Source organism: Henckelia pumila, chromosome 4 (assembly GCF_033568475.1).
Source record: "Henckelia pumila isolate YLH828 chromosome 4, ASM3356847v2, whole genome shotgun sequence".
Classification (NCBI taxonomy): domain Eukaryota; kingdom Viridiplantae; phylum Streptophyta; class Magnoliopsida; order Lamiales; family Gesneriaceae; genus Henckelia; species Henckelia pumila.
The window spans coordinates 222,957,675-223,029,763 of record NC_133123.1 but is presented as its reverse complement, the minus strand read 5'-3'; the positions used below and the strand labels follow the sequence as shown (position 1 = coordinate 223,029,763).

Below are 72,089 nucleotides of genomic sequence, written 5' to 3'. Positions count from 1 at the left end.
TTGGTAGGGAACATGGAGATGTTCGAAGCATGCAAATGGATATTCATTAGGATGAATAGTCGAACTACCCTATCCGGACTTTCCAAGTGGTTATCACTTATCGAGTGGATAAAGTCCGCGGTTTTGGTTGTACACCATTAGTCCTTACGACTTGAAACATCATGGAGACTCTATATGCTAGTACTGTGCTTTGACTCGTTTACCGACTCTGAGGGGGTCATCAGGTGTCGAGATTGGGTACAGTTACGACACATATAGGAGTCAATGCATTGTTGTCAAGGATTCACCACATACTTGCGAGTGTGGATATCCTATGCGATCTGAGGAGATATTAGTGTGACAAATCTCTGGCCAGAGTACTTGATGTGATTTAAGAAATGGTTTCTTAGTAGCACATGCGATGTCACTAATTTGATCTTCAAGATGTATTGCATAGTTATCGAATCTTGAGCGACTCTCGATATACCAATGGTTGTTGATTCGATCGGGATATATGGATGAAGGGACCGTACTGTACGTTAACCAAAATCTACTGGTTCTTGTAGGCACTATCAGTGATACCTAGGGAATCATGGGGCGATGTTGCTAGGCGCTTTACCATGATTCGTTGGGCAAGTCGGAAAGTGTTGTTCCGAGTCACAAGGAGTTGTGAGCCCACGGCTAGCTGTATCCCTGAACCATTGAGGGTCACACAGTGTAATGGAGTTTTAATCCCCGTTGAGATAGTTAAATTTAAAGAGTTAAATTTAATGAACTAAGGAGTTGGACTTCTTAAATAAGAGTAAGGGAGTAGGATTTCCTTAAAATGACATAGGGATGGACATTTTTGGAAACCACTGAATTCGGATTCAGGAAAATTTATTTTGACTTTAAAAACGTGCAGAAATGGTTTCTGTGCACATTGGTGAAATCGTTTCAGCAATCGGAGTCACGATGAATTTTTATATTAATTTCTGAACGAGCGGGCTTTGCTTGTCGGGCCCCAGCTTATGGACTAATGGGCCCTAAGGTGTTAGTGGCCTGCATTATAAATAAGTTATTTCAGTACAGAAATTACACAACAACAGGTCATTATTTTGAGAGCAATTTTCGAAAACCCTACCCTCTCTCTCAAACATATTTCGGCCGCCCCCCCCTTCACTCTGCCCGAGAAATTCCGGTCTGTGATTTTGAATTGCAGTCAGGAATAACGAATCAAATTCGTGTATTCTCTTCGCAGAAAACTTCTGATAGATTTTCTAGTGCAATCTATCAGAGGGATTAAACCTCTGTTCGTGGACCTGATTGAAGGCGTTCATCGGTTCCAGGGAGAGACAACAAGAGCAGAATTGTTCTGTTGGTGTCCATTAATCTCGTTGCGAGATTTGAGGTAAAATTTATTTAATTGTTATTTAAATTTTACACACACGTAATTCAATCGATGTATGGTTGATACCCACACCATGGAAACGTTCCATGAAAAATTTTTAAACTTCCGCTGCACCGGGTATCAATCGTAATTGGTCTGGGAACTCGGCAGTTTTCCAACATGATGGTGACACGATTCAACTGCCTGTAATCAATACACAATCGCATCGATCCATCTTTCTTCTTGACGAACAAAACAGGTGCTCCCCACGGAGAAACACTCGGACGAATATATCCCTTCTCAAGCAAATCCTGTAACTGCTGTTTCAATTCCCTCATCTCTGATGGTGCTAGACGATAAGGCGCTCGGGATATAGGCGTAGTTCCTGGTACTAAATCAATACCAAATTCAACCTCTCGCACCGGAGAAAAACCAGGAATCTCATCAGGGAATACATTAGGAAACTCACTGACTACCGGTAACTGATCAATACCCGTACTACTCATGGACATATCAACTGCATAGATAAGGTAGCCCTCCCCACCTGACTCCAAGACATGACATGCCTTCAGAGCCGAAACAAGTGGCATCGGAGGTCGCACACCCTCACCATAAAAATACCAGATATCACCCTTAGCAGGATGAAACTGTACCAAACGCTGATAACAATCCACAGTAGCGTGATACAAAGTCAGTATATCTATTCCCAAAATACAATCAAAATCTGCCATCGCTAATATCATCAAATTAGCTGACAATACATTACCCTCAAACTCTAGAAGGCAACCCATCACTAGACGCTTAGTTACTATCTCCTGCTCCAGCGGAGTAGATACAACTAAATCCATATCTAATGATACATAAGGTAATCTATGTCTCTTAATAAAGCGACTAGAAATAAAGGAATGCGATGCTCCAGTATCAATTAAAATAAGTGCAGGAATACCACATAACAAAAAGATACCTGCCAACATGCGATCGCTTCCCTCAGTAGCCTGTTCTTGAGACAAAGCAAATACCTGCCCTTGAGTCTGGGGACGGTAACCAAAAGAACTATGTGGTACTGGCTGCTGTCATGGAAAAGTAGAAGCCTGAGATCCAACCTGTGATCCCGATCCACTAGCAGAACTTATTCGCTGAGGACAATCTCTCCGCAGATGTCCCTGCTGACCACAAATATAACAAGCACCAGTAGCTCCCCGACATGAAGCTGCAGGATGCTTCCCTCCACAGTGACTACAAAACTCCTCCTTCTTCTTTTTTTTCCCAAAACGGAACATACCTCGTGAACCACGAGATCCAGATGAAGTAGTAGGAGTAGAAGAAGATGTAGGTCTAGATTGCACAACAGATTGAGCTCTAGGCTCAAATGATCCACTAAGCTGTGCTGGCATCAAAAACTGTGCACGCCTGTTGCTGGTCTCCACAAGATGGCAACGGTTCACCAAAGTCTCATAAGATACTGGGTCATCACAGACAACAACCTGTGAGTAGATATCTTGGTTCAGACCTTGTAGAAAAAGATCATACTTCGATGCATCACTCTCATTAATATGAGGACTGAAAGGTAGCAGATCAAGAAATCGTTGATGATATTGATCAATAGTCATTGATCCTTGCCTCAGAGTAAGCAACTCCATCGATCGTGCTTGGCGAACAGCTGGAGGAAAATATAGTTTCTGGAACTGCTGACAGAAATCTCCCCAAGTCACCTGTCCTCTCTCAGTACGTGCCTGAGCAGCTTTGGCATCCCACCAAAAACGTGCTCGATCCTCTAGAACAAATTCTAGAACTTCCAATTTCTGATCCTCAGTACAATCGAAAGCACAAAAAGTACTCTCGAGTTTAGACATCCAACTTCTTGCTTGTTCAGGATTCTCGCCTCCCACCAAAGGTTTCGGTCCTACTTGCATGAATTTATTGATAGAGTATCGACGTCTATCCTCATGATGACGATGTTGATCATCATGATGGCGGTGATGACGATGATGATGACCACCTCCCTGGCCAACACTACCGTGACTCTCGTCAGCCATATCCTAAAAAGAATTACACATTAAAATCCCAAATGCGCAAGAATTACTCAAGACTAAACTAAATCCCAAGTACTAATCCCAAAATCTAAGCATGCTCTGATACCAAAATGTAGTGACCCTGCATGGAATCACCTACTATCTGGCAACTAATAGCATGCATTAAACTTAATACAGCAAAATAACTTAACAGAGTAAAACGTGCGGAAACCTAACCATAATTTACATATCAGCTTAGTAACATAATCCAGACTTAAATCTGTAGTGATACAACCAAATCGAAGAACTTAAAAGTAAACATTATACAGCTAAAACAAATCCTGCTTTATAAATTCCCCTGAAAAGCTCTGGCTCCCTAGTCCTGCCTCGAACTACCGGCTCCGTCCATCCTGCGACCTGCCCCATGGAATAGGGTGTCCAAGATAACAACTAGGACGTGAGCGCTAACGCCCAGTACATATACATGAGTAAACATATGTATATAATGCATGTAACATGATGACTGGTAAAGGGTCATCTGAAAATTCATGCTCAGTACCGGCGCCACATGAGTGCTGCCACCGCATGGATCAACCTCTGGGTGCAACCACACTCATCTAGTACACCAGAGTAGACAAACATAAATGCCCCCGCCATCGCGGTACTCTCAGTGACAGACTATCGAATATAGAGCTGAGCGGCTCTATAGTCAGGTATAACAAGGTATAGGCTCAACGTGTATATGCACATGAAATATGAATATAGAAAGCGGTAAATCATATATCATGCCATATAATAATGCCAAATAAATGCAACATATAAACATGTATACTCGCTGGCAATCTCAGTCAATGTGTACATACCTCTAGGCTAGTTCAAGTATAGTAGGATCCTAGGTTCCAAGCCTATATTTAAAAGTTCACCGTATCACTACATAAATTCTATAAGCCTTAACTAAGCTAATAAGTACTCCCAAAACTTAAATAGATTCCCGGACCATACCTTCGTCCGTAGATAGTCCTTTGGAGTCGCTAGTCCCGGATGACTATAACCACTCCTTGGTTATTTCAGAACCTCTATTATAACCGATAGGGCCCTCAAGTGTATAACTCACACTATATAACTGAAGAAAGAAACTCGGGAATTCGTAATTCAAATGAAATCAGACAAGCCCTATTTATAGGCAAAATTCCTGGCCAGGATCGGAACCACCGATCTCGGGATCGGAGCTTCCGATCCAGCTCACGCCTTGCATGCGTGACACGCCATTATCGGAACGTCCGATCCAATGATCGGAGCTTCCGATCTCGCCTCCGATCAACACTTGTCAAAACTCGTGGCTGAGTCATCGGGTAAAGCTGGCAGTCGGAGATCGGAACGTCCATTCCAGGATCGGAGCTTCCGATCTCGGTGCTTCCGCTGAGCTTCCGAAGTGGCTGGGATTAGAGCTTTCGATCTGGGTTCGGAGCTTCCGATCCGGCCCAAAGTCAAAAAGCCCAAATTCTCTTTCGAAGTCCAATAACACTCCGAAATTGATTAATTACTAACCCTTAATCATGTTTATCATATTATTATCTTAAAATGGAATCTGGGTTACTACAGGAACTGTTTTGTTGAAGATATTTTCTGTCTCTTCAATTTAGGCTACGGGAGTTGCATCCAATTTCTTTTATACTCTTATTGTATTTTAGGATGCAAGTTTTATTTCTTAACTCGTTGAGAAATTTAGGATTTAATGACTTTTCGTAAAATCACTAGGATTACTTTGTAAGACTATTCTTACGTTTACTAGTGATATTTAGCCCTAAGGCACCCGCACGAGTTTTATACTCGTGCAAAATTATTTACTTGTGTTTTTATTTACGCTTTAAATTTCCGATGCACTGTGTTGTCTGTGGTGTTACAACACAAACGACAACACTGCCTTATTTTACATAACAACCACGTACACCGTTTCTTTCATGTGGCATCAGAGCCACCACTTGACTTTACTAAGTGAGTTCCTGGTTTGTGTTACAGGTTAGTTATGGACACTCCGTACACAAGTGCAATTCGTCCACCTATTTTGGATAGGACAAACTACGGCCCTTGGAAATTGAAGATGAGCATGTATATTCAATCCATTGAGTCCAGGGCTTGGCAGCGTGTTCTTGACGGCTGGACACCACCCATGAGAGATGATGATGTACCAGGACCAAATCCAAGATCACAATGGACAGCCGATGAGAATACAACGGCTATTTATAATGCTAAAACTCTTAATGCTATGTTCACTTCAGTTGATATGAACATGTTTAATCTAATTGGTACTTGTACTTGTGCTAGGGATTCTTGGGAGAAACTACAAACCCACTGTGAAGGCTGGGCTAGTGTCAAGAAGACAAGGATGCATCAAATAACTTCAAAATTTGAGAAAATGAGAATGGAGGAATCAGAGACCATCATGGAATACAATGGAAGGTTGAAGAGCCTTGCGAATGAAGCATCTATTCTTGGTGATCCTATTTCGAACGAGAGACTTGTATCGAAAGTGCTTCGTTCTGTTTCCAAAAGATTTCACACCAAGGTTTGTGCTATAGATGAATCAAAAGATACATCTATAATGGGTTTGGATGAGTTAGTTAGTTCTCTTCGCACCTATGAGATGGAGTTGGAAGCCGAAGATGACTCGAAAGGTAAGTCTATTGCTTTTCAAGTATCTAATGATGTTTACAATGATTTTGCTGAAGTTCAACAGGAAGTAAAGGATTCTGATCTTGAGGAAAATTCTATTGCCTTGATCTCGAAGAAATTTACTGATTATCTCAAGGTAATGAAAGAAAAGAAGGATGTGAAAAGTGCACAACCCTCAAAGTTTCCTAGACTGCCTACGTTAGAGAAACCTCAAAAACCTGCTGCTACTCGAGGACCTCGTCAAAGTTATGAAGGTAAGAATCAGTCCTCAAGAAAAAATTTTGATAATGTTCAATGCAGGGAATGTAAGAGATATGGCCACTATGCTTATGAATGCGCAAATCGCCTTCGGAAAGGTATGAATGTTTCTCTGAGTGATGATGATTCTGAAGAAGAACAAGAAAAGGTTGAACAGGCAGATCTCATATCTTTTACTGCTTTATTGGAGAGTAAGAAAAATTTTCAGATTAATCCTCTCGGTGTTGGCTCCGGTGTTGCAACACCTGGACGCAACACTGTTCAAAAATCTGTTTGTTTTGTTGCTTTTAACCTTGACAATTTCAGCAATCATGAAGAACAGGTAGCTGATCCTTATACTCTGGAAGGTATTCAAAAACTCTATGAAGAGTTATACAGTGATTGGAACAAGAGGAATCAGTTGAACACAACTCTTACAAAAGAGAATATTGAATTGAAAGCTGCTGTGGCTAGACTGGAAATTCTCATGAGTAAGAAAGATCTGGAATTAGGGTTGCTGAATTCTGAACTTGAAAGAGCAAAAACTACACTTGATACATTTAATTCCAGTTTGAGCAAACTTGATTCCATTTTGACTATGGGTAAGAATGATAAGTTTGGACTTGGTTTTAAAGAAATTGTTTTTGAAACTGGTGAATGTTCCAAAATACTAGTGTTTGTGAAGGAAGGTAATGATTCCTTGAACCATCCTTCAACTGCTTCAAAAGGTAAGAAACTCATTGTTGAAAAGGATGTTTCTGTTCCTAAGCCAAAACAATGGAAGCGTCCTTTTGTATGTCACTATTGTCTCAAATCTGGTCATATCAGGCCTTTTTGTCGTAAGCTTAAAAATGACTATGTTTTGTGGGAATCTAAGCAAGTGTTACCCTCCGTGTTGTCCAACACCAAGAGCAACACTGGCAGAAAGAGGTCCACTGTGAAGAAAGTTTGGATACAAAAGCCTGATATTAGATGTTTTGTTATTTATACTTCCTTGAAAGCTAACACTGCAGGTAATTAGTATTTTGATAGTGGAAGCTCTCGGCACATGACAGGTTTGAAAGATCACCTCACGGACTACCTTGAACAAAATGGTGGTAGAGTGACCTACGGAGGTGGTGCAAAGGGAAGAATTGTTGGAAAAGGAACACTCAATGTGGAAGGGTTTCCAAAGCTTCATAACGTCTTACACGTTGAAGGACTTAATGCAAATTTAATTTCAATTAGTCAACTGTGTGATGATGACTTGCATGTGAAGTTTGATAAGAATACTTGTGAAGTTTTTGATAATGCTAATCGTTGTGTTATCACAGGTACAAGATCAGTTGATAACTGCTACCAACTCGGTGAAGAATTGGCATGTAGACACTCAAAGGTTGATGAGTTTAGTCTATGGCACCAAAAACTTGGACATGTGAATTTCAAGACCTTAAAGAATCTGAGTAAGTATGAAGCTGTCAGAGGTCTTTCAAATCTAAAGACTGGTGTTCCATATGTTTGTGGTGCATGCCAAAAAGATCTCAAGGGAAAAACTGCTGAAGATGATACTGAAAGCTCGCTGGAAATTTCCTCCGAAGAACACAGTGTTGTTCCTGATGTTGCAACACCAAACAAAACACTGGTTTCTCCAAAAACTATTCATGAGGAAAATTCGCAAGAAAATGAGAAAGTTGAGATGATTACTGTAAAGGACATTCCAAGAAAGATACAGAAGAATCATCCTTCATCTCAGATTATTGGAGATGTTCATGGAACAAGGCAAACCCGTGCTAAGGACAAAGTTGACTACCGCAAGATGGTTGGGTTAGTATGCATGAGTTCCGTATACTCACAGGTAATGCATTCCTGTTTTGTTTCAAATATTGAACCCAAAAATGTCAATGATGCTTTGATTGATGAATTTTGGGTAAATGCCATGCATGAAGAAATTGAGCAATTTGTCGGAAATGATGTTTGGTTTTTAGTTCCACCACCTGATCATGGTAATGTCATTGGTACAAAATGGATTTTCAAAAATAAAACCGATGAATCAGGAAACATCATAAGGAACAAAGCAAGGTTGGTTGCTCAAGGGTATACTCAGGTTGAGGTGGTTGATTTTGATGAGACCTTCGCTCCTGTTGCCCGCATTGAGTTTGTCCGACCATTGCTAGCTATTGCATGTCATATGGGTATAAAACTTTACCAAATGGATGTAAAGAGTGCGTTTTTTAATGGTATTTTGAATGAGAAAGTGTATGTAAAGCAACCCAAAGTCTTTGAGGATCCACACCACTTGGATCATGTTTACAAGTTGAAGAAGGCACTCTATGGTTTGAAGCAAGCTCCACGAGCATGGTATGGTAGGTTGACCGAGTATTTACTCGAAATTGGCTTCAAACAAGGTGAGGTTGACAAAACCCTTTTTATTCAAAAGGCCAAAGGTGAAATTCTTATTTGTCAAGTCTATGTGGATGACATTATCTTTGGTGCTTCGTCTCAAAAGCATGTTGATAGTTTTGTTGAATGCATATCTTCTACTTTTGAAATGAGCATGGTAGGAGAGTTAACCTTTTTCCTTGGATTGCAAGTTAAGCAAACAAATGATGGGATTTTTCTTTGTCAAAGTAAGTATGCAAAGAATTTGGTAAAAAAGTTTTGCAAAGAGAATGTTAAGAACATGAAAACTCCTATGGGCTCAAGTGAAAAATTAGGAAAAGACAGTGTTGCGGCTAGTGTTGACAACACCATGTATTGCAGCATGATAGGGAGTCTTTTGTATTTAACTGCTAGTCATCCTGATATCATGTTCAGTGTGTGTTTATGTACTAGGTACCAATCTGATCCAAAGGTTACCCATTTAAAAGCTGTTATGAGAATTTTGAAATATGTTTCGGGTACATTGGATTTGGGATTGTGGTATACGAGGGAAACCAATACTAACCTTGTAGATTTTAGTGATGCTGACTGGGCTGGTGATGTGAATGATAGAAAGAGCACTACGGATGGGTGTTTTTACCTTGGCAATAATTTGGTTTCATGGTATAGTCGTAAGCAAAATTGTGTGTCACTTTCGACCGCTGAATCTGAATATGTGGCAGCCGGAAGTTGTTGTTCACAACTTATTTGGATGAACCAAATGATTGAAGACTATGGTTTTAAGAGTGAACCCCCCATTGTTTATTGTGATAATTCGAGTGCTATTGATATATCAAAGAATCCAGTTCAACACTCACGCACAAAACACATTGACATTCGTCATCACTTTATTCGAGATTTGGTAGAAAAAGGTATGATTCGAATGGAGTTTGTTGGAACCAATAACCAATTGGCAGACATCTTTACTAAAGCATTAGATCATGAGAGATTCTCAACTCTTCGGAGGTCTCTCAGCATGTGTGCATTATAATCCTTTGCATGTGTTGTCTACGGTGTTACCACACTACCGACAACACTGTTGTTTTTCTTGTCATGCATTTTTAGGATTTTAGGCATTCTGTACTCATTTTGTTTTGTGTAGTGCTTGAATTTCTGTTACAATGATTCAATTGATGCCAAGTTTTTCTGCAAAAATCTTTTTGGCACACTGACCCTTTTTGGCTTAGAACTCTGATCAAACCACCGAGTAGTTGAGGAATGTGCGTGTATTCCATGTTCTTGTTCCATGTGAAAGGTGGTCTCGTACTTTCAGTGTTAAAATCTTTTATGAAGTTTGGTGACCAATGTCATAAAAACAAACTTTGTCAAATCGGAAGAAAATGGAAAAAGCTACCTAGTTGAGTCCAATGAAGACCGTTCGATTAGTGTGAAAGCTACCACTTCTAAAATTTTGTCTGTTAAGGTAATCAAGTGTGCAAAATTCAAATTCTTTTGAAAAACTTTGGTGTTGTTGATGATGTTGGCAACACGAGAGGCAACACTACACTTGTCAACATATTGTTTCGCTTGTGATTGCATTTTTATTTTATGTGACACTCTGTTTAGGGATAAAATAGGTCATGCATATGCATTTTTGCTCATAAGGTCCTGTTTTTGGGTAAGGTTCTACATAGACGAATTTTGATGATTTACCCTATTTACTAAAAATTGAATTTTTGTGATTGATTTTTGTTTCAGTGGAGTTAAGCCGATGTGGAGTTAATTCTGAAAGATTTGGGCTGAAATAGTTATCTCAGATTATTGCCTTATTTATGGGATTTTATCTCTTTAATCTAGTTTTTAATTTTTGGCCGTCAGGAAAGTTACCGTTGTAACTGGAGGGAGATCAGGGTAATTATAGGTTTGTTAGGATTTTGTTACCGTTTGAGATAAGGGTTCTATATATATGATTTTTAATAATTATCGGGCATTATCATCTTCTCAAAATTCTTGATTCCAGATTGTTTTTCTCTGCAAACCCTACCCATCTCTTACTCTCAAATTTTCGTTCAATGGCAGGATTTGATCCACAGAATATTCGAAGTGAGATGGGCCACAAAGAGCCTGATGTTGCTGCCGGTGTTACAACACCAGAAAACCCATCTTCCACTCCTTCTCTGCCGATAGTTCCAGTACCCATGGAACCTGTTCCTCTCGCTGTTCTCATGCTTGGAGAACCAGGGAACGCAATTGATGTGGAGAATCTTCTTGATTTCTCCGTTTTGAATAGGGTGAATCCTGCTACACCAATGGCTCGCCGATCAAAAAGGCAAGTAGGCTACAACCCTGATTTTACTCAATCCAAGAGATTCTACTAGGGTCCTCGTATCTCCATGGCCGAAGAGGATCGCAACTCTGGTGATGATTCGGAGGATGCCGATTATGAATTTGTGACGAGGAAGAAACCTTCTGGCTCGGCTGCTGCCTCTGCCTCCGCTCCGATTGTTGAATCTTCTTCTGACAGCAGTTATCGAGTCCATCTGATGGTGTTCCTCCTAAGGACACTTCTGCAGCTACTGCTCCTCAAGCAAATGCTGATTCGGATGAAGATGCCAATCTGGCACAAATTTTGAAAAGCCTCAAGCAAGGAAAGGCTTCCTCTTCTGTTCCTCCCTCTGCTCATATCTCCGATGATGAGCCTGATGCTGAGATGATGGAGGAGTTTGCACAAGGCAAAGCACATCAAAATTCTGCCTCTTCCTCCTCTTCCTCCTCTACCAATTCTGCTGCTGACTCTTCTGATAAGAGTGCTGATATTGGAGAAGAAGAAGACTCTGAGGATGTTTCCAGCATGGATGCTGATGAAGACCCTCTGGACCAAGAGGATGTTTCTGCTGCTGCCAGTGTTGCTGTTGGTGTCATCAACACCACGGACAACACTGTTGATAAGGATTATGACATGGATGCTGCCCATTCCCTCATTTTTTACTCTGGTGATGCTGCTGCTACTTGGCCTCTTCTCGCTCATAGAGGTCTTCTGGATGAAAGAAATATAGATGTACGCTCCTACGATAGGTACAATCTAATTGACTTTTTAAAGCTTCGACAGCTATATTCTACTGTTGTTGCCGTGATACCCTACTGTAAGAGGGTGATTCTGGAATTCTATGCAAACTTGACCGCGAGCATTGAAGATCCAGAGTCTGCAAAGTATGGATTGGTGTATCTACGGGGTCGGCTGTTTGAGTTCTCTTTGGCCGTGATCAATGCTCACTATTCCACCCCAGATGTTGATGAAGGAAATCCTCCAGAGATCAATGAAGTGATCAATGTGCTCACTAGTGGTATGGTCAAACAATTCTCTGACCATTTTTCTGCAGCAAAGCTCACCTCGTTCTATTCAGTACTACATAAGATAGCAGTGAGGAATTGGACTCCTTCTTCCAACTCCACAGTTATCACAAGACCACAAGCGGTCATTTTGTATGCCATTGGGACTGGCTGTCCTTTCAATTTTGGGAAGATGGTATTCAAGACAGTGCTCCAGTTTGCTGATGGAGGACTCATGTCTACTAAGCTGCCCTTTCCATCTTTGATCTATGGCATTTTGGAATCTCAAGCTTTCATCCGTAATATTACAGAAAATCTCACTGATCAACCTGAGATTCTGAAGCTAGCAGCTGGTCTTCTCAAGGGAAATCGAGTTCTGGATTTGCCCTGGACTCCTACTCCTACTCCTGCTGCTGAAGCTACTGGTGTTGCACCCGGTGTTGCCAACACAGGTGACAACACTGAAGAAACAGTGCCTACTCCTACTACCCTGAAATTCACAACTGCCACCATTCAGCTGCTGATGACTCATGCCGAGGAAAAGATTGCTCAAGCTCAGGAAGACATTGCCTTCTATAGCACGGTCTTGGCTGATTGTCGGCGACAACTTGGCATTTTTGGCCAAACAGGGGGAGATAGTGCACAAGATGAAGATGAAGCTGGTCCATCTGGGACTAAGGATGATGAGAATGAAGCCTCAGATCAAGATAACTCTGATAGTGATCAAATTTAGATTTTGCTTCTTCTCTCATCTTTTCTTTATTTGCTTCATTCTGATTTTAATATAATTGTTTTTGTTCGTTCTAGTTACGTGCCTTAATTGCTCATATATGTTAACTAGACTAACATCTTCTACCCCACTTATGCTCTGTTATATGAATTAAAGAATCTCATGGGTTATTATCCATGTTATCCACCGTGTTACGACACGAAGGACAACACTTCAGGGGGAGACTTTAAAATTCAGGGGGAGAAGATTTTTAAACTCAGAGGGAGTTTATGATTATCTCACACTTGTGCAATGTGTTGTCCAGAAAACAAAAATGGGGAGATTGAAAGGAATTTTATTCCTTGAATATTTCGACCCTAATTAATTGGAAATTATAAGATTTTGCTTTCTAGACAAGATATGATATTTGGTAAATATTGAGTGTATATTTTCGAATATGTTAATGATATATTTGCCAAAGTTTAAATTAGATCTTGATAAGGTGATTATTTGACATAATATAATTCGATATTATCAAGATTTGATTTACAAAATTTGATAGACTTTATTTCCTACTAAAACTAGTTTTCTTATTTATGTAGGACTCTATCTAAGGCAATTTTCAAGATTTGGATGCTTATCTATAAAAGGAGATTTCCACGCACAAGAAAAGTGAGAGCTTCAGACGAAAAATACTCTGCGCATACTCTGAAGAATTCAAGGAAGATCTTGAAGAATTCTGAAGCAAGGTTTGCAACCATCGTTGTTGCATGTCCCCGTGTCGCCGTTCGTGTTGAAGACATCAACACTGTGGGAACTGTGTTGTTGAAGATATTTTCTGTCTCTTCAATTTAGGCTACGGGAGTTGCATTCAATTTCTTTTATACTCTTATTGTATTTTAGAATGCAAGTTTGATTTCTCAACTCGTTGAGAAATTTAGAATTTAATGACTTTTCGTAAAATCACTAGGATTACTTTGTAAGACTATTCTTACGTTTACTAGAGATATTTAGCCCTAAGGCACCCGCAAGAGTTTTATACTCGTGCAAAATTATTTACTTGTGTTTTTATTTACGCTTTAAATTTCCGCTGCACTGTGTTGTCTGTGGTGTTACAACACAAACGACAATACTGGCTTATTTTACATAACAACCACGTACACCGTTTCTTTCAGCAGCCACCAGTCGAATTAGTTGGACATAAAAGTATCACTTGGAGACATTTTTTGGATATAATTTGGAGACATTTGAACCTTTTACTTCTTGTGAGGAAGCTCAGAGGGCAACACGTGACGTGACCCAGTAATTTAATGCCAGAATCATTCCAGGAATTTAATTTCATTGCAATGACTATCATTCAAGGCTGATCTATTTGATGAAGAATGTTTTCGCCTGGACCTTTTTCTTTTTTAAATATAGATTGACATTTTTAAAATTTTATAATTATAACTATATAGTTATAAAAAAAAACAAAAACTCTCTCGGAAATGCACGCGTATTTATAACTATACAAAAATATTAACATGACATTACTCAGTTAATTACTCACATGATTTTAACAAGAACTTAAATTGACCGTCTTAAAATATAGTTTACATGACTCACACCTCAAATACATATTGAGCTAAAATTAACATATTGCCTATTTTTTCATACGATATAAGGCATGACTTTACATGAAAAACACATTTGATCTTCTTGCGATAGTTGAATTCTGAATAAAATAGAATTTTTCAAAAAATTGATTCATAGATTTCAATTTTAATAGGACTATCATTTCTCATAGAAAAAGTTCGTACACTTAATAAAAAAAAAAAACACGTACGGTTCTGAAACAAATATTCTTTTAACGAAATGTCCACCGTAGATGAGGTTATGAGATCCAATCTGTATAGGTATTGTTTCATGAGAGATCGAAAGGTGGAGATTTATCAATACACGTGAGATCCACTATTTTTTCAGTGGACTTCACAAATATTCATAAATTTTCACCGTTAGATGTATTATCAAGACAGTGTATATACAAATAGAGTGAAATCTTTCGTCCGAAAAAAAAAAACATGTAGGAAATAAACAGTGAAGAAATTAAAAAAGAACTGGAGAAATAGATTATTCAAAGGAAATTAATCAAATAAATTCCGTGAATCAATTATTTGGACACTGGTCCGAACCAAAACTGCGTGATTATTAAATAGATCCTGTAAGAAAAATTGGACTTGATGACGTGGCAGAACAAAAAATACATGGACGAAAATAGCCTGCTGTGACTTGCCATTGACCCTTGTGTGACAAGGTGCAATTCGGGGTTAAAGTTGGAAATCTTTCACGTGCGTGACACTTCTCTATCTCTCATCTGTCTCCAACTTATGCTGCCCTTTTTTCTCAGCTACTTTTTATTTATATTTTCAAGAATCTCTCGAGCTCCTTTTTTCCACTTTTTTTTGAAATACCTTTGGACTTCTCTGAATCTTTCATCTCCTTTTCACCGTAGAAAGAAAACCATAGCTTCACATTTTCGAAAAGCTGCGACCTTTAAGCCATTGAGAATTGCTGGAAAAGTTTCAACTTCCATCAGTTTCATTTATACGTTGAGGTGAGTTTTTGGCACTTTGTTTTTTTTTTTGTTTTTCCCGAATTTGAGCTGCCATTTGTCGAGTTTTTGTGTTGCTGTTGAATCGGATTGGTGGGTTTTAGGCTGAGAGTTTAGTGATTTGTCACATTTTTACCTTCGGTTATTTTATTTGTTTCATTGTGGGATTATTGTCTGCAATGGTGTCACTTTGCTACTTTAAGAACAAATATTGTGGTTCTAAGTTTCCGTGGAATTCGGAGTTAAAAGTTTAAAGGATGGTGAAATATTCTTTTAGTAAAGAGGATTAATTTGTTGCAGATCTTCTAAAGTAAACAATGAAATGGTGTATAGTTATGGCTTTTCTTTCCTATCGCTATTGTTATGTAAATAATCCATTTTACTTCATTGTTATATATATATATATATATGTATATATTTGGAACCATGAGTTCTGTGGATGAGTTCCATGTGCACATTTTACAGTTCCTAGGCATAACAGAGTGATTGCAATAAAATTATTGTAAGGGAATGGTATTCCTTTCAATTATGACGGATAGAATGAATAATGTAAGTCCACTGAAAAACTTCGTTTTATGTGAGATTATTTTCGATTATTACTGTCTAGCTTTCTTTTAGAGATATTGAACTGTATGGTTCATTTTCTTGGGTGTTTTGCATATTATTTCCATGGGCTGGTCAGCAGATTAATCTCTACTACTGCAAGATGCAAGTTGATATTTAAACTTTTGAAAACTCTATATAGCCAATGGAATTGTTAATCTAATTAATGTCCGCAGATTTTTGGGAGCTCGTAAATGAGTAGATTTGTTAATAATGAGTTTGCTTTTAGTTTGGACCATACTAAGACTCTTTCTCTTTTAGTTCTCATGTTGCTTCCGGCATTCGATTATTGATGGATTATTTGATAATTTTATTTGGTGTAATGAAAATTTCAACTTTCCTTGAACAGAATTGAGATCTCATATTGAAATATGCATTTAGAGCACGGGGAAGGTGGAGAAGTACTTCATGCATAGTCAAGTTTGTCTCAGTTTAATTTAGAGTCTAACAGCATACGTGGGAATTAATTTTGTTTTCCAAGAACATAGTATGAACACTTGATTACATTCATCGGAGTAGGTAATTATAGGAGGTCAATCTTTCCCTACAAAATTTGCGGAATTATCTCCTTCGATTCATGTTTGTTATTATTATTATTGTTATAATTAGTTTTTTTTTTTACTTTTCATGAGAGACATTTCTTAAAGCATGCGTATAGTAACGAAAAACATGAACTGTGGAAGTTTCATAAGCTTCACGTTGATTTACGCTGTCATGTTTTCCCCGTAGTTCATTCATTATTTCAGTAAGGAGGGACGACTTCTCTATTTTAATGCTTGCAACTAATTTATATTTTACCCTGTTATTTTTTAACCAGGGATTAAAGTTGATCCATCAGCTGTTTGAGCTATCTTGCAGAAAAGTTGACCTTCCATAAGGATACTTGAGACACTTCCATCACGACAACAGTTACGGTATGTATACTACAAAGGATAAATACTTTACAATTATTTGACTTGATTTTAGTCCACAAGTTTCTTGTTCTTTTTGAAACAAATTTTCATGCACATCTACACTACAGTTTGAATTAATTTAGCATAGCATTATTTCACATCATCAATATATTTTTTAAATTTGTTTAACGATGAATTATAATAAAAAATTTTATGCTATGTCTCTTTGTATTTGTTAACTATACAGAATGAATAAAATGAATGATCGATCCTTTTTCAAAAAACTGATATGTTAAAAAGAAATAAACAGTATAGAATGATAATAATCTTGATTCTGATAGAGAATGAAGTGGAATTAATGATGGAGCTCTTTCATAATTAAATAAACTTGGAATTCATTGCAGTCTCTTCAAATTCTGGTAACTGTATTAGTCTTTTTCACTTCTAGTATAGTAATTGTAATTTTTCTGACCATGAGAATTTGTTTAAGAAAAGTAATAATACTCCAAGAATATCCCAACCGTGCATTTTACATAAATTTGGCATTTTATTTTGGGTGTAGTGCTGTCGGAGGAAGATTGATAGCTGTCCTTGAATGAGTGGTCCATGTCCAAATTTATTATCTGTTAAATTAAATAATAATGGGTAAATTAGATCCTACCTGTATTTGTTGGGACTGATATTTGAATAACTGAATTCTCCAAGCTTATTTTCAAACTAATCGAACGGATCTAAATTTTTGGGATCGAAAATAATGCAAACAACCCAATTAACCAAAATGATCAAACTACAATGTGGACAAGTTTATTTTTTCCCCATAAAATTTGATTCGTTTCAGTTTTGGAAAATCAAAATCAAAATCGAGCCAAAGTTATTGAACTAATTCAAACTTTTTAAGCTGATTTCATGAATTTGGTGTTGGTATATGATGTATCTAGGTTAAGTAAATTTAGAGGAAATGAAGGTATTTATCTTATAATACTTTGGTTTATGAGTAAAGTTGGATGCAACAGAAGGTTGTAGCAGTCAGGAATTTCTGAGGTTTTAAAGCCATTTATAATTTCACAATGCAAACAAAATTGCCCATCAACCATCCTTTCATTTGTCGATCGCTCTTCATCTTCTCCATCTCATAATAATCTCTAAGTGGAAAATGCTTATGTTACTGGTTTCACACACTTCTCATCCAGTAAGTTATTTGTAGTTTGGATTCAATTTTATCTTAGGTTTGTCATTCTACAAAATTCTTATCTTTTGCTTTGCAGTTGTTGGTGCGGCTGCCCGTTCCAAATGGGATCAAGAAGTTCACCTCTAAAGTAGTATTTTATGGTTGGTTTCTTATTTTATGCTTCTTTTTTTATTCTTTTTTTTTATGGTTGGTTTCTGTTTGAGAAATTCTTCATTGCTGGGTTGTCTTGCTCGACCCTGGGCTCGCTATGTGTTTGACAAAATGACTTTGATAATCATTACAATAATCTTTAGGTCATAATACATCTATCAATAACTTCTTGATTATCTCATGGGCGAGTTTCATTGGCATTTACATTTCTGTTATCCTATTGTCATTTCCTCTATTGTTGATGATATCTATGATGTTACAAGTACATGCTTACAATTATACTATGAATTTTCGAATGAAATTGTTTGAACCTTTGAGGAAATTGCTGCATCTTTTACAAATCGCACTGTCATGTGACCAGACAAATTTTTTTCTTTAAATTTCATAGAAGGGTCTAAACATGCTTCTTTTCAAATTAGTCAAATCATAAAGCAATGATGTCTTCTCAATGCTCAGATAAACCATGAAAATCAGAAGTGATGATAGAATTGCAGAATTTAATTGAAGAAGGAAACAAACATTATTTTTTTAAAAAAGATAGAAAACTGAATGAGGTAAAAATCATTCAAGAAAATGATTTAATAAATAATGATTGTTTAAAGTGACAAATAAACCGTGGAACAATATTTGATCTTGAATAAGGGGTGGAATAATTTATGTGCCTATAAATCATTTGCAAAATTTACGACCATTCATAGTGCATTCTCACTCGTTATCCACGTGCAACGCACGTGCATTCTGCTAGTGGTATGTAAATATAGGTATAGAAATAGATATAGCCATATTGGTATAGAGGTATAAAGATCAGTTTTTTTACTTAAACATACCACATAAATGGAGATTATACGGGTTTAAACAACAAAATGAGACCATTTTTATATACTTATTTGTTACGTAAATTTATCTATTGGTGTTCCTTGATCTACTATTGACAGTTTCAATTTAATTAAATTCCACTTCGTCAGCTGGAGGAAAAAGTGTGGTACTGTGAAGCTTGAAGCCAAATCATTTAACAGTTGATGATGAAATTCGAAATATGGGTTCAAGCTCTCCTACTGTTTTGTGGAGTACTCTTCAATTCAGCAGGTTGATCGACAGACTCAACTTTTTGTTCACCTAGTTCCTGTCTTTGACCCATAATCCGGTTTTAAAGTTGCTATCTTAGTAACTTAAAAGTCTTTTCTGGAAATTATTTAACTGTGTTCTACAGGATGAACTACTATAGGATTATGTTTAGTCTCTCCCCTGCACCATTTGATTTCTAGTTAAAAGAATTTATTTCTTGCTCAAGTCTTGATTTTTTGTGGAGGTTTCCATAGGTTCTCTTATCATATGTTAATAGATTAATACTTTACCAGATTTTTGAGGGATGTGGATAGCAAAGAAATTAATTGGTAATGTACATAATTGCTGAGTAGTGATGATTATCGCCAGTATACTGTGTGCACTTATGTAGCATAGCTGTCGAAATTTTGCACTTGGATAGATTTAAGGTGCACCATCAACACTAACTGCCAAAGACTTTAGTATAATCGCGTAGGTGTGGTCTTTCAATCATTAGATCCTATCTTTTCATCTTATGATTTACTGGTAGAACTGCTCTGAAATTCCTATGCAGGGGCCTTTGTTGGGATAAATATTGGAACTGAGGTTTCAAACCTACCTTCAGCTGCTGATATTGTCGGGATCCTTAAAGCTCAAAAATTGACTCATGTCCGCCTTTTCGATGCCGATTCACACATGCTGAATGCTCTATCAAACAGTGGCATTGAAGTCATGGTTAGTGTCACAAATGAGGAAGTGCTAGGTCTTGGAGAATCACCTTCAGCGGCAGCAGCGTGGATTAATAAAAATGTTGCAGCTTATGTCCCCTCGACCAATATTACAGCAATTTCTGTTGGCAGTGAGGTTCTTACTTCAATCCCTAATGCTGCCCCGATTTTAGTCCCAGCAATGAATTACCTGTATAAAGCCTTAGTTGCATCGAATCTAAACCATCTAGTTAAAGTGTCGACCCCACATTCAATGGATATAATTCCTCGACCTTTTCCTCCTTCGACTGCCACCTTTAACACGACGTGGAACTCTACTATTTTCCAGGTCCTTCAATTCTTGAAAAACACAAATTCCTTTTACATGTTAAATGCTTATCCTTATTATGAATATGTTAAGAGCAGTGGCATTTTCCCTCTCGATTACGCGCTTTTCAAACCACTCTCCTCGGTCAAACAAATTGTGGATCCTAACACCCTCTTCCACTATACCAATATGTTTGATGCTTTGGTAGATGCCACTTACTATTCTATAGCTGCTCTAAACTTTTCAAGTATCCCAATTGTTGTGACCGAAACTGGTTGGCCATGGTTCGGTGGTGCCAATGAACCTGATGCTACTGCACAAAATGCAGAAGCATATAATAACAACTTGATCCGTCGTGTGTCAAATGATTCAGGTCCACCGAGTCAGCTTGGCATCCCAATAAATGCTTATATTTACGAGCTCTTCGATGAAGATCAGAGGCCGGGGCCAGTTTCAGAGAAAAACTGGGGTGTACTTTTCACCAATGGTACCTCTGTCTATGACATAAGTTTGAGTGCTTCGGATGGTCTTTCCAATTTTTCGTCTATCTTTTGTATCGCGAGACCAGGTGCGGACGAGAGATCGCTTCGAGATGGACTCAACTGGGCATGTGGGCCTGGTCAATCAGATTGCCGAGCTATCCAGCAAGGGCAGCCCTGTTACTTCCCCGATACATTGCAAAATCACGCTTCTTATGCTTACAATGATTACTACCAAAAAAGTGGAATTCTGGTGGGACTTGCGACTTTGGTGGCACAGCTATAGCAACTACTGTTGATCCTAGTAAGTTTCTGATTTAACTTTAGGAACCATTCTTTTTAAAATTTTTATTTGCAGAATTTATGTCCATAATTTGTACGTGGTCATCGAGACTGAATACAGGACAACAAAGGCCTAAAAGTAGTTACCCAAGCCAACCCAAATAAAGGATATTATATGTACCACACCGGTTATATTGAACTTGTGAGTTCCCGGCCTTTGATTTCTTGTTGGGAAACAGCTTTGAGGCTTTGACAAAAAATTCATGCGTAAAAGAGGGAGCCCGTCATTCCGTCAATATTTTTATATTTAGAAAGTGTTGCAGTATATCAGCGAAGATAGAAGACTAATATTCATAACTAGTCCCTATGAACGGGCTTGGTTGTTGAATTTCTGTGTTTACTGAAAATTATTCATCGCATCTTATAGTTTAAGATCATTGAATATTTGTAAAAGTAGAAAGTGAATTTGTCGGTTTTTGTTGTACTATGATAATAATGGTAAATCGAAACGATTTTTAAAGATGTTGGTCCTGTGGTGCTGCAACTAAGTCGTGCTCTTGGGAATTCTTTAAATCTTTGAAACTTGAAGTTCATTGGTTGCGGAAGAAGTTATTTCCGGAAAATTTCCGAACACGATAATAATTAACATGCTACGATTCTTATTAGATATTCATGTTTGGTAATGCTCCTTTTTTCCATTTTTGAACTTGCAGGTTATGGATCATGTAGATTCAGGGGAAGGTAAGACCATCCCACCATTTTTCCATATCGTTTATTTGATTAACACGTAATAAATACGAAGGAATAATCCGCAAAAATAAATATTTACCTTTATACTATGGTTTCTTCGATCTGACGTATAATGTGTTGAATTTGTTCATAGAAGAAACATAATATTTGCTTTTAACCAAAACTATCCTTCAATTACAATGTCTGTTTCGCAGTTTGAATGCAAGCACGGGGGGACTGTTTCAACCTCCGGCGTTCGGACCCATTGGTCCATCCTCAGGAAGCTCAAGGAACCGGATCGGTTTAGGTTCCGTAGTCGTGTTAATCTCTAGGTTGTTTTTGCTTCATATGAATGCCAGAAACATTTTGTAGTCCATGAACTGGAAACTGGTTTGTTTATTTTTTCAACAATTAACTCAATGTGATTGTTATCATCCCTAGTAATTGATGCAAGTGAGTGATTTTTGGGTTTTGTTGTGTAGTTTTATTTGTTTTTTATTTCCCAAAAAATTTAGACAGCAACAAAATTCAGTACTACATATGAACTTTTTTCTCATATCGAATTAGTCGCTTCATTAAAAGATGAAAGCCACTTTAGTGAAAGGTATTCACTTTATGGGAAAAAGTGTCTATTGATTGAGAGTTTTGTTTGTTTTTCAATTATTCAGCACCCTTTCATAAACCAGATTTGGACGTGGTTAAATCAATAATTGATTCAGACCTATGGTTAGATCATCATTCATCAGCTTGTGATATTAATGGAAGGGTGCTGAATAAACCTTCTATGATGTTGGGTGGAACAACCGAAACATGATATTTGAGCTAAGTTGTAACTGACTTTTGGTAAAATAGCGAGCTTTTACGATATTAACTTGTAAATTTGACGTAAAAATAATGCCTGATGTTATACAAGATTTACTTGTAAATTTGACGTAAAAGTTAAATCTATAACAATCCATTATTACAAAGCCGAGATATTCAAGATATGAGATCCAAGTAGTGATTGGGAAAATTGGAAAGCTTTCATGAAGGTTACATCATATGAACATATCCTGTGTTATTCGATTCGACAATCTATCTTTCATAAGCAACTCGTGCACTTATGGATTTCCTATATCTTTTATCAGACGCTCGAAACTAATATACGACGATCCACCCTCGACCAAGCATCGTTTAGCCGATTTCGCCATCTCATCAGCCCTTTGCAAGAACTCCCCCTTTCTCACCTCCATAAGATCCCTGACCATTTTCTCTACAACATTTCTGTCACAAGTGTCTTTCATATCCAATCCAAGATCCCACACGTTCCCAACGAACCGGCTGTTGACCTGTTGATCGACAAAATAAGGCCAGCAGATCATCGGCACGCCTTCAAATACGCTCTCTAAAGTCGAGTTCCATCCGCTGTGAGTCAAGAATCCGCCAACAGATGGATGGGCTAAAACTTCTTCTTGAGGCGCCCAGTCGACTATATACCCCCTCTCTTTCGTGCCTTTGGATAGGTCGTCTGGAATTCGACTCCCTGAGTCCTTGTTAAGGATCGAGTCGGGCCGTATGACCCAGAGAAATCTCTGACCACTACTTACCAAACCATGCCAGAACTCCATATATTGCTCGTTTGTCACATTCACAAGACTTCCAAAGCTCACATAAATCACTGATTTCGACGGTTGTGCATCGAGCCATGCTACGCAGGTCCGGTCCTCTTCCCACAAACTATTCGAAAACGTCGGCTGCAACGATCCTCGAGCCGCTAGTTTCGCTTTCAGATGGGTGTGTAGTGGTCCAATGGTGTAAATATTCGGACACAAACTCCGAATCTCAGAAAGAATCGGCCCTTCTAGTTCTTCAAACGTGTTTAGTATAAGTCCATGGGCTCGTGGTAGTTCATCACATTCCGTTCTATACAATCGGATATTCGGGTCAGTTACATTGCCCGATCGGCAAAAACTCGGCAGATCACGACGCCGGAGAAATCTTTCCATGCCTGGTACACTCTTTATCAGCTCATCCATATCATCTCCTTTAAGAAAAAAGATTGAATGAAGTTGAAAACAGTTGACAAAGAACTTGAGATTCTTTTGTAGTCTATAATCAACTACTTTTCAAACATATAACTAATCCAACTTATTAATGAACCAACCAACCAAGCAAAATTTTCATAAAAAGCAAAAAGATTCAATATTTTATTTAATAAAAACAGAGGTAACAGAACTGATCTTTTTTAAATAAATCAAACCAAGAAAAATGAACAACGAAACTAATTGAATCAAAACACACAGAAAACATAAACATAAGTTCGATTTATTCAGGTTTGAGAAAAAAATAACCGAAAATATTCTAGAAATAGCAATCAATGACTCAAATAACATAAGGTTGCGTTTGAATGGATGAATTTCAAATATATTTTTGTTATTTAGATAAGACCGTAAACTTCAAATCCATTGTTTACTTGTTTATATAGTATTTCATGCTAATTAAGATGAATTTCAAGTTCACCTGATAATCAGGTCATTTGAAATCCATTCTACCATGCATTACTAACTAACGTGTAAATAACCAACATGTGGATTTAAGACTTGATCTATTGTTTTATTGTAACCAATCCAACAAAAATCAAAATCAATAGATTTCAAATTCATCACTCGAATGCACCCTAAATAAATAACCAAATTAGTCTAGTTCAATCGGTTATTTTTTCATTGAAACGAAGTTTTGCACATTCAACGTGATACTACTTATCATTGACAAATCAAAACACTCACTTTGATCAATTTGGTAACTTGAAATTAATATAGAGTTATTGAAATGACAAATATATTCAATTAGCTTTCTTTGCTTAAAATAAACAAAAATTAATCTAATATTTATCTTCTACAACCAAAACTATGATCAGATTCTACACAATGACGCCGATCTATTAAATTAAAATTTTAATATCATTCGGTCCACACTGAAATGACATCAAGCATTGATTTCACAATTTAAAAAACAGATTGATAAGATTAAAATTTGATATTAAGTAAAGGATTAAAAAAAAAAAAATCAAAATTAAGGCAATTTATAAGAAATAATTATGTAATATTCCAAATTAAATTAAATAGCTGTTGTAAGTAAGTCACCATTGAAGGGAATCTCTCCAGCTTGAATAAGCTTGGGGAGACAGAAGAACACCCAAAGACAGCAAGCACTGATGGTCCTCACGTAGAAAACAGGGATCCCAAGCTCGTTCCCCACATCGAACGTGAATCCCAGAATCCCATCGGCGACAATACACGACACTCTCCGGCGGGACTCCGACTCAGAGCTGATCAGCATCTCCTTGAACAAAGGCTGGGTCTCGCGGCGCAAGGAATCGAACAGCTCGATGAATCTGTCCCCACGGGGGTGATCCTCCGGCAGCCCATCGGAGACGGTGTTGATTTGGAAATTCGGGTAGTGGTCGAAACGGGACCGGAAGCTGGAGTGGCGCTGGAGACGGGCGTGGATGTAGTCTGTGACAAGGAAGGTTACGTGGAGATCTGCGAGACAGAGAAGCTCGGCGAGCTTGAGCATGGAGTTTACGGGGCCTTGGAGGGGAAGAGGGAAGAGGAGTACGTGCGGCGGTTGGGCCATCGGAGAAGGAGGATTGATTTTTCTTTCTTCTTCCCAATCCAAGTTACACACTTTCCTTCCTTTTGTATAGAGTCTATAGACACACTTTAAATATAATATCACTTTAAAAAAAACACTTATAATAAAAATGTTACAATTACTAGATTTCGGTGTGATGTGTTGATGTGACTCATATTTATTTTGAAAAATAATAAAAATTAGTATTTTTTTTTGTTATATGTATTGTCTTTTTTTTCACATAAATTAAAAAAAATTATTGGAAAAGTAAATTTTATATAGTTTTTTTATTTTATCTCAATTTAATGTATTAAAAAATAATTACACAATTTTCAAAATATATTTAATATGGGTATATTAGTAAAGAAATGTAAAAATATATTATTAAATATGATATATTACTATATATTTGGGACAAACAAAAAAATAAACATGAATAATATAATTAGGACGGAGAAAGTATTTTGAATGAGTTGAATCGAGTAAAAATCCGTCTTATAAAAGTGACCTTTGAAATTATCTCATAAAAGTTTTTATACCTAATGATATAGATAGTGGTTACCTTGATTAAAAAAAAAGTTAATTATATTTCTAATAAAAATAGATGGTTTCTTTTCTTTTCTTTTCTTTTTTTTTTTTTAAAAAGAAAAAGTTAGATGGTTTATATTTTAAATTAAATGTGATATTTATGGAAAAGTTTGGCCAAACTCGGAATTTGTCTGGTATAGAAAAATATTGGACCAAGGGTATCACGCTCAAAACCGAGCGGATATCTCAATGGACATGCTTTTAATTCTACACAACAAAAGTCAAAAAGTAAGTAACTTATTATTTAATGTAACAATAAATTTATTGTTTTAATATATATTTCGTGGTGGGTTTATTTATTAAAACTAACCTGACCCTACTTGTGGATTCTTAGACTGAACTTACTTGTAAACCGCACAACATGTTTGATTTAGAGGTGTTAAAATGAGTTAGACTCGTCGGATTGATTTGTCTCGCCATATAAAATAGATGGGTTGGTTGTCATTTTATCAACCCGCATAGAGGTGGGCCGGCCCATTCCGCCCCGCATAATGGTGGGTTGGGGTGGATTGCGGGTTGGTCCGCCAAAACCCGCCAAATTACACTTAAACCCGCTGGATTGGCCCGTCCTGCCACTTAAAATAGGTGGGTTGGGTTGGTGTTTTTCCAACCCGCCTAAAAGGTTAGCCGCCCCGCTGGCCCATTTTGACATCTCTAGTTTGATCAGATGTCAACCTACCCCGAATTAGAGTGGATTTAATTTTGGATGAGGTTTAAACTTAGTCCATTATCATTTTTTTCTTTTTTTTTTATTTAGGTACACTCATCAATTTTATTAATAAATATGAATATCCTTCGTTACAAGAATTATCAATCAAGTAGAAAAATTTTCGGACACCCAATAAAAAAATGGAGAGGAAGAAAGTGCAAAGCTTATTAGGGGTAAGCCACGGAATTGGTCGATCTTCTAACATGAGAATGTTAGAGATTTAATAAATAATTGTGATTGAAATCAATATCACAACAAATACGAATTTATGTCAATATAATTTGAATTCGACAAGATTTAGTTGCACTTTAAATATAACTTAGCGATTTTTATTATCACAATTGATCCTCAATGATTTCTTAGACAATGATCATTTTCGATGATAAAATTCCGAAAAAAATATCATAGCATCCTCTTGAAATTTAACATCAAACATTGAAATGTTAGCAGACACAAAAGATATTATAACAAAGTAGAAAAATAATCACAATAAATAATATTTCATGCATATATTTGAATTAATAAATCACAAAAATATATACATCAAAGTGGTGGACTCGAAAAGATACCTAGCACAACATTTAGTCTTTTGACACAAATAACAACTTGTGAGTAGTATAGTTTAATATCATGGTTATTAAATACTGATAATAAATCCGACCAACAAAATACATTTTTTTGGACCGACATATTGCATGCATGGACAATATTTGTGTTATAATTTGGTCAGAAAATAATATTCTTTTGGACCGATTATTTTTCACATAAATTTAACATAATTTAATGTCGTAGGATGGATGTGCATACGATCTGGCCAGAAAATATTTTTTCTTTGGGCCGATTAGATGTAACTGTTAGAGTAGATGCCCTGCAAGCCAACTGTTGGCTAGGAATTTTATTGACTCACGTGTAATAAAAAATCTTTATTTTAATATAATTACTCTTTTACTCAATTCTGACATTTACTTTATCTGCAAACCCATGCAAGCTGCATAGATAAAGACATTGAATATACTATAGTAAATAAATATGAGGTTGTACATGTGATGACAATCATGAAACACATATTTCAATTAATGTATATTCTAAATTAAGTTCCTAGTCGATTGAGCCGTCCAAAATAAGGATAAGGATCGCTCGAGCTCGAGACTAGAATCTGTGATGTTGTGTACCACGTTTCATTGGTATGAACATAGAGATGTTCAATCATACAGATTGGTGCTCATACGATGAGTTCACTGAACTACCCTCCCTCGAATTTCCCAAGTGGTTATTATTCATCGAGTGGATAAATCCGTGGTTATGGTTGTACACCATTAGTCCTTACGACCCGAGACAACACTGAGGCTCTACATGCTAAGATTGTGCTTTGACTCGTTTACCAACTCCAAGAGGGTCATCAGGTGGCGAGATTGGGTACAGTTACGACACATGTAGGAGCCAGTGCATTGTAGTCGGGAATTCACCGCTCACCTACGGGTGTGGATATCCTATGTGATCTTATGAGATAGTAGTGCATGGAATTTTTGGCCAGAGTATGAAATGTACATTAGGGTAAAGTGGTTCCCTAGTTGCGCATGCGATGCCACTATGTATTCTTTTAGATGTATCACATCGTTATCGAACTTCACATGCAACCCTCGATGAACCAATGGTTGCAAATTCGATCGGGATATATGAGATGAAGGGAACGTATTGTATGATAACCATAATCGACTGGTTCTTGCAAGCACTATCAGTGATATCTAGGGAATCATGGGGCGATGCTACTAGACGCTCTTACCATGATTCGATGGGTCCAATAAAAAATGAATTCTGACATTCTTATGATCAAGGAGTTGATGCATAGAATGAGGCTAATAAGGGTAAGCTCGTATAAAGGACAATGCCCTGAATCACAAAGAGTTGTGAACCAACGGCTAGCTGTATCCCTGAACCAGTGAGGGTCACACAAGCACTATTTTCCCTATTCTCGTTGAGATAATAAATTCAAAGAGTTGAGTTTATAATAAATAAATTAGATTGGATCAAATGATAAGCTTATAAATGAGTTTATAATGACTTATAAAATTTTTTGAGAGCACAACTGCTAAAAATAGTTAAGGGAGTGCACCTGCTTAATTTGAGTGGAAGTGTTCCAAAATTAGCAGCTGTCTTATTTATGCTTTATTGGTTTTGAAAATTTAAAGTTTGCATCATAATAACAATTAAGTTAAAATCATAACATCGGTGAAATTGGATCATCGATAGGGATTATGATAATATTAATACAATGGGTACATGATTCATGGGCTAATAGGAGTACAAGCCCATCATGATAAAATATTAAAGTAATGGACTTTAATAAATTAATAGCATTCTAGTTGGACTAGAATAAAGCCCATTAGTTGTATTAATACATAGTATTAATTTATTTAAGGAAATAATATTGATACCATAATTTATAACTTGCACACAAAGGAAAATATAATATATAATATATATTACATATATAAGCATCGAGAATTACATTAAAAAAAGTTTTGAAATGATATTCTCAATAATCTTAATTATATATATGTAATAATTAAACTTGTTTAATTAGTTTACATATATAATTAAGATATAATTATATATATTAATATATAGATATATATATATATATTTAGATAGATTTTTTCGAGACCTAATATATACATTGAGCATGCAATTTTTGAAATTGCTATTCCTATTGCTCTAAGGATTTCGGCTACCCTAATCAATAAGGATTTGAGTCGTCACTTCTTGTTCTTTCAATCTCAACACAAATTTCTTTTTTTCTCTCTAGTGCGAGTTAGAAGAGGAATATGCAAAGGTCGTGGATTTGATTCGGAGATTGAAGAAGGAGATACTCCAATTGATCGTTCGTAGGGAATTACAACAAGAGCTATATTCGCTAATCCCGGGATAGTTGGTGCCAAGTGAGATATTCACTAAAGGTATAATTTTGTAAACATCCTATGAATGTCAATTAAACCATACGAGTGTCCAAGCATGTTTTGAATGTCAAGACGAAAAATTTTAAACTTTTGCTGCGTCTTGGGCACGAGAACACGGTACTCCAACAGTGGTATCAGAGTCAGGTTCTCTATATCGTATGGTTAATTTCATGTTGAGTTTTTTTCTAACCGCATAAGAAAATTCACAAAATCGCATCACCTTAATTTTTTTTTTCCAGATATTAAAATTTTTTTTTTTCACTGTTCACGGTGAACAGTACCCGTGAACAGTACTCGTTTATTGTTCACGGCTGCCCGAACTATTCGGGCATGCCCTGGAATGAGATTGGGCTGCCCAAAAGTGTTTTGGGCAGTCTCGATAATGGGCTCGGATGAGAAGTTTGGGCCCGATGCGATTTTTATAATTTTTGAATTAATTTGGGTTAAATTGAAAATTTTGTGTAAATTTGACTTATTTATCCTAAAATTAATTTTGGTAAAATTATAAATATTTTCTTATGAAATAAATAATTGGAATGTGATTTTAATTATTTATAGTAAAAGGAGTTTACAAGAAATTAATTATTATTGAATTAATTGGAAATTAAATAAAGGAGTTTATTTAATTTATTAATTCATTTAATAATTATGGCGGTTAGTAATAAAATTACAAGATACATGATTTGTTGGTTTTTTATAATATTTGATATTATATGCATGAAGAATGATCGAGAGCCGTGACCAATATGCTAGGTGTATGTTAGGATATTTTACTGTTTTTTATTATTTCTTTTATTTTGAATAAAAGTGGGCTTGGTTTATGGCCTGTTCCCACCCCATGAGATGTATCCATTATGTGGCATGGCTATTCAAATGTAATTATTAGAATTAGTGGGAGATTAAGATTGGAAGATGGTGGGCCCAATGAAAAAGATGAAGACATGTAAAATATTGAAAGCTTGTGTAATAAGTTGCATTTGCATCCCTACATTTACCTAGGATTTGGACTTGGATCCATGTTTGGCTCACATGGATCAAATAGTATTGGCAATCGATCATCCTTGTTTATTTAATTATCATATTATGATATATGTGATATATAGTAATATGCATGTATGTATATTATTAGATAATATAGTTGCATGAATCCAGCAAACATACAAAATCATGGCACGATTTTTAAAATAAAATGATGAGACAATTTCAAAATTAAAATCCCTCATTTTGAATGAGATTCAAAATTTATATCAAGCCACAAAATTAAAAATTAAAAGAGTTTAATTTATTCTTGCCTTCCATCAACGGTGGTTGCATGATGAACGCTACCCGCGGTCAGTGCCTGGCTCATATTATTGGGGAGGTCTGAATGCCGGAAAGCTGTGACTTACACTGACATAGATGATGTAAATTGGGTGGAACTCCCATGACTTTGTCTCATATTATTTAGGAAACTCATGGAGACCGTCTACTACAATTAAATATTGATGGGTCGGCTTGACACTCGAAGATAAACGACGCCATATTATTGGGTCCTTATCAAGAGTGAGGCAAAACACGTGGAAGTTGCATGGGGAAGCAATTGGACTCTACCTTTTAGAAATTATGATTTGCTGATATTATTCGGGATCATGATTGTCTAGATTGGACTCTACGTGCTCACTAAGGAAATGCGAATTATCGTTTTTCATCAGAGGGTGGTGAAAATGTAAAAATAATGGAGGAAAATTTGTAAAATAAAAGTCCATATTTTATATCTACAAATTATTTTAAAACAATTAGTAACTGTTATTTGTTTTTCATTTTCAGTATGCTCAAAATGTCGACACGTAATCCACTTTCTATCATTCTTGATCAAAACAAGTTAACCGGACCTAACTATAATGACTGGCTGAGGAATTTAAAGATTGTTCTAAATTCGGAGATGATCGCATATGTTCTTGAAAAGAAGCCCCCGAAGGAGGCAGCTGCTAACATCAGTGAGACTGAGCTAGTCAAGCTTGATAAATGGTGGGACCATGATCTTCAAGCTAAAAGCTACATCCTTGCTTCTATGTCGAATGAACTGCAAAGGCGGTACGAGGATGCTGCGTATGCTGCTGACATTCACTATCATCTGAAAGAGTTGTATGGTGTACAAACTCGATCTGAGAGACATGCTACTGTTAAGGAACTCATGACTACACGCTTGCGAGAAGGGGCCTCGGTCCATGAGCATGGTGTTAGGATGATTGGGCTCATTGAGAAATTGGTGGGACTTGACGTGGTTAGGCCTGCTGAGCTCTCGACTGACATTCTCTTGCTATCACTCCCTTCCTCATTTGATGGATTTGTGGTAAATTTCAATATGAACAAGCTAGAGGCCACCCTTGAAGAGTTGGTTAATATGCTTACTACTTTATGAAGCCACAATCAAGAAAGAAAAGCCTGTTCTGTTTGTGAGCTCGTCATCCGGGACGAAAAAGGGAGCCCAAAGCAAGGGGAAGAAGCGCTCTGGCCCGCCAAAAAGGAACAAACCCAATAAGAAGCCATACAAGAAGCCTTATCAAGGGCCCGCAAAGCCCGACAATAAAGAACAAGTCTGTTTCCACTGCAACAAGCCTGGACATTGGAGGCGTAACTGCACTGAATATCTAGCCCAGAAACGTTCTGGCCATGGTATGTTTTATATTGAAGTTAATATCTCAGTCAATTATTCTTCTTGGGAATTGGATACCGGATGTGGTTCTCATCTATGCAATGATTTGCATGTGATGGCAAGAAGCAAGAGACTTAGAAGGAGAGACTTTTCTAAGACTTGGAAATGGAACAAGGGTTGCTGCCAAAGCCATAGAAGATATTACTTTAATATTAGACAATTAAGTTACTTTTGAGAGACGTTTTATATGTTCCTGATTTGGTTAAAAATATTATTTCTATTTCTATGCTTGATAGAGATGATTATTCTTGAATTTTTGCTAAAGGAGTTTGCAATATTTACAAAAATGAATGTTTGATTGAAACTGACGAATTACAAAACGATATCTACAACTTAAAATTAAAGGATATTCCATTAAACAATGTCCAAACAATAACAACAACAAACAAAAGAAAACAAGATGGTCAAAATCCTGCACATATGTGGCACGCTAGACTAGGTCATATTTCCCAAAGAAGAATGCACAAACTAATGGGAGAGGGAATGTTTGACTTATCAAATATAAACTCTCTACCTACTTGTGAATCCTGTCTAAAAGGAAAAATGACCAAAACTTCCTTTAAAGGGAATGTGGAATGTGCACATGACCTTTTGGATTTGATCCATACGGACGTATGTGGCCCGCTAAGTGTTAGCACTAAATATGGGCAATCCTAATTCATTACCTTTACTAATGACTACTCCAGGTATGGGTATGTGTATTTGATGAAAAAACAAGTCTGAAGCATTTGAAAAGTTCAAAGAATTTAGATCTGAAGTAGAGAAACAATTAGGAAAATGTATTAAAACACTTTGATCTGATCGAGGTGGAGAATACTTTAGTACTAAATTTTTGGACTATCTAAAGGAGAATGAGATTCTCTCACAGTGGACTCCGCCACCAACGCCACAATTGAATGGTGTTTTTGAACGTCGTAATTGAACTTTTATGGACATGGTTCGATCAATGATGGGATTCAATGAATTACCTGCATCGTTTTGGGGATTTTCACTTGAAACTGCAGCAATGTTGTTGAATAATGTCCATACAAAAGCAGTGGATAAAACACCATATAAGATATGGATGGGAAAACTTCCCAAATATTCTTACCTAAGAATATGGGGATGTCCTGCTTACGTGAAGCAGACAGTGGGAGACAAATTGGATAGTAGATCTATTTTATGCTACTTTGTGGGATATCCAAAGAGCTCTGTTGGATATTATTTCTATCATCCCAAAGAAACAAATGTGTTTCTTTCAAGAAATGTCACCTTCTTAGAGAAGGAGTTTCTATTAGATAGAAATGTTAAGATGATAGAACTCGAGGAAATTCGAGACACACCCACGACTGTAGAGGTCGAACCTAATCCCCAACAACCAGTAGTTGAATCACATGCACCTAGAAGGTCTGATAGAGTGATCAGACCGCCTGCAAGATATACACTTCTTCATGAGCAAGGCCATGATGAGCCTAATGATGGATGTGATCCAAGAAATTTCAAAGAAGTGATATCTGATGCTGAATCATCAAAATTGCTTGAAGCCATGCAGTCCGAGATGGACTCCATGTATTCAAACCAAGTATGGACTCTAGTAGATCCACCTGAGGGAATTGTTCCCATAGGATGCAAATGGATTTACAAGAAAAAACTTGGGGCGGATGGGAAGGTATTGACCTTCAAAGCGAGACTAGTGGCTAAAGGTTATAATAAAAGACAAGGAGTTGACTATGAGGAAACTTTTTCACTAGTTGCTATGTTCAAGTCCATTAGAATTTTATTAGCCATAGCTGCATGGTATGACTATGAAATATGGCAAATGAATGTGAAAATAGCATTCCTCAATGGAGACATTAAAGAGGAAATCTACATGTCTCAACCTGAGGGTTTCACATCAGTGGGAAGTGAGCATAAGATATGCAAACTTCAGAGATCGATCTACGGTCTCAAGCAGGCATCTAGGAGTTGGAATCTCAGATTTGATAGCACTATCAAAGAGTTTGATTTTGTTAAGAATCCTGAGGAACCATGTGTGTACAAAAATGTTAGTGGGAGTGCAGTAACATTCCTAGTACTTTATGTCGATGATATCCTCCTCATTGGGAATGATGTAGGACTATTGCAATCGACTAAAGTATGGTTAGCAAGTAAATTCTCCATGAAGGACATGGGTGAAACATCCTATGTATTGGGAATAAAAATCTATAGAGATAGATCGAAGAGGATGTTGGGGCTCACCCAATACACCTATATTGATACCATACTAAAGAGATTCTCTATGGAAGAGTCCAAGAGAGGATACTTACCAATGTGTCATGGTGTTACTCTATCTAAAGCAATGTGCCCCAAGACTGATGAAGAGATAGAGATGATGACACGCGTTCCCTACGCGTCAGTGATTGATAGTATAATGTACGGTATGATATCAACACGTCCTAATGTAGCGTATGTTCTAAGTGTTGCAAGAAGATATCAGGCAAACCCTGGTCCATTGCATTGGAATGCCGTGAAAGATATTCTTAAGTACTTGAGAAGGACTAAGAATCTGTTCATGGTTTTTGGGGGCGGAGAATTGAAATTGGAAGACTATACTGACTCTAGCTTCCAATGTGACGTGGATGATTCAAAATCAACTTCTGTTTCTGTATTCATGCTTAATGGTGCTGCTGTCTCTTGGAAGAGTTCCAAGCAAGACACGGTTGCGGATTCCACCACTGAAGCCGAATACATTGCAGCGTCTGCTGCAGCCAAAGAGGCAATTTGGATGAGGAATTTTGTCCAAGAGTTGGGCGTTATTCCAAATGAAGTTGATCCAGTCCCGGTGTACTGCGACAACACTGGTGCCGTTGCACAAGCAAAGGAAACAAGGTCTCATCAGCGATCCAAACACATACTGAGGAAATTCCACATCATTCGAGAGATAGTGGCAAGAGGAGACATATCAGTCAAGCGAGTCACGTCTAAAGATAACATTGCTGATCCACTTACAAAGCCCTTGCCAGGACCATTGTTTGAGAAGCATCGCGAATCAATGTGAATGAAATTCATGAATAGTTGGCTCTAGGGCAAGTGGGAGATTGTTAGAGTAGATGCCCTGCAAGCCAACAATAAACAATATTTATTTTAATATAATTACTCTTTTACTCAATTTTGGCATTTACATTATCTACAAACCCATGCAAGCTGCATAGATAAAGACCTTGAATATATTATAGTAAATAAATATGAGGTTGTACATGTGATGAAAATCATGAAACACATATTTCAATTACTGTATATTCTAAATTAAGTTCCTAGTCGATTGAGCCGTCCAACATAAGGATAAGGATCGCTCGAGCTCGAAACTAGAATCTGTGATGTTGTGTACCACGTTTCATTGGTATGGACATAGAGATTTTCAATCATATAGATTGATGCTCATGCGATGAGTTCACTGAACTACCATCCCTCGGATTTCCCAAGTGGTTATTATTCATCGAATGGATAAATCCGTGGTTATGGTTGTACACCATTATTCCTTACGACCCGAGACAACACTGAGGCTCTACATGCTAGGATTGTTCTTTGACTCGTTTACCGACTCCAAGAGGGTCATCAGGTGGCGAGATTGGGTACAGTTACGAAACATGTAGGAGCCAGTGCATTGTAGTCGGGAATTCACCGATCACCTACGGGTGTGGATATCCTATGTGATCTTATGAGATAGTAGTGCATGGAATCTCTGGCCAGAGTATGAAATGTACATTAGGGTAAAGGGGTTCCCTAGTTGCACATGCGATGCCACTATGTATTCTTTTAGATGTATCACATCGTTATCGAACTTCACATGCAACCCTTGATGAACCAATGGTTGCAGATTCGATCGGGATATATGTGATGAAGGGACCGTATTGTACGATAACCATAATCTACTGATTCTTGCAGGCACTATCAGTGATACCTAGGGAATCATGGGGCGATGCTACTAGACACTCTTAGCATGATTCGATGGGTCCAATCAGAAATGAATTCTGACATTCTTATGATCAAGGAGTTGATGCATAAAATGAGGCTAATAAGGGTAAGCTCGTATAAAGGACAATGTCCTGAATCACAAAGAGTTGTGAACCCACTGCTAGCTGTATTCCTGAACCATTGAGGGTCACACAAGCACTAGTTTCCCAATTTCCATTGAGATAATAAATTCAAAGAGTTGAATTTATAATAAACAAATTTGATTGGATCAAATGATAAGCTTATAAATGAGTTTATAATGACTTATAGAATTTTTTGAGAGCACAACTGCTAAAAATAGTTAAGGGAGTGCACCTGCTTAATTTGAGTGGAAGTGTTCCAAAATTAGCAGCTGTCTTATTTATGCTTTATTGGTTTTGAAAATTTAATGAAAATACTTGCGGAAAAAGTGGAGAAAAATTTTCAAAACTTAAAACAATGCAGGGAGTGCATCATACTAACTCCGAAAGAATTTAAAAATCTAAATCTATAACAATGAAACTTGTGACTGAACGTTCACGAAGTCAAAGAAATACCGATGCAACCCTACAACAAATACCTTCTAAAAATACGGCACGTCAAAGCTTACTACTAACATTTAAATATGATGGGGAAATGTGAGTTACTATAAACAAATTACTTACATAAAATACATTTGAAAATAATCAAGGAACTCACTTAACAAATTTCAAACTGAAATGAACATTTAAAAGTCTAAATATTTGAAGTCCTAAAAAATCATCATTTAAAATACTGACAATGAAAATACTAAAAATCCGGATCTTTAAAGACTTAACATAAAATAGTTTAACAACATAATAATAATAAACATATGAAAATATTTTTTCTTTAAATACATCAGAGCTTTTGAACTATTGTGTCATGCAATGTCTTCGCCTCTTGAACTCTTCACCCGTGCTACCAAAACTTTTTAAATCAAAACTGCAAAATCATCTGCACCATTCAAGTATAATGAGTCTAAAGGACTCAGCAAGATTAAAATATACACATCGATTTTATCATGGTTTCCAAATAATTCAAACTTAAAAGAACATGAACATTATGATGCATTAGACTTAAAATTATTGAACATAATCTTCAAAACTCTTAAAATGCAAAGGTCATAATCATGAACTTTGTCATGCCTAACATCAAAATCTTGAAAATCAACTTCATGCATGAATGAATAACCTCACCTTTCGATCCTTGAAGAAATGTATGCACTTAAAAATCTTACTCAAATCATGAGACTTGAACATACATCAAACCATGAACGTAAATCATGAGCATAAACCATGAACTTAAACCATGAACATAACATATCATGACATAAACATAAACATAAGGGTGAACATGATTTTAATCTTAATTGATGAATTATGTGAAGTTGTGGCAACCGTCTGATAGGCCTGAAATTATCATTTACTGTTGATCAACAAGTAATTGGAAAGGCCCCTCCGGAGCTTATCCCGAAGTGTCAGTCCCGTGTCTTTCCACCACTTAACTCATAATTGGAAAGGCCCCTCCGGAGCTTATCTCGAAGTGCCAGTCCCGTAGATTTGGAAAGGTCTCTCCGGCGCCCATCCCGAAGTACCAATCCCATATTGTCACCACAAAAAACACATAAGACAACAAAATCCTTTATGCTTCATCATCATATCATTTCATCATATCATCTTATCATATTATCTTACTTTCATCATAACTTATCATTCATCATATCATTATGAAGCATCATTGTTTCATCGTAACTTCCGTCATAACTTTCATTTCATTAACATAAAACTTTACTCGATAAATTCATGCATGCCATAGATGATTAAAAATCATACTTTCATATTGAACATAGATTTGTTGAATGAAACTTAAACATGTACATGCATCACATAACATAATCGGTCCACGTAAGTGGTTCTTTTCGTTCTTGACTTAAAACTTGAAACTTTTTGCATAGAAACTCTTAAATATATTTTAGAAGCCTTAAAAGATCATAACCATGAAATTAAGACCCAAAAATCAAAACTTAAGAAAATTAATTCGAAGCTACTGAAAGAGTGGGTGCCCGGATAGCCAACTTGTGGCTAAGGGCTTTTATGACTCTTTGTGTAAACAATCTTTGTTTAATATAATTTACATTTTATTAATGGCAATGACTTTATCTTTCTTCATATTGTTATATTGTGATATACTATTGTTGTTTTGATAAAGACCTTGAATATACTATAGTGTATGTAAGATGTGGTAGTACATGGGGATGACTATCATGAAACACATCTTATAGTCACTGTATATTCTAAACAGTTCCTAGTCGATTGAGCCGTCCGAAAATAAGGATAAGGATTGCTCGATTTTGAGACTAGCATTTGCGATGCAGAGTACCACGTTTCATTGGTAGGGAACATAGAGATGTTCGAAGCATGCAAATGGATATTCATATGATGAATGATCGAACTACCCTATTCGGACTTTTCAAGTGGTTATCACTTATCGAGTGGATAAAGTCCGCGTTTTTGGTTGTACACCATTAGTCCTTATTACTTGAAACATCATTGAGACTCTATATGCTAGTACTGTGCTTTGACTCATTTACCGACTCTATGGGGGTCATCAGGTGTCGGGATTGGGTACAGTTACGACGCATATAGGAGTCAATGCTTTGTTGTCAAGGATTCACCACATACTTGCTAGTGTGGATATCCTATGCAATCTGAGGAGATATTAGTGTGACGAATCTCTGGCCAGAGTACATGATGTGTTTTAAGAAATGGTTTCTTAGTAGCACATGCGATGTCACTATTTGATCTTCAAGATGCATTGCATAGTTATCGAATCTCGAACGACTCTCGATTTACCAATAGTTGTTGATTCGATCGGGATATATGGATGAAGGGACCGTACTGTACGCTAACCAAAATCTATTGGTTCTTGCAGGCACTATCAGTGATACCTAGGGAATCATGGGGCGATGTTGCTAGGCGCTCTTACCATGATTCGATGGGCAAGTCGAAAATTGTTGTTCCGAGTCGCAAGGAGTTGTGAGCTCACGGCTAGCTGTATCCCTGAACCATTGAGGGTCACACAAGTAATGTATTTTTAATCCCCGTTGAGATAATTAAATTTAAAGAGTTAAATTTAGTGAATAAAGAAGTGGGACTTCTTATTTAAGAGTAGAGGGAGTAAGATTTCCTAAAATGACATAGTGATGGAAATTTTTGGAAATCACTGAATTCGGATTCAGAAAATTTATCTTGACTTTAAAAGATGCAGAAATGGTTTCTGTGCACATTGATGAAATTGGTTTATCAATCTGAGTCACGATGAATTTTATATTAATTTCTGAACATGCGGGCTTTGCTTGTCAGGCTTGAACTTATGACTAATGGGCCCTAAGCTGTTAGCAGCCCACATTATAAATAAGTTATTGCAGTACAGAAATTACACACAACTTACACTCAAATTTTCGAAAACCCTAGCCTCCAGTCTAGAAATTTCGGCCGCCCCCCTCTCTCTGTCTTAGAGAAATTTCAGTCTGCGAATTTCGAATTTGCAGTCTGAATTAGCAGATCATATCTGTTCTATCTCTTCGCAGAAACTTCTGATAGACTTTCTAGTGCAGTCTATCAGAGGGATTAAACTTCTGTTCGTGGACCTGATTGAAGAATTGTTCGTTCATCAGTTCCTGGGATATACAACAAGAGCAGTTTAATCTGTTGGTGTCCATAATCTCGTTTCGAGATTCAAGGTAAAAATTTAATTGTTATTTAATTTTTACACGCACAATTTAATCGTAAAGTTTTGATACCCATGATATGGAATCGTTCCATATAAAATTTTAAAACTTCCGCTGCACCGGGTATCAATTCTGATTGATCTGAACACGGTTTTCCAACAGTGGTATCAGAGACAGGTTGCTCAGATCAAACGATTAAATTAATCGATTGTACAAAAATTTTTGGCCTCGGGTTTTTGAAACAAAACATATTTTTAAAAAAATCAAAAATTTTATTTTTCTGACGGGCAAGAAAAAAAGGGCAGCGATCGTCGCTGCCCAATGGGCAGCGGCGGGCTGCCCAGCCCGCGCCCGGTCAGGGCACGGGCTGCCCGGGATTGTCCCGGGCAGCCCGGAAAAATTAAAAATTGATTTTTGAAAATTTTGAATTTTTGAAATTCTAGTGTTTGATCCGATCGAAAAATGTTTCTGGTAAGATCACGAGGCATCGGATCGAATTGTTAGAGTCCGAAATTTTTAAAATTGATTTTTGGATAAATTTGAATTTTTGGAAAATTTAAATATTTTATCCGTTAAATTGAATTTTGAAAATTGATTATTTTGGTACAATTGATGATAAAATGTGATCTTATGGATGGATAAGATAAAATATGATTTTATCTTTTAAATTATGATGCCACAGCATGTTTATCCAATTATTTAAATTTTGAATTTAAAATTGGATAATGGGATGATCGATTGCCATAACCAATTTTGTAGGTGTATGTTAGGAATTTACATTTGTCTTATTGTTGTTGGTTTTTATTAATGGGCTTGGTTTATAGCCCAATATGATTGTCATATGTAATAAAAGTGGGCCTGGTTTATGGCCCGTTCCCATCCCTACAAATGTATCCCATATTTGTCATCGAAATTTATTGTAAATTTATTAGACTTAGTGGGAGACAAAGATTTGAAGAAATGGTGGGCCCAGCAGACAATGAAGACTGAAGAAATGTAAATTGAAAGCTCAATGTAATAGGATTGCATTGCATACCTGCATATTACCTAGGATTGGACTTAGACTCGTGATTGGCAACCACGGGTCGAATAGATAATGGGATCGATCATCCTTAAATAATATATGATATTATTGATGTATGCATGTTTAGAACAAATTGTATGAATCCCGCAAGCATACATAAAAATGAATGATGAGACAAATTTTCAAAATTAAAAATCCCTCATTTTAAATATGATTTAAAATTTATATCAAGATTAATAAAAAGGAATTTAAATATTGTTTAAATTTTCCTACCTTCCATCAATGATCAATGTTATGAGATGCTACCCGCGGATATGGTCCGGCTCATATTATTGGGGGGGCCCGTTCGTCGGAAAGCTGTACATTGGATCGACAAATGTTGTAAGTTGGGTGGAACTCCCATGGGATCGGCTCATATTATTGGGGGATCCACATGGCGACCGTCCATCACAACTTAATATTGATGGGTCATCTTGACATGTCACAATAAACGGCGTCATATTATTGGGCCCTTATTGGACATGAGGTAAATACATGGGGGTTACTTTGGAAGTAATTGAGCTCTACCTTTTGAAAATTATGGTTGGCTGATATTATTCGGGACTATGATTTGTCAATTGGACTCCATGTTCTCACTAAGGAAAAAGTTTCCCGTTTTCACTAGAGGGTGGTGAAATCGTTAAAATAGTGGGAGTGTAATTCATAAAATTAAAATTCGCCATATTTTATGTCTTAGTAAATTAATTAAACAATCACTGATTATTGTCTGTTTCATTTTCAGTATATCGTTACAATGAATTCGCGTAATCCACTATTTGCAATTCTCGAACAAAACAAACTCACTGGCGCAAACTATACGGAATGGTTCCGTAAGTTAAAGATTATTCTCACTTCGAAAAAGGCTTTCTACGTGTTAGAGAAGCCGCCCCCGAAGGAAGCCCCGGCTAATACAAGTCCGGAAGAGTTGGCCAAACTTGATTTATGGTGTGACCATGATATCAAGGCCAAATGCTACATGCAGGCTTCGATGTCTGATGAACTCCAGAGGCGATTTGAGGATGCCGTGAATGCTGCTGACATTCACAAAGCACTCAAGGAGCTATTTGGAGCTCAGTCAAGGTCGGAGAGGTATGCTACTGTCAGAGAGCTCATGACAAGCCGCATGCGAGAGGGGACTTCTGTCCGTGAGCATGGGGTGCGCATGATTGGGCTCATTGAAAAGTTGGTAACACTCGACTTGACTTTGGAGCATGAACTCAGCTCGAACTTGTTACTCCTTTCACTTCCTTCATTGTATGACGGTTTTGTGGTGAACTTCAACATGAACAAGATAGAGGCCACCCTTGAAGAGATGGTCAATATGCTTGTCACATATGAAGCCACACTAAAGAAGGATAAACCGGTACTCTTGGTTGGGTCCTCTTCTAACTCGAAGAAGGGGCCAAGTGGAAAGGGTAAGAAGCGTTCTGCCCCGCCCAAGAAGAGTTTACCGAATAAGAAGGGGAAGGCCAATGTTTCATATGAGAAGAAGGATGAAAACGTTTGTCATTACTGCAAGAAGCCCGGTCATTGGAAACGTAACTGCAAGGAATACCTCGATCAGTTGCGAACTGAAAAGGGTATGTTTTACATTGAAATAAATGTTTCTCTTAATACTTCTTCTTGGGTATTGGATACCGGATGTGGATCTCACATTTGCAATGATTTGCAGGTGATGACAAGAAGTCGTAAGCTAAGGATGGGTGAGACCCAACTGAGACTCGGGAATGGTTCAAGAGTCGAAGCCAAAGCGATAGGAGACATTTATTTAATTTTGCAAAACAATTTTAAGTTATTTTTGAGAGATGTTTTGTATGTTCCGAATTTGGTCAAAAACATTATTTCTATTTCTATGCTTGATAGAGATGGTTATTCTTGCAATTTTGTGAATGGGATTTGCAATATTTACAAGAATGAATGTTTGATTGGAAATGGACAACTTGAAAACGATCTATATAACTTAAAATTAAAAGACGTTTCAATGAATTATGTCGATAAACCGGTAACAACAAATAAAAGAAAAAACGATAGTCAAAACCCGGCAAATCTTTGGCATGCTAGGCTAGGTCATATTTCCTCAAGGAGGATGAACAAGCTAGTGGGAGAGGGCATGTTTGATATGTCTGATATTAACTCTCTACCTACTTGTGAATCCTGCCTGAAAGGAAAAATGACTAAATCTCCATTCAAGGGGAAACCTGAGCGTAGTCAAAATCTGTTGGATTTGATCCATACAGATGTTTGTGGTCCATTTAGAATTGGTACTCAATTTGGCCACACCTACTTCATTACCTTTACTGATGATTATTCAAGGTATGGGTATTTATATTTAATGAAATATAAGTCTGAAGCATTTGAAAAGTTCAAAGAATTCAAGGCTGAAGTAGAAAACAAACTAGACAAAAGTATTAAGGAACTTCGATCGGATCGTGGTGGAGAATACTTAAGTGCCGAGTTTTTGGACTATCTAAAAGAGAATGAGATTCTCTCTCAGTGGACTCCTCCTATGACACCACAGCTGAATGGTGTTTTGGAGCGTCGTAATAGAACCTTGTTGGACATGATTCGATCCATGATGAGTTTCACTGAGCTCCCACCATTGTTTTGGGGCTACGCGCTTGAAACGGCGGTTTTTTTGTTGAACAACGTTCACACTAAAGCAGTAGATAAAACACCATACGAGTTATGGAATGGCAAAGCTCCTAAGTATTCGTACTTGAGGATTTGGGGATGTCCTGCTTACGTGAAGCAGACAGTGGGAGATAAGTTGGATAGTCGATCCATCTTATGTTATTTTGTGGGGTATCCGAAGAATTCTATCGGATATTATTTCTATCATCCTGCTGAAATAAAGGTGTTTGTTTCAAGGAATGCCACCTTCTTGGAGAAGGAATTCTTATTGGATAAGAAAGGCAAGATGATGAAACTCGAAGAAATTCAAGAAGAACCCGAAATACAAATTAACGATCCTACACCTCAAGAATCATCACAAGACACGCCTATTGCTAGAAGATCCGAGAGGACTTCTAGGCCTCCTGTTAGATATGGTCTTCTTCTTGAAGGGGATCAAAGTGAACCCAATATTGGATGTGATCCAAGAAACTTCAAGGAAGAAATTTCTGATGCGGATTCTAATTTATGGCTTGAAGCAATGCAGCCGGAAATAGACTCGATGCATTCAAACCAAGTTTGGTCTTTAGTAGATCCTCCTGATGGAATTTTTCCAATAGGATGTAAATGGATTTACAAAAGAAAACTTGGGCCTGATGGCAAGGTGTTGACCTATAAGGCACGATTGGTTGCAAAAGGTTATACTCAAAGACAAGGAGTTGACTATGATGAAACCTTTTCACCAGTCGCAATGTTCAAGTCCATAAGAATCCTAATTGCCATAGCAGCATGGTATGACTATGAGATATGGCAAATGGATGTGAAGACTGCATTTCTTAATGGAAACATTAAGGAAGAAATATATATGATGCAGCCTGAAGGATTCACCTCCATGGGAAGCGAGCATAAGGTATGCAAGCTTCAGAGATCAATTTATGGTCTAAAACAAGCATCAAGAAGTTGGAACCAGAAATTTGATGAAACAATAAAGGATTTTGGTTTCATCTAGAACCCGGAGGAACCATGCGTGTACAAGAAAGTAGTTAAGGATGCGGTAAAATTCTTAGTACTTTATGTTGATGACATCCTACTCATTGGGAATAATGTAGGGATGTTGCAGTCAACAAAGATATGGTTATCAGGTAGATTTTCGATGAAGGATTTGGGTGAGGCATCCTATATTCTAGGGATACAGATCTATAGAGATAGATCTAAGAGAATGATAGGACTCACTCAAGCAACCTACATTGACACTATATTGAAGGTTTTCAATGGATGAGTCCAAGAGAGGACATCTACCTATGTGTCATGGAGTTTCTCTATCCAAGTCTATGTGTCCCAAGACTGACGAAGAGATAGAGAAAATGACACATATACCATATGCGTCAGCCATAGGTAGTATCATGTAAGGGATGATATCTACTAGACCGGATGTGGCCTATGCTCTGAGCGTCACGAGCAGATATCAAGCCAATCCAGGTCAAATGCATTGGAAAGCCGTGAAGGATATTCTTAAGTACTTGAAAAGAACAAAGAATATATTCATGGTTTATGGTGGAAGAGAATTGAAGTTGGAAGGCTACACCGACTCTAGCTTCCAAAGTGACGTGGATGACTCGAAATCAACCTCTGGATTTGTATTCGTGCTCAATGGCTGTGCTGTCTTTTGGAAGAGTTCCAAGCAAGACACCACAGTGGATTCCACCACTGAGGCAGAATACATTGCAGCATCAGCTGCTGCTAAAGAGGCGGTTTGGATGAGGAAATTCATCCAAGAGTTGGGTGTGATTCCAGAATCTGTTGGTCCAGTCCAGGTGTACTCTGGTGCCGTTGCTCAGGCAAAGGAACCAAGGTCTCATCAAAGATCCAAACACATACTGAGGAAATACCACATCATCCGGGAGATCGTGGAAAGAGGAGACATTACAGTCGAGAGAGTGGCCTCTGCAGAAAATATCGCTGATCCGCTTACGAAGCCCTTGCCAGGACCATTGTTTGACAAACATCGCGAAGCAATGAGATTACGTAATATGACTAGTTGACTTTAGGGCAAGTGGGAGATTGAAAGAGTGGGTGCCCGGATAGCTAACTTGTGGCTAAGGGCTTTTATGACTCTTTGTGTAAACAATCTTTGTTTAATATAATTTACATTTTATTAATGGCAATGACTTTATCTTTCTTCATATTGTTATATTGTGATATACTATTGTTGTTTTGATAAAGACCTTGAATATACTATAGTGTATGTAAGATGTGGTAGTACATGGGGATGACTATCATGAAACACATCTTATAGTCACTGTATATTCTAAACAGTTCCTAGTCGATTGAGCCGTCCGAAAATAAGGATAAGGATCGCTCGAGTTTGAGACTAGCATTTGCGATGCAGAGTACCACGTTTCATTGGTAGGGAACATAGAGATGTTCGAAGCATGCAAATGGATATTCATATGATGAATGATCGAACTATCCTATTCGGACTTTTCAAGTGGTTATCACTTATCGAGTGGATAAAGTCCGCGTTTTTGGTTGTACACCATTAGTCCTTATTACTTGAAACATCATTGAGACTCTATATGCTAGTACTGTGCTTTGACTCGTTTATCGACTCTATGGGGGTCATCAGGTGTCGGGATTGGGTACAGTTACGACGCATATAGGAGTCGATGCTTTGTTGTCAAGGATTCACCACATACTTGCTAGTGTGGATATCCTATGCAATCTGAGGAGATATTAGTGTGACGAATCTCTGGCCAGAGTACATGATGTGTTTTAAGAAATGATTTCTTAGTAGCACATGCGATGTCACTATTTGATCTTCAAGATGCATTGCATAGTTATCGAATCTCGAACGACTCTCGATTTACCAATAGTTGTTGATTCGATCGGGATATATGGATGAAGGGACCGTACTGTACGCTAACCAAAATCTATTGGTTCTTGCAGACACTATCAGTGATACCTAGGGAATCATGGGGCGATGTTGCTAGGCGCTCTTACCATGATTCGATGGGCAAGTCGGAAATTGTTGTTCCGAGTCGCAAGGAGTTGTGAGCCCACGGCTAGCTGTATCCCTGAACCATTGAGGATCACACAAGTAATGAATTTTTAATCCCCGTTGAGATAATTAAATTTAAAGAGTTAAATTTAGTGAATAAAGAAGTGGGACTTCTTATTTAAGAGTAGAGGGAGTAAGATTTCCTAAAATGACATAGTGATGGACATTTTTGGAAATCACTGAATTCGGATTCAGAAAATTTATCTTGACTTTAAAAGATGCAAAAATGGTTTCTGTGCACATTGGTGAAATTGGTTTATCAATCTGAGTCACGATGAATTTTATATTAATTTCTGAACATGCGGGCTTTGCTTGTCAGGCTTGAACTTATGACTAATGGGCCCTAAGCTGTTAGCAGCCCACATTATAAATAAGTTATTGCAGTACAAAAATTACACACAACTTACACTCAAATTTTCGAAAACCCTAGCCTCCAGTCTAGGAATTTCGGCCGCCCCTCTCTCTCTGTCTTAGAGAAATTTCAGTCTGCGAATTTCGAATTTGTAGTCTGAATTAGCAGATCATATCTGTTCTATCTCTTCTCAGAAACTTCTGATAGACTTTCTAGTGCAGTCTATCAGAGGGATTAAACTTCTGTTCGTGGACCTGATTGAAGAATTGTTCGTTCATCAGTTCCTGGGATATACAACAAGAGCAGTTTAATCTGTTGGTGTCCATAATCTCATTTCGAAATTCAAGGTAAAAATTTAATTGTTATTTAATTTTTACACGCACAATTTAATCGTAAAGTTTTGATACCCATGATATGGAATCGTTCCATATAAAATTTTAAAACTTCCGCTGCACCGGGTATCAATTCTGATTGATCTGAACACCGTTTTCCAACAGCTACAATGCTCCTGCGCTGAAAGAGAAGAGCTGGGGCGCTATACTTGCGCATTGACAGCTCTGCTTCACTGCAGTTGCTATGCATGCACACTGATATTTCGAGTTTGTGCACCAAGAATTTGGAAACGTGGTAAACATAAAAGTTTTATTCCTTGATCTGGGCTTTCTAATTCCGAAAGCCTCACCTTCATTGGATATTTCAATAAAAATGTATGCTTATTCTCCCGAGATGTGTCAATGCCGGAAATTCAAACCACTGGACACACTTCGGGGCAATTTTGGCCAATCTTTCAAAATGATTTTGACAAAACTCAAAACACAAAATTTCTAGATAAATAAGTTATTTTTCAAATAGAATTGTCCTCATATCATTTGGATCAATACACTAAATTTTATCCCCAAAATCATAAAAAGTGTTGGTAATCCCGTGCCATCTAACACAACTTCAACACTTCAAACTTCAAACATAAACTTATTTTACCCAAAATCCTAACTACATAAATCATCAAAACTAATTTTCTTGTAATTGAACATGGGTTAACTAACTTCAAAACACTAAAATCTTAAATGATTTTGTTTCAAAACTTTTAAACCGTAACTACCATCAAAATTTCTCAACTTCTTCAAAATCTCAAAAATTCATTTTCTTTCAATTAAACATCAATTTCTCACCTTTAAAACTTCCAATAACATCATAATCTTCAAAAAAATCATTATTTTCTACACATCTATCAAAAACTTGTCAAGAACGACCACACTTCACAATTTCAACAATTCATAACTTGATACTCGTAGTTTCATGCTTCTTCAAAATCATAACCATTAAAACATGTACATCAACGTAAATTTTCATATTAAAATAATTATAATCTTGAATGGGTTTCAAAACCTTAAAATACTTGTTGAAAAACTTTCCTTGAATGAAGGCTGAGATGATTCGGGACCTCGGCAACGAGCTAAACCTTGAACAAATGAAAGATGTAGAAGCTATGCAAGCTTGGATCTTGGAGAAAACATGGAGAAGAAAGGGAATAGGAATAAGGAAGGAACCATAGAAAAACTAAGGACGAAGGTGGAGAAATGATAAGGTAGAGGGGGAAGAAACGTGTAAAAAGGAGATGAGGAAGTCAAAAAGGGAGACAAACCATTTAAGAATGGGGTAGGGGTTTGTTAAGTGTAGTAATCAAACTTTAATATGTAACGGGTGTTGACTACTTAAAACACATTCCAACCAACACGCCTCAAACCGAGTTATAAAATTTCTTTTCTCGACTTGCACGTTAAAACATATCAATATCATACTTAAAATACTCGTAAAAATATACTCTATCAATTCGTTCGTAGGTTAGCCTCGTCTCGCGAGTCCAAAATCAAACTCAACCTGAATTCTTTAACTTAATCGGGAACGTTAAAATAAAATATGCGTAAACATGAAATCATATAGACTAACCATAATTTAAAATATTTAAAGAATATAAACCATTAAATCGAGCATAATCAATTAAATCATGGATAATAAAATGAAATAACTTAAAAAAAATCATTTAACACAATAAAAATATTTAAATGAAAAAAGCATTTAAATCATAAACAATCAAATGGAATAGATTAAAGCTCATTAAAAATTCCTTTGGAAATCATGAATAATACAATAAATAACTTAAATCTATTAAAATTCATTAAATAAATCGTGAATGGACTTATGAATTTTCTGGGTATTACACTATTACTACCAGTCAGGGCTCTTATCATCTACTGAGACAATCACCCATCTCGACTACCCGATTGTTCCCGAGTGACATCATTGGACCTCGTTGGAAATGGGCCGAGCATCCTCTGCCTCGGCATGAGCTTGAGCAAGATCGTCTTAGGCAGCATGCAGTTGTTGGTAAGACACATTTGAAATGCCCCGCAGCCCTGTCATGGCATGCTCGTGGGTCTGCTTCGCTTGGTCCAACTTAAGCCCAAGATGTTTTTACAGCTCCTCAGTCGCTCGGGCTCGAGATGTCTCCATCGAGAAAAGCGGGACACCTCCTCATAGGTGTCAGATAGAATTTGCAGTCCCTGCGTAGGGGTGGATGTTAAGAAAAAAACAAGAAAGAGGAGAAGGGTCAATCAGAGAAGAAATTTACCGACAATACCTATTTGGTGCCTTCGAAGTACTTGCAGGGATGGACCTGTTCGGCAGGAGAGATGAGCCCTCTTAATAGTCGGGCCTCGAGTCCGGATGACTCAGCCACAAAGATATTATCCCTGGAACCAGGAGGGCTGGACCCTGGTGGATCGTAGTAGAGGGGCCCCAGTACTTGACGGGTGGAGATCGGGGTCTCTCCTCAGTATCACTGTAGTGACCCGCGCTGTGATCACCTAATAATCACAAACTTAAGCATGCATTTAACTTAATCAAATAAAACAGAGAAAACCATCTGACTGATAATGGAATCCAGACGTACTCTGCATACCTTTCTTATGCTTGAAGGTATAACCTGAATAACAAAAATATTCAATTACAGTTAGCACAGAACAATTATGAAGTGCAGACACTCGTACCTTGCGAATCAAGGCATCAGCAGTGAGATTAGCAGCTCCTGGATGGTATTTAATTTCACAATCATAATCCTTAAGCAAATCCATCCAACGTCTTAATCCCATGTTCAACTCTGCCTGAGTGAACAAATACTTGAGACTCTTGTAGTCTGTGAAGATCTCAAATCTCTCGCCATAGAGATAATGACACCAGATCTTCAATGCAAAAACAATAGCTGCTAACTCAAGATCATGCACTGGGTAGTTTTTCTCGTGAACTTTCAACTGTCTAGAGGAGTATGCAATCACAAGCTCATTCTGAGTCAGGACACAACCCAGTCTCTGAAGAGAAGCATCAGTGTATACCACATACCCTCCAGATCCAGACGATAAAGCCAACACAGGCGCAAAAGTTAACCGGCTACAAAGTTCACAGAAGTTCTCCTCACATTCTGAGGACCTCTCAAAATGCACGCCCTTCCGAGTAAGCTGTGTCAAGGGTCGAGCTAGCTGCGAGAAATTCACGATAAAGCGACGATAATATCCTGCTTGACCCAGAAAACTACGGATCTTAGCTACCATCATCGGACACGACCAGTTAATTACAGCCTCAATATTGTTCGGATCTATAGAAAATCCATCCCTAGATATAATGTGGCCAAGAAACACCACCCGATCCAGCCAGAACTCACACTTACTCAATTAAGTTTACAACTGTCTATCCCTCAGAGTCTGCAACACTAGCCTCAGATGATATGCTTGCTCATTCACATCATGTGAATACACCAAGATATCATCAATAAATACAACGATGAACTTGTCCAAAAATTCTCGGAATACTCGATTCATCAGATCCATGAATACAGTCGGCGCATTAGTCAACCCAAATGGCATTACTAAGAGCTCATAATGCCCGTACCTGGTTCTAAATGCTGTCTTGGTTATATCCTGATCTTGGACTCGCATCTGATGATATCCCAATCTCAAATCAATCTTCGAGTAGACTGATTTACCCTGCAACTGATCAAACAGATCATCTATACGAGGCAAAGGATACTTATTCTTTATTGTTACCTTGTTCAACTGGTGATAGTCAATGCACAAACGCATAGACCCATCCTTATTTTTTTTTACAAACAGAACAGGTGCTCTCCAGGGAGAAACACTGGGACGAAGATAACCTTTGTCCAAAAGATCCTGAAGTTGCTGCGTCAACTCACGCATCTCTGATGGAGCTAGAAGATACGGTGCTCGAGAAATAGGAGAAGTTCCTGACATTAACTGTGAGGACCTTGATTCTAATCATCTAATCAACAACTAATCATTCAATCGAGAATAAAAGTTGAGGCAGAATAAGTAAATAATTTTTTTTTAAAACATGCCCGGACCCCATGCACACCTCCGTGCATGGGTCCGTTTATTTATCTGAAGGGCACACGGACCCCGCACCACCTCCATGTCTGGTTCCGTGAGAAATCAATACACTAAAAATCCGAATTTTTGCCTCACTGCATGGACCCTCACCCGGAGGTGGCACGGGGTCCATGCATGAACAAAACTGCAAACTCCAAAGAAAAGCAAAGGTACACGGACCCTTGCACGGACGTGGCACGGGGTCTGTGCCCTGATGCACCATAAAAAATAAAACTTCATCAGAACAAATTCCATGATAACACAACTCAATCTTCAATCCATTCAATTCAAATCAAATCCAAAATTCCAATCAAAATCCCCAAACTCTGAAAATTCAAATCGGCGGGATAAATGCTATAATCTGATCAACCGAAAATCACAGACATCAATATACCGATCCAATTCAACTTCTAACAACCGAAATACATCAAAACAATTCAAAATCCAACAATTACTCAAACCCCTACATTCGAATTTCACTTCTAAAATCATAACAATTCCAAACGATGTTCTTTTTCCGATCCAACAGAAAATATACGATCTATCTTAGCTCAAGAAAAACATATCCGAATTTAAACAAATTCTGAAAACATCCCAAAAATGAAGTATTCTGGATCGAAGAAAAACTTACGGTTAAACAGAGCTCTCGCAGCCGTGATCGCGAATATGTCTTCAGATTAGATTTCTACCAGACGGATCGAGCATGGAATGAAATATGGAAGCTTGGGGAAGCGCTTCAATGGAGATGGCGTGAATGGGAAGAAGGAAGGGAGAAGAAGAATAAGAATCACACGCCTCATCCCTTAATTTAAGTCAAAGACTTAGTCAATTTCTCCAATTTGCACTTTGGCCCCTGAATTTTCCCAAATCTGCAGTTCAGTCCCTTATCGAATAACAATTAAATCCTTGAATTTCTTAATCTATGATTATTAATATTAATCCTCTAAAATCTCAATTAGGATAATTTTGGGGTGTTACAATTCTCCTCCTCTAAGAACTGATTTCGTCCTCGAAATCGAATACGGTTCAACCTCAAAAGATAAGGGATAACATCCAAAACTGCAGAAAGGATTCACCTCTCAGAAAAAGTCCAGAACACGCTGTCTCAAATCGGACTCTGTCTTCCAAATCTCTTCTTCAAATATGTAACAACTTCACTGCACTAACACAAACTAAATCGGTTTGTCTCGGAGCTGCTTCTAATTCAGGTCGAAACACTGAATCAGTCGTCTCAAGCAATTCGGCATCTCAACAAATCCAGTCTCATCAGCTAAAGAACATAAGAAATCAGGTCTGGTAATTCAGCAACAAGGATCTGGTGATAATCCGCAACGAGAGACGGAAAAACACTGCGTGAATACCAGAAAGATACGGAATAAAACAAGTCTATAGGCAAGATTTCCTATCATCTATAGACTCTAGTGAAATCGATCAATCTAATAGACTATTTTTCTCTCTTCTCATATCTGACAAAACCTCTGAAAGGCAAAATCTTCAGAGAAAACCAGTCTTTCCGATCAAAATCCGGAAATCTGAATCCAAAAATTTGAATACTTTGTCAATCTGTTCTGTGCTATCTTCATTCTCATCCTAAAATCTTTATATGTCCATCCAGACCTCGAATCGTATCTGGTCCCAATTCGGGGAACACAGAAAAATCATCCCAATTCAAATGAGATTTTCATTACGGTTCGTACAACTCATCGAAAAGAAAGCCATCAAGATAGTCATCTGGTAGCTGTTGTGGTACAAGATCTTCAAAGGAGTTAGCGACACTCGTCAAGTAGTTGATAAGTATATTTTATACACTTAATTCATTTATGATTTTAATTGTTAATTGTTGGTTTCGAGCAGATTTATGTGCGAGTTTTGTTGTTTTTGTGTTTGTAGGAAATTATTTAATTATTGTGGGAAGAAGAAGAAAATGAGAATTGAGAAAAGAACAGAATTAAAATGAGAGAAGAGGCTATAAAGAAAAGGAAGAAGAAAAGGAAGAAAAGAAAAGAAACGAGAGAGGCTATTGGGCTTTTCTATTGGACCTTTAGAAAAGTTAGCGCTTTGAGTTTAGCGCTAAAGAAGAAAGAACTAGTGCAATCGCGCTTTGCCTAGTGAGATTGGGAAAATAAATCTGCGAATATCATGCGTGCCCGCCTGGCTATGTTGAGCGCCCGCCCCGATCGCGATATTAGAGTTTTCATTATTTTGGGCAAGGATTTTCTTGGGCTTTTTAGTGGGCTTTACTCTGATGTATAAAAACGAATTTAATTAGGAGGGCCGACATACACACATAGCCGCACATATCAGAGAAAGAATTGGAGATTTTATCGTGATTTTTGAGGAAGGGAAAGTCTGTGCTTACTTGAAGGGAAAAATACGGAGATCGAGAGTCCGGACACGGCATCGCATCGACAGATTTGTTTTCTCTCTTTTGTTAAATTCTGAATATGTTTAATTTTCTGAATATGTTTTGGTTTTATTAGAATTTAATTATGAACTAAATTTTTAGAGTCTAGAGGTCAGATGGAACCTGATGTAAACACTTTCATGAATTTGTGATTTTATTGAATTGAGTTTTTCTTGATTAATTGTGTTTCTAGTATTGAATGTTTTTTCAATTACCTGATCAATAATTGAATTGTAATATTTATTTGAAATCCGGCACTCGACAGATGGGATTTTGAATAGGACCAATAGAAATTAAACTGTTAATTATTTATATAGCTCGGGAGAGTGTATAATTTTAACAGAGCTTTTGAAAATAACATTGTTTTACATAGATCACTGCAAGTAATTTTTAATAGGGATATTGAAATTGAATTATAGTTGATAAACATTATTTGTTGCTCGGGAGAGGGAAATAATTAACTTAAGTGTTCTTGGCTATTAATTGACTGGAATTCATGAAGATAAATTAATTATGATTGATTGTTGTTGAAACCAGGTGAAATCTAAACCTCTAGACCAATTTTTCTCTGATTGATATTTTCTCTAAAAATTGTGTGCGTGCTGCTAAGAATTCATTGATTATTTATTTTTCTGCAAACTTCTCAAATTTTGATTTTTTAGATAAAGTTTAAACTATTATAATTACAAGTACTGAATATTTTCATTTTACTCTCTGTGGGAACGATATTTGATTCATCACTTTATTAAAACTTGACACTCGTACGCTTGCGAGTATTTTTCACAACAAGTTTTTGGCGCCGTTGTTGGGGAGTAAAATTTGATTTTGTTTATTCTTGTTACCAATTAGTCTAAGTTTTAATTTAGAGCTTTTATTTATTTTATTTTAAAGTACTAATTGATTTCTTCTTATTTTTAATTGCAGTTCATGCGAAGATCTCAAAGTGCAAATTCTCTACTTTTTGATCCAAAGATCGAACGAACTGCACGTGCTTTGAGAAGAGAGAGAAGAGAAGAAGTTGATAGAATGGCTGAAGAGAATGTGAATCAAGCTTCCCTGGTGCCAATCTGAGATCACTTCCGGCCGACGATCCAAGCTCACTATTCTGGAATCGCTCGAGGGACCATTAACGCCAAAAATTTTGAACTGAAGCCGGCGTTGATCAACATGATTCAGCAGAACCAATTTAATGGGAGTGCAACTTCTGATCCTCATCTAGACCTGTGGACTTTCTTGGAGATAACCAATACAGTAAAAATGAATGTGGTGTCTGAGGATATTATACGTTTACGCTTGTTCCATTTTTCTCTCAGGGATCAGGCACGGAGCTGGATCCAATCGTTGTCTCTAGGAAGCATCACTACTTGGGAGGATATGGCGGTCAAGTTTTTAGCAAAATATTTTTCACCTGCCAAGTCCACCCAACTGAAGATAGAAATCAGCACTTTCAGGCAGATGGATTCTGAACAGCTCTACGAGGCGTGGGAAAGGTACAAAGATTTTCTTAGACGTTGTACTAATCATAATTTTTCAGATTGGGAGCAAATCGAGTTGTTCTACAATGGGATGAATGCGCCTACAAAGATGTCTGTGGACTCTGCTTCTGGAGGTACCATATTTGCAAAAGACCCTGTACAGGCCTACAATATGCTAGAACAGATGACGATCAATAGCTTTCAATGGCCATCTAAGTGTATGGGTGTTAAGAAGCCTGCTGGAATGTATGCAGTGGATCCTCTCACTTCTATCACTGCCCAATTATCTGCACTGACTACACAGGTGGCCGCGTTGAATAAAGTGAGTATTGAAGAACCAGCAAGTGTGCCGGGTTTTATGGACGAATTTCAACACCCTGAACAAGTTCATTACATGAACCAAAGAGGTTATGGAGGCTACAGAGGTAATCTAATTTTTTCTATCATGACTGTTGGCTTTCAAAAGTTGAGAACATCAACATTAGATTTTTGGAAAGCTTCAAATTACCCTGTAAAGAAACCTAACTTAATTTTCGATTCTGGGAAAATATTGATGGTAATTAAAGCTGGATAGTTGATGATTTATGGCATATAAATTCCTCTCAATGTTAAGTAACTAGTGAATACCATTATTTTTAATATATATTTTCAACTTCGAGACAAAATTTGGCTCTCAGTACTTTGGGGATTTTTTTTCCTATCATTTTCACTATATTTGGTTTCTTTTTGGACTTTTTTTACTGCTGCATCTTAGTTTTGTTTTGTAAAATAGCCTTGGACAACTTGATGTTCCTGCAAAACTAACAGAAGCTTGTATATCACTGGACAAAGCTTTGCTGGTAATATTAAACTTAAATTCCATCTTTATCACGAGATAAATCAGTTTAGACATAATGCTGGTATGATTATTTTCACATGACACTATATTCCATAGTTGGCAAAGCTAATGCTTCAATTCAATGTGAAGGAAAAAGGTGTCTTCTTCTTCTTGAACCGATATTTCGCCCACAACGGGTACAAGAGCATTAAAGTGAAGCTTCCTTAATCCCGATCAGAAACCGTCCGAGCAAAGCTGAGAGCATTTGGAGCAAAGGCGTGCAACGATGGAACCGACGATTCTGTTGGATCATGGGGAGGCGCTGGCGGTGGATGACCCTATGTCCATCGGACGGAGCGACTCGCCGTGTCAGTACATGGACGACGGTATGGCGGTTGTCGTGACATTGCTGCGTACCTGCATCGATGAGGTCCACCTATTCCACTTGTGGCTGCAGTTTCAGCTGGCTTACATCTCCAAACAAACTATTAATTTGGGTTAGTCTTTTTCCCAATTTCTCGAATAGATATCAACAAAATTGAGCTTCCACTATATTCATGGTGCTATTGCAGGCTGTATTTTTTGTTCCTTTTTTGGTTCTCTAGTCACTTGTTGTTAAATCGATACTGGTGCACCTCTTGAATTGGTCAAGGCTGCTATAATCTTGTTTAAGGATTTCGGCTCACAGAAAGAGAATTTGAAATTACGATAGGTATCAGGCATTGCGTGAGCTACAGAGGGCAAACAAAACAATGGTGGATCTGAAAAACAATCTAGAAACCCTTAGAGAATCCAAGCAGGTCGCGATTTGGTTTCGTGAAAATTTGAAATTAAGCTCTGAATTATGTTGGATTTTTGTTGCATAATCCGATTCTTTGTTGTTAATAGTGCATTGAAGTGATTTTAGTTTTCTCATTGTTCGAGCTCAAATGACGATAGGTAATTTTTCACTTTTTGACTTATATGTCGTTCGATTAGGTACTTTGGCTTATATTTATTGATAATCTTATTCAATGATGGTTTTTTGTTACTTCAGAAAGCTCGACCTCTCAGGATATTTTTTCACTTACTATGAAAGCATTTTCTCATGTCCCAGCTTCTATGATATTATTATATATGGTCATTATTGTTTACTAAAGATGACACAACTGACATGGAATAAAGTATATGTGGTGAAGACATTTTTACAGATTCAGTCCTTTGATTGGATACAAATGCACCGGCTCTTTGTTGATTAACAAATGAAATCACGATATCTTTATTTTTTTAGTTCTTCATTTCATTTTAGCTTAATTGAACAAAATTGTGAAATTTTTGAGTGTTAAATTTAATAAGGTGCATATTTGTGATGCATTCAGGAGAAGCAAAAATTTTTTTGGAAGCTACCTTCCAATCCATGAGAACAAAGATAGAAATCTGAGAGTAATCGGATACATGTTGAGGTCGAAGCAGCAAAATTACGAAGTATTCCTATTCTCCTCAAGCTTTGTATTGTCAACAATTTTTTTTCTATGACATAAATACCACTTTCCTTTTTTTCCCAGGTCAATTGGAATCAAAAATTTCATTGCAAATTCAGCTGCTGAACAGTAAAGATACTGAGCTAGAGGAATTGAAAGGAAAGGTACCATTTTCTATGTTTTGCCTGTCTTGAGGACTGATGCATGAATATCTTTCATGTCCCAAATCTCATAATATTATTTTAGTGGTAGGAACTTTTCATTTGAGCGGATTTATTGTTTTGGTGTATGTTTACTGTTTAGCTAATGAAATCTAATTTGTGGTTTGGTTTACTTGTGACTGATAACTGATTCGACAATGACAATTCATAGATTCCTCCGCGTTAGAAACATGAATGCTGTCATAGTTTTTGTTTTGTGGCTGCACATTCAATTTTCAAATACACCCTGAATTTGTTTATTAAATGTTACATACAATCTATCAAGGAAGGGATTCCACTTTATTTCAATCATTTCTCTGGAACCGTGAAAGTACTTGCATCATAATTTTTGAGTCTGATTAAGTCTCCATTATCGGAGAAAACTGGTTCCTAGTTTGTTATTTTTCACATGTCTAGTCTAATTTCTTTGTTATATGGTATTCTCTATGGAGGCAAATAGATTTTCTTTTGGTTTGTGAATTAAGTATCTTTATGCATAAGAAAATTAATTGAATCTAGATTCAACACTTTCTGTTTTATTTTAGTTAATTTAATAGTTCTTGCGTCATGGTCGTTGTGGCTGGAAGTTTGCTTGTAAATGATAAATGTGCCTTAAGCTGTTTTGAATCTTAAATTATTTATCTTGGGTGTGTCTCTAACTTTGTTTCTAAATGATCAATTCGAATACAGTGCCATATGGAAGGATGATGAGGAGGAATTCGAGGTTCATGGATACAGCTTTTGATAGTTCATGGAGAGATATCATTGTTTTTATTTTTTCCATGTTTTTACCTTTTATTATATTGTCATCTTTAGGTTACCGGCCATTTATCCGCATGTACTAATGTAGGTAAGAAAGCTGAAGCTCTTAGATATATTCCAAAACATGTTGATCCCAGAGAGAAAGCCGAGGTAAAATAGCAATTTATTTGATAGCTGGATTTATATCTATTTCATATTCTGTGGGCAGTTTTTTTTCTTGTTTAAATGATAAAATTTTCCATAAATTTTGGGCTGGCTTATGCTATAATTGGGATGGCCAAGGAAGCAGCAGATGCATCATCCCATGCCAGACAAATGATAGCTAACTACTTGGCCATGCATTTTTCCCATTTCTTTCATATATCATAGTTCTTTATTGATGACACCATCTGTGATAATTTGTTCTGAGTTATATATATAAAGGTTTGTTTTGATTCTCTTTTCAAATTCAATAGTAATTAATATCAGGTTTTCCTCTTGTGTTTGAGTATAGAGATTTAAACACATTAGCCAGCGAATAAACCCGTCGAGCTGACTTAACCACATGAGCCTGATCAAGCTTTAGATTTTTCTAGCTCGAGCTTTCATGTTCGGGCTTTCTGATGAGCTTGATCTTAACTGGTTAAAGCTCGTGCATCCAGCCGATCTTGAATCTAAGCTCGCTCGACCTAGTGAAAAAAGCTAAGAGAACAAAAAGGTCCAGACATATATTTTAATGGGATTTCAGCTTGTTTTTAAATATTGAGTTTGAGATTTTAGTTATATCTTAATTATTAAAAATTATGATTTTGAAATCGTGAAGGATTTCTTGATTTTCTTATTATTAAGTTGTACGATTTTGATTTCCAGCATGAGAGATCAGTTGAAGCCAGGTCTATTCTATCTTCACAAAATAGGATTCAAGGAATGACCCTTCTGCCGTGGGCCTTGAGCATGACTCATCTTCAGAAGATGAGGATACTCCAATTATACCCCAGAAATATTTCAGCAATCATAAGGGAATCCCGAGATTTGTGAGTTTTCTTTTTTATTACTATCGACAAGGAATGTATTTGGATCTTTCTTGTCAATTGTTCGATGTGCAGCTAAGTATCTGTTTTTGGATAATCATGAGTTTAAATTATATGGAAAAGTTGAAATTTCATGTCTTGTACAAGTGCAAGATGCCTGCTCACCTCTCATCTAATCCCCTCCCATCCTCCCAGGTCCCATCCCTTTTGCTCCATTAAATTCAGAGTCCACTTCGGATTTAGGTGTTAGGTTGAGAATGGTGAAAATTTATGTCTCTAAGGTATGGCCTAAAGGTAATGTGCTTGTATAATGATAGTAAATTTGGACTTTTCTTGTGGGAAATGGTGCTTTATTTTAGTAAACTGATCAAGAACGTTGGGTACTGTTGTTAAAGAAAATGTTGATGTTATACTGTTGTTGATAATCTTTGAAACATTAAAATTTATAGAGTTGCAGCGTGAATTAGTCGGACATACCGAGTTTCAAATGCAGCATCAAATTTCAAATGTGGATGCAGATTTGGAAGATTCGGTAAAAATAGCTATCTATAATTTATTTATATGCTGGAGTTCTTTAAGTACTATTTTGCCAGGAAGATGTCACATGGTCTTTGTTGCTTAGTTCGATTCTTTGTTTATCTTCTAAGATGGTTCAGTCATATGCGGATTGTTTGGATAACTGTATTGGAAATTTACTATCAAGTCGATCTTCCCAGCATATTTGTTTTATGAATTTGAATTTAGAAATCTTGACATTTTTTATGCTACTTGAATTCGTCAACTTGTGCAGATAGTCGTGATGCAGAGGATAATGGTAGATGTTAATCTGGAAGGAGTGTTCCAAGTTAATTTATATAGATTAGTTCATAACTCGATCTATTGAAAAGTTCCGAGTTAATTTATATAGATTAGTTCATAACTCGATCTATATATTTTCTAGTGTAGATTGATTTAGAATTTAGAATAATAATATTAATTTGTAATATTGAAAAATTGTATATTAAATTTTATTTTAGAAATTTTAAATTTTGTTTCATTTGTAATGTTGAGGACAACGAATAATAACTGTTGTGAAAATCAATTTAAGACAACGGTTTAAAATTGTTGTAAAAAACAACATACGACAACGGTTTTAAAACGTGGTTGAATAATAAGCAAACACCTACATAGGACATCGGTTTTAAAATGTGGTTGAATAATGTCTACGAAAACGGATATAAACTGTTACAAATTTGTTGTCGTATGTCAACATAGACAATGATTTATAACTGTCGTTAAAGGCAACTTAAGACAACGGTTATAAACCATGGTCAAATACTGCGTACGACAACAAATATTTATTGTTGCATATCCCTTGTTGTATGTTGGAATCCACAACGGATATAAAGCGTTGTTTAATGTTATATTTTTGACAACACCTTAAAGTACAACGGTTTTTTGACCCCTACGACAACGGATATAATCAGTTGTCGTATCCCGTTTTTCTTGTAGTGAGAGCCGACACACACACATAGACGCATATATCAAAGAAAGAATTGGAGATTTGATCGTGATTTTTGAGGAAGGGAAAGTCTGTGCTTACTTGAAGAGAAAAATACGGAGATCGAGAGTCCAGACACGGCATCGCATCGACGGATTTGTTTTCTCTCTTTTGTTAAATTCTGAATATGTTTAATTTTCTGAATATGTTTTGGTTTTATCAGAATTTAATTATGAACTAAATTTTTAGAGTCTAGAGGTCAGATGGAAACTTGTGTAGACACTTTCATGAATTTGTGATTTTATTGAATTGAGTTTTTCTAGATTAATTGTGTTTTTAGTATTGAATGTCTTTTCAATTACCTGATCAATAATTGAATTGTAATATTTATTTGAAATCCGGCACTCGACAGAGGGGGTTTTGAATAGGACCAATAGAAATTACACTATTAATTATTTATATAGCTCGGGAAAGTGTATAATTTTAACAGAGCTTTTGAAAATAACATTGTTTTACATAGATCACTGGAAGTAATTCTTAATAGGGATATTGGAATTGAATTGTAGTTGATAAACATGATTTGTTGCTCGGGAGAGAGAAATAATAAACTTAAGTGTTCTTGGCTATTAATTGACTGTAATTCATGAAGATAAATTAATTATGATTGATTGTTGTTGAAACCAGGTGAAATCTAAACGTCTAGACCAATTTTTCTCTGATTGATATTTTCTCTAAAAATTGTGTGCGTGCTGCTAAGAATTCATTGATTATTTATTTTTCTGCAAACTTCTCAAATTTTGATTTTTTAGATAAAGTTTAGACTATTATAATTACAAGTACTGAATATTTTCATTTTACTCTCTGTGAAAACGATACTTGATTCATCACTTTATTAAAATTTGACACTCGTATGCTTGCGAGTATTTTTCACAACACTAGTGCCAGAATCAAGCTCTATGCTCCAGATCTTCTCCTCCTGGGATCAGGGAGTTTCATATCTTCCTCTAATTCGAACCAAGGACCTTCAAGATCGGTACAATGATTTACCAAGTCTGGTAAACAATTTAGCTTAAGCGATGGCATGGACCACTCACCCTCACCTAGCCCAATCAAGCTATTCAGATATTGGGCCGGCCCAGCACTACAGCTCGGCAAAGCCTCTAAATCCATAAAATCTGTTCCAACTGTTCTTCGTTCTGAGGATAACAGCTGTACTCAGATGTAATCGAATAACAAAGTTTCTTCGAAGACTATGCCAAAATAAAAGGTATAACAAAGATCTCTGTCTGAAATGACCAAATTCGGCAATCAAACAATCTGAAAAAATTTCTGACAGAATATCTATCATCTGATTATGTCTGAGAATCATTCTGTACGGAATACAGTAGCATATTTCATCAATCGATCAATCTTAAACAGATAGTACCTCAAACTCAGACTGCTCAAAGAAGTTTCCTGACAAATCCATCAGAAACATGATCTCCATCCCATTCTGAACAAGAATAAACAGTGGGGTCGTTCTCTTTCTGCTATCAACTGCAGATAGTTCAAAACATCGGAAAAATAAACCTCGAACATCGTTCTTCATCTGCTTCTATCCCATATGATTCCTCAAATCATCCAACATCTGCTTCTATCCCATCTGATTCCTCAAATCATCCAACATCTTTCGGTCATCTGAAAGAACACGGAATAGCCTATATTGCCAATCTCAAGATACGCTGTCTCCATCAGAATCATCTGGCACAACAATATTCTTAATCACAATAAAGAATCAACACCAACCTGAATCTCAGACTGGTTCAGTTCTGACTTTTCTTCGTCGAATTCTGAAAATCGAATCAAATCTCTGAACGATCTTGATCTTCTCAATCAATTCTGATTTGGCTCGAAAGAAAAGTTCTGATAGACCTTGTGAGACTTCGGTTCTAAACATCTAATTAAGGAGTAAACAATAATTAAGCAACCAAGATCTAAGAACTAAAAGCAAAGCAAAGCAAAAGGAAAAAAAAAAAATTTTATTTAAGAGGGCCGCGCTCGGGCGGCCAAAAACTGCCGCTCGAGCGTGCCCTGGACAGTGGCGCTACTGGATTCTCAGAGTGGAGTGCGCTTCGGCTGCTAAAAAATGCAGCTCGGGCGCCCCCTGCAGCAGAAACAGAACAGCAGAAACATGCTTGGCAACTCCAACTAAAACTATTCAATGCAATCCAAATCAACAAATACATTAAAATACAGTTCCTCCGATTAATACATGAAATTCTAGAGTTTAACAACTACTCCAAAATAGAACATGCCACGATAGCAATACGGCAAAGCTTGCATGACAATACAACATAATAACGAAGTTCGATATCTAAACATGTTCTAACAACACTAGGTAGACATGCTGACACGACTTCTAAACCGAGTCTCACTGCTACAACTTTCCCTCGGAGCTAACCATGCCTCTTCTGACTTGATCCTGCCCCACCTGTTGCCAATTACACGTACAAAACAAAGCAACAGCCGGATAACCGGTGAGAAAGACATTCCCAATAAAAGCAACATAACAATTAATACAACAATCAACATGCTTTCAATACAACAAAGAAATCAATAATAACATAATGAATGCATGTCTTTTTAAACCGGGATATCAATCTGATAATCGAGGGATTGCTGCTGTGCTTTTGGGATCCCGAGGATAAGATCACGTAACAACTCACCGACTCTCCCAATCGAGGTGGTGCCACGTATCTCACTCCTCTAGACTTTGAGCAACTATAATGAGTATGCTAGCACTAGGCGAAACGACTACGACCTAGGCCACTCAATCATAGTTCCCAAACGTCTAAACAAAAAGGGCGGTTCTGCCCGCTGAAAACAAGATTGGCTCAAGATGAATGCATAACATAAACATAACACATAAGCCATTTAACAAAAGCCAATTCAATCAAACAAGACACAAGTTCCTCATGCTAGAACAAGTGTAAATGCAAGTATGTGATTTCAAAGGGGAAACTCGAGAACCACAGTCCCGAGTATGCTATCCCGCTATGATGACTGCTTTTACCTTTCAATGCAGTAGCTCCCAACTCTGGATACGCTACAAAAGAGATTGTATCAACAACTATACAATCTAACAACAACGAGGCAACGGTTCAAGGAAATTCTCTATATCGTTCTTCGTTCAAATCTCGGAAACGATCAAACAGCTGCTAACTCAGGGCTTGGTACCTCCAAACGAATCTGTTACGGAGACAAAAGAATGATCAATAACCACGATCAACTTACAAGTCTAGTTCAACAACTCAAATACGGTTCGAAATCCCCAAAACTCAAACCGACGGCATAACGATTATAAACTGAACAAACTGGCAACGCAGACAGCAGTTCAATACCGATAACACTCAAATCAATGCTAATACAACAACAACAAGGCAAACCCAACACATCTCAAAACTCACATTTTCGAAAATAGCTTCCAAAAATCATAACAATTCCGAACGTCGCTCTAATTCAAAACCGACAGATAATAAACGATCAGAACTCCGCCAAAAACAACATACTAGAATCTAAATCGATTCTATGAACCTCCGAAAAATAAAACATATCCGATCGGAGAAATACTTACGGTATAACGGAGCTCTCACTTCTGTGATCACTAATCTGCCTTCAGAATTAATTTCCAATGGACGGATCGAGTTCGGACTGGATTTTAAGAGCTTGGAGAAAGCTTTGGGTGTCTCTAATGGAGAGAAGCCGATGAAGAAGAAGAAGATAAGGCAAGGAAGACTTGGTCAATCCAATTCCAAGAGTAGATAATATAACAATCTCAAAATTTGCGTTTTAGTCCCTGAAATTTCCAAAATTTACAAAATAGACCCCGATCAATAAAAAGTCGGCTCATTAACTCTGGAAACTCTGATTATCTCAAATAAGCTCAATTAAGATAAAAACGGGGCTTTACAATTCTCCCCCACTAAGAAGAGATTTCGTCCTCAAAATCAACGAGAACCACAACTCATAAGATAGAATAAAGAACTAAAGACAGTAAGAAGAACTCACTTCAACTGAATAACTCTGGAAAACGCTGTCTCATGTCAGACTCTGTCTCCCAAGTTGCTTCCTCGACTCCGTGACGGCTCTACTGTACTTTCACTAATGAAATCAACTTGGTTCTGAGTTGCTTCTCTTTTCGATCAAGGATCTGAATCGGTCGTTCAAAATAGCTCAGAGTCTCATCTAACTCGGCTTCGTCAGGCTGAAGGATGTGAGTAGGATCTGGATGATACTTTCGTAGCATAGAGACGTGAAACACGTCGTGAATACCAGATAAAGACGGAGGAAGTGCAAGTCTGTAGGCAAGATCGCCTATCTTCTCAAGAATCTCGTACGGACCGATGAATCTCGGAGATAACTTCCCTCTCTTACCGAATCTGACAGTGCCTCTGAACGGAGAAATCTTAAGGAAAACGCGGTATCCCTGCTCAAAACTCAGAGGTCTACGTCTAACGTTCGCATACTTCGCCTGTCTATCTTGAGCTGACTTCATTCTTGTCTGAATGATCTTAACCTGCTCTGCCATATCTCTAAGCATATCCGGTCCCAAATCTGGTGACTCGGACAAGTCATCCCAAAACAACGGAGATTGGAATTTCTTACCGTACAATGCCTCAAAAGGCGCCATATCGATACTCGTTTGGAAGCTGTTGTTGTAAGAAAACTCGACAAGAGGCAAAGAATCCTGCCAACTAGTGCCAAAATCTAGCACTACCGCTCGCAGCATATCCTCTAACGTCTGGATAGTCCACTCTGACTGTCCATCGGTCTGAGGATGATAAGCTGTACTCAGATGCAATCGAGTACCAAGTGCCCCCTGAAGACTGTGCCAGAAGTGAGAAGTGAATCTAGGATCTCTGTCTAAAACGATCGACTTCGGCACACCATGCAATCTCACAACATTGCTAACATACAACTCAGCCATCTGATCATGACGATACGTCATCCTGTATGGAATAAAACACGCAGACTTCATCAATCGGTCGATCACTACCCAAATGGCATCGCATCCTCGAACGGATCGTGGTAGCTTCGTGACGAAATCCATGGAAATGTGATCCCACTTCCATTCAGGAACAGATAGACTGTGCAACAGACCTCCTGGTCGCTTCCGTTCTGCTTTCACCTGTTGACAATTCAAACACCGAGATACAAACCTCGCTACGTCGCTCTTCATTCTCTTCCACCAAAACTGGTTCTTCAGATCGTTGTACATCTTACGACCTCCAGGATGAATACTAAACCGACTGCAATGAGCCTCTCGGAGAATACGCTGTCTCAACTCCGAAATATCAGGCACAACAATACGGTTATTCACGAACAAAACATCATCTCTAACCTGGAATTCAGACTGATGACCCGATCTGACTTTCTCTAGTGAAATCTGGATGCTCGGCTCAAACTTCTGTGCTTCTCTGATTGCAACAAACAACTCTGGCTCGGCTTGAATAGCAAACACTCTGATAGTCTCCCTATCTGTTTCAAACTCTAAACCAGAAGTGCAACAATCATCGATCAACTGGGAAACACCCAAAGTAGAAAGAGATAAAGAACAAAGCTTACGGCTCAAGACATCTGCAACTGCATTAGACTTCCCCGGATAGTACTTGATTTCACAGTCGAAATCCTTCAACAGATCTAACCATCTTCTCTGTCTCATATTTAGCTCTGCCTGTGAAAACAAGTACTTAAGGCTCTTATGGTCAGAAAAGATCTCGAAAGACTCACCATAAAGATAGTGACGCCAGATCTTCAAAGCAAAGACGATCGCAGCTAGTTCAAGATCATGGACCGGATAACGAGTCTCGTGCGATTTCAGCTGCCTCGATGCATACGCTATCACATGCTTATGCTGCATAAGAACACAACCCAAGCCTCGGTTAAAAGCATCACAATAGACTGTTAAACCTCCAGTACCCTTCGGAATAGAAAGAATTGGAGCACTGGTCAGTCTTCTCTTCAGATCAACAAAGCTAGCCTCACAATCTGGAGTCCAAACAAAAGGCGCATTCTTCTGAGTCAGCTGGGTAATAGGATTGGCAATAGACGAGAAACCCTCGATGAAACGACGATAATAACCAGCTAAACCCATGAAGCTTCGGATCTCCGGCACTGAAGTAGGTCTAGGCCAATTCATAACCGCTTCAATCTTGCTGGAATCGACAGAAATCCCATCTTCAGAAATAATATGACCGAGAAAGACAACTCGATCTAACCAGAATTCACACTTAGACAGCTTGGCAAACAACTGCTCAACTCGCAAAATCTGCAGTACGGTCCTCAAGTGCTCTGCATGGTCAGTACGGTTCTTCGAGTAGATAAGAATATCATCGATAAAGATAATGACGAACTCATCAAAATAACGCTGAAAGATACGGTTCATAAAATCCATAAAAACCGCTGGGGCGTTAGTCAAACCGAACGGCATGACTATAAACTCAAAGTGACCATACCTCGTCCTGAATGCGGTATTAGGAACGTCTTCCTCTCGCACTCTCAACTGGTGATAACCTGACCTCAGATCAATCTTAGAGTAGACAGAAGAACCCAGCAGCTGATCAAACAAGTCATCTATTCGGGGTAAAGGATACCTGTTCTTAACTGTAGCCTGATTCAATTGACGGTAGTCGATACAGAGCCGCATAGAACCATCCTTCTTCCGAACGAATAGAACAGGAGCACCCCAAGGTGATACACTAGGTCTGATGTATCCCTTGGCAATCAAATCCTCAAGCTGCTCCTTCAACTCTCTCAATTCAACAAGTGCCATACGATAAGGAGCTTTTGAAATAGGTTGAGTACCTGGCACTAAGTCGAAATAGGTTGAGTACCTGGCACTAAGTCAATGTTGAATTTGATTTCTCGAATAGGCGGCAATCCAGGAACATCTTTCGGGAACACATCCGCAAATTCTCTAACCACCGGTAAATCTACAAAGCTGGGCTAGATTTTAGTACATCAACTGCATACACCAAAAATCCTTCTGCACCTTTCTGTAGCAAACGAGTCATAGATAACACTGAAATCAAAGGAATTCTAGATCGATAACCCTTACCAAAGAATTTCCACTCGTCTGCCATTTCCGGTCTGAACCTGACAACTTTCTGGAAACAATCGACTGTCACCCTGTACTTGGTTAAAGCATCTATCCCGACAATACAATCAAAATCCGACAGTCCAAGTACAATAAAGTCGAATTTTAACAAATTTCCTTCAAAACACAGTTCACAGTTCCTGACTAATCTGACAGAAACAATTCCTCCACCCAAAGGTGAAGTAACAGCTACTACTGTAGGCAACAATTCAGTTGGCAAAGCATGAAATAATACGAATTTCTCAGAGATAAAGGAATGGGAAGCACCTGTATCTATCAAAACATGAGCAGAATGACCAAAAATCAAACAGTTACCTGCTATAACATCATCAGGTGCTGCTTGAGCCTGATCCTCTGTCAGAGCAAAGACTCGTGCTTGCTGTCTCGGAGGCTGATTTGCACTGGTACTACCTCCCTGTCTGTTCTGCTGCTGAGGCTGGAAAGAGTGCACTGCAGAAGACTGCCTCTCAGTCTGAGCTGCAGATCTAGACGAACTCCCACTCTGAGCTCTATCTCTGTTACGCTGTGGGCACACTTTAGAGAAGTGTCCCGGTTGCTGACAGGTGTTACAATTGCCGAAGACTCCCACACACTGATCCGGTGAGTGTCTCCCTCCACACTTGCTGCAGTACAAGGATGATGACCCAGAACTCGGTCCTGAACCGAATTGCTTCGAACCACTGGAACTGGACGAACTGTTCCCCTGCCTCTTGAACTGTTTACCTCTTGCCTTGTACTGATCCTTTCTGTTTCCCCCACTGTTACCACCTTCATACCTCTGATGCTGGTTCTGATGCTGAGGTGGCTGATTCTGATACTGAGAGGGTTGGTTCTGATACTGCCTCTGCTGCTGAGGTGCCACCTGATTACCTCTTTGCCTCCACAAGCCTGCTTCTGCTCCCTTTGCGTGATTCATGGCATCCGCAAAGTTGTCTGGCCTAGCAGTGTTCACCAAAGTGAAGATGCCAGGATTTAAGCCATTAATGAAATGATCTGCCTTAGCTTCTTCATCTCCGGCAATTAGTGGTGCAAAACGCAACAGACTATCAAACTTGGCAACGTACTCTTCGATGTTCAGATTCCCTTGTCTCAAATTGGCAAATTCTGCTCCCTTGTCCTTACGGTACGAGATAGGGAAAAATCGCTTATAGAATTCAGATTTAAAAAGAGTCCAAGTAACTTCCGTACCTCTATTCTCTATTGCTTTCTTTGTCATGATCCACCAGCTCTTAGCACCACCACGCAGCTGATGAATTACTAAACTGATTCGGCGGTCATCTGTGTAGTCAATGGAATCAAACAATTGATCCATATCATCCAACCAACTCTCACAGTCAACTGGATTTTCTGAACCCATCAACAATGGCGAATTGAACGACTGAAACCTCTTCAGCAAGGTTTCCCTAGAAGTCGCTGAAGCATCCAACTGATCAACTTCAGTGCTAGCTTGCTCAGTCGTAGGAATAACTGGCGGTGTGTTTCTGTTTATCACTCGACGAGGACCCATCTGATAATCAAAGGTTAGGACACGAGATATCTCAATCGCTACAATCAGTGCCCTTACAACCGCTTGGAATACAGGATGCCAGTCGATAACAGAAACAGTTATATCTCAAGTAGATCATGCTTTATAAATTAAATCACATAACCATGTAATTCAATAATTCTCAATAATAAAGCATGCTCGCATGGAATTAATTGAAAGAGTGGGTGCCCGGTGAGCCAACTTGTGGCTAAGGGCTTTGATGACTCTTTGTATAAACAATCTTTTGTTTAATATAATTTACACTTTTATAAATGGCAATGACTTTATCTTTCTTCATATTGTTATATTGTGATATACTATTGTTGTTTTGATAAAGACCTTGAATATACTATAGTGTATGTAAGATGTGGAAGAACATGGGGATGTCTATCATGAAACACATCTTATAGTCACTGTATATTCTAAACTGTTCCTAGTTGATTGAGCCGTCCGATAATAAGGATAAGGATCGCTCGAGTTTGAGACTAGCATTTGCGATGCGGAGTACCACGTTTCATTGGTAAGGAACATAGAGATGTTCGAAGCATGCAAATGGATATTCATATGATGAATGATCGAACTACCCTATCCGGACTTTCCAAGTGGTTATCACTTATCGAGTGGATATAGTCCGCGGTTTTGGTTGTACACCATTAGTCCTTACTACTTGAAACATCATTGAGACTCTATATGCTAGTACTGTGCTTTGACTCGTTTACCGACTCTATTGAGGTCATCAAGTATTGGGATTGGGTACAGTTACAACACATATAGGAGTCGATGCTTTGTTGTCAAGGATTCACCACATACTTGCGAGTGTGGATATCCTATGCGATCTGAAGAGATATTAGTGTGACGAATCTCTGGCCAGAGTACATGATGTGGTTTAAGAAATGGTTTCTTAGTAGCACATGCGATGTCACTATTTGATCTTCAAGATGTATTGCATAGTTATCGAATCTCGAACGACTCTCGATTTACCAATGGTTGTTGATTCGATCGGGATATATGGATGAAGGGACCGTACTGTACGCTAACCAAAATCTATTGGTTCTTGTAGGCACTATCAGTGATACCTAAGGAATCATGGGGCGATGTTGCTAGGCGCTCTTACCATGATTCGATGGGCAAGTCGGAAATTGTTGTTCCGAGTCACAAGGAGTTGTGAGCCCACGGCTAGCTGTATCCCTGAACCATTGAGGGTCACACAGAGTAATGGATTTTTAATCCCCGTTGAGATAGTTAAATTTAAAGAGTTAAATTTAATGAACAAAGAAGTTGGACTTCTTAATTAAGAGTAGAGGAGTAAGATTTTCTAAAATGACATAGGGATGGGCATTTTTGGAAACCACTGAATTCGGATTCAGAAAAATTTATCTTGACTTTAAAAGGTGCAGAAATGGTTTCTGTGCATATTGGTGAAATCGGTTTATCAATCGGAGTCACGATGAATTTTATATTAATTTCTGAACATGCGGGCTTTGCTTGTCGGGCTTGAACTTATGACTAATGGGCCCTAAGCTGTTAGTGGCCTACATTATAAATAAGTCATTGCAGTACAGAAATTATATACAACAAGGTCACAATTTTCGAAAAAACCCTATTTTTCTCTCTGAAGTGGCCGACCCCCTCTCCCCTCTGCTCGGTAAAATCCAGTCTGTGAATTTTGAATTGCAGTCTGGTTTAACGGATCAAATTTGTTAATCTCTTCGTAGAAACTTCTGATAGATTTTCTAGTGCAATCTATCAGAGGGATTAAATATCCGTTCGTGGACCTGATTGAAGAACAGTTCGTCCATCAGTTCCAGGGATATACAACAAGAGCAGAGCAATCTGTTGGTGTCCAAAATCTCGATTCGAGATTGAGGTAAAAATTTATAATCGTTATTTAATTTTACACACACATAATTTAATCGTAAGGTTGATACCCACTATGGAATCGTTCCATATAAAAATTTTAAACTTCCGCTGCACCGGGTATCAATCCTAATTGATCTGATCGCCGCGTTCTCCAACATTAAGTACACAGTTAAAATAATTCAAACACATGCGAGGAGCCAATACACGCAGACTCTATCTACCCGCTCACTCTAGTTCAACCAAGAATCTTAACGTCTCTTATACCACTTAATGTGAGACCTCGGTTCTAAACATCTAATTAAGGAGTAAACAATAATTAAGCAACCAAGATCTAAGAACTAAAAGCAAAGCAAAGCAAAAGGAAAAAAAAAAAAAATTTTAAGAGGGCCGCGCTCGGGCGGCCAAAAACTGCCGCTCGAGCGCGCCCTGGACAGTGGCGCTACTGGATTCTCAGAGTGGGCTGCTAAAAAATGCAGCTTGGGCGCCCCCTGCAGCAAAAACAGAACAGCAGAAACATGCTTGGCAACTCCAACTAAAAC

General features: G+C 37.6%; 1 protein-coding gene, 1 long non-coding RNA gene and 1 pseudogene across 7 annotated transcripts; 2 read left to right on the top strand and 1 right to left on the bottom strand.

The window, feature by feature from the left end:
• Positions 1-17,093: 17,093 nt before the first annotated feature.
• Positions 17,094-22,100, top strand: LOC140864353 (glucan endo-1,3-beta-glucosidase 4-like; annotated as a pseudogene).
• Positions 22,101-22,615: 515 nt separating this feature from the next.
• On the bottom strand, positions 22,616-25,322 carry LOC140864324 (7-deoxyloganetic acid glucosyl transferase-like). 2 transcript variants are annotated; one of them, XM_073268432.1, is made up of 2 exons: positions 24,763-25,322; positions 22,616-23,663 (listed from the first exon to the last, which is right to left on the bottom strand). In XM_073268432.1, exons 1-2 carry the CDS (start codon positions 25,253-25,255, stop codon positions 22,741-22,743), a joined length of 1,416 nt encoding a protein of 471 aa, XP_073124533.1. In that variant the 5' UTR covers positions 25,256-25,322; the 3' UTR covers positions 22,616-22,740. The 2 variants fall into 2 exon arrangements, with proteins under 2 accessions (XP_073124533.1, XP_073124534.1); XM_073268433.1 differs by having other exon boundaries at positions 22,616-23,660.
• A 30,889-nt stretch (positions 25,323-56,211) lies between these two features.
• On the top strand, positions 56,212-61,152 carry LOC140864860 (uncharacterized). 5 transcript variants are annotated; one of them, XR_012144381.1, is made up of 5 exons: positions 56,212-56,615; positions 57,477-57,582; positions 57,663-57,742; positions 58,469-59,237; positions 59,390-60,506. It is a non-coding gene; the product is annotated as an uncharacterized lncRNA (long non-coding RNA). The 5 variants fall into 5 exon arrangements; XR_012144379.1 differs by lacking the exons at positions 56,212-56,615; positions 57,477-57,582; positions 57,663-57,742 and having other exon boundaries at positions 57,807-59,237; positions 59,390-59,553; positions 59,746-60,506; XR_012144378.1 differs by lacking the exons at positions 56,212-56,615; positions 57,477-57,582; positions 57,663-57,742 and having other exon boundaries at positions 57,808-58,690; positions 59,034-59,237.
• The last annotated feature ends 10,937 nt before the right edge of the window (positions 61,153-72,089 follow it).

Bases quoted from the DNA above. Each gene is read 5' to 3' on its own strand.
- LOC140864324 (XM_073268432.1), bottom strand. From the start codon at position 25,255: ATGGCCCAACCGCCGCACGTACTCCTCTTCCCTCTTCCCCTCCAAGGC. The intron at 23,664-24,762 runs GTGACTTACTTA...TTTTTCTTAAAG, and splicing joins TGGAGAGATTCCCTTCAATG to GAGATGATATGGATGAGCTG.